Source organism: Rutidosis leptorrhynchoides, chromosome 2 (assembly GCF_046630445.1).
Source record: "Rutidosis leptorrhynchoides isolate AG116_Rl617_1_P2 chromosome 2, CSIRO_AGI_Rlap_v1, whole genome shotgun sequence".
NCBI lineage: Eukaryota > Viridiplantae > Streptophyta > Magnoliopsida > Asterales > Asteraceae > Rutidosis > Rutidosis leptorrhynchoides.
Genome location: NC_092334.1, coordinates 268,490,067 through 268,562,155, shown reverse-complemented (window position 1 = coordinate 268,562,155; position 72,089 = coordinate 268,490,067).

Here is a 72,089-nt window from a genome sequence, read left to right as displayed (position 1 = left end):
TCGATAAATTCGTTATTGTGTTCATCGATGACATATTGATCTATTCTAAAAATGAAGAAGAGCACGAACAACATCTCCGACTTGTGCTCGAACTTTTAAGACAAGAACAACTCTATGCCAAATTCTCCAAGTGTGAATTTTGGTTAAAGGAAGTTCAATTTCTTGGTCATGTTGTAAGTGACCAAGGTATTAAAGTCGATCCATCGAAAATCGAAGCCATTAGCAAATGGGAGACTCCTACTACTCCTACTCACATTCGTCAATTTTTGGGTCTCGCCGGGTACTACCGTAGATTCATCGAAAATTTCTCTTTGGTTGCACGTCCTCTAACCGCATTGACTCACAAGGGAAAGAAATTTATTTGGGCGACCGAACATGAATCCGCATTCCGAATCTTGAAAACGAAGCTAACCACCGCCCCTATCTTGTCACTTCCCGAAGGCAATGATGACTTTGTTGTATATTGTGATGCCTCGAAACATGGTTTTGGGTGTGTATTGATGCAACGAACGAAAGTCATTGCTTATGCTTCTCGACAACTCAAAATTCATGAACGAAACTATACGACACATGATCTCGAACTCGGAGCCGTTGTCTTTGCACTTAAAATGTGGAGACACTATCTTTATGGAACCAAGAGTACTATCTTTACCGACCACAAAAGTCTCCAACACATTTTCGATCAAAAGCAACTAAACATGAGACAACGAAGGTGGATTGAAACCTTAAACGATTACGATTGCGAGCTTCGTTACCATCCCGGGAAGGCAAATGTAGTAGCCGATGCCTTAAGTCGAAAAGAAAGAGTGGTGCCTCTCCGTGTCCGAGCTTTAAACATCACCATTCACACCAACCTTAATAGCCAAATTCGGGTAGCCCAAGATGAGGCTCTTAAGGATGAAAACATCTCTCTCGAACACTTGAACGTCCTCACCTCTCGATTCGAAGTTAAAGAAACCGGACTCCGATATTTCGCCGGAAGAATTTGGGTGCCTAGTTATGGGGACCTACGAAGCCTTATTTTAGATGAAGCCCATAAGTCACGATACTCGATTCACCCCGGTGCCAATAAGATGTACCACGACCTTAAACAACTATATTGGTGGCCGAACATCAAAAGGGACGTAGCTACTTATGTTTCCAAGTGTTTGACATGTTCCAAGGTCAAAGCCGAACACCAAAGACCGTCCGGACTACTTCAACAACCCGAGATCCCGCAATGGAAGTGGGAAAGGATAACGATGGATTTTATCACCAAGCTACCAAAAACGACGGGCGGTTATGATACCATTTGGGTTATTGTTGACCGTCTCACCAAATCCGCACACTTCCTTGCCATGAAAGAAACGGACAAAATGGAGAGACTTGCACAACTTTACATTAAGGAGATCGTAGCCCGACACGGTGTACCTTTATCGATTATCTCCGACCGAGATGGCCGTTTCGTTTCTAGATTTTGGCGTACATTGCAAGAAGCATTGGGAACGCGTTTAGACATGAGCACCGCATATCATCCTCAAACCGATGGACAAAGCGAACGTACAATTCAAACCTTAGAGGACATGTTACGAGCTTGCGTGATTGATTTCGGAAAAGCTTGGGACAAGCACTTACCTCTCGCCGAGTTCTCTTACAACAATAGTTATCACGCGAGTATTAAAGCCGCACCTTTTGAAGCGCTATATGGCCGCAAATGTCGTTCACCTCTTTGTTGGGCCGAGGTAGGCGACGTGCAAATCACCGGACCCGAACTCATTCACGAAACCACCGAGAAAATCGTTCAAATCCGAGATAGGCTTAGGACGGCCCGAAGTCGTCAAAAGAGCTATACCGACAAACGACGCAACGATCTTGAATTTCAAGTCGGTGACAGAGTAATGTTAAAAGTCGCACCTTGGAAGGGTGTAATCCGTTTTGGGAAACGCGGGAAGCTAAATCCGCGGTATATTGGTCCTTTCGAAATCTTGGAGCGTATTGGAACCGTTGCTTATCGTTTAGATCTTCCGCCTCAATTGAACTCCGTTCATCCTACCTTCCATGTATCTAACTTGAAAAAGTGTCTTGCCGAACCCGATATCGTCATCCCTCTCGAAGAACTTACTATCGATGACAAACTTCATTTTGTGGAGGAACCGGTTGAAATTGTGGACACCTCCGTCAAGACATTGAAACAAAGCCGAATCCCGATTGTTAAGGTTCGTTGGAATGCCAAAAGAGGACCCGAGTTTACTTGGGAAAGACAAGATCAAATGCAAAGGAAGTATCCTCATCTATTCGTGAATTCGGAAACGCAAGATCTCGAGGAAGAAACAACGACTACTACGCCTACTTAAATTTCGGGACGAAATTTCTTTTAAGGTGTAGGTAATGTAACATCCCGCCTTTTTCCGTCAACTTTTCCGTTTAACTATTTAAACTCCGTTATATGTTTATAACATCACCCGTTTACTCGAGCGTTTTAAAAATATTCGTTTGGTTAATTCCCGCACCCGCTCTGAAACTTGAGGGACTAGTTCCGCCACTTGACCAAAGAGGTGGCTAGTAGTTGACTAGTCAACCACTCACCACCTCCATCCCTCATTCATCCATTTCTTTCTCCTTCTTTCTTTCTTTTTTTCTCTCAAGAACACAAACATAAATCATCATCTAAATCCGGATCGGGAAGCAAACTCCAAAACAAATTACATATTTGGAATCCTCTCTTCATCCTCTACAATTTGATACCAACTTCATCTCGTTTGGGTAACTTTCTAAAAACTCTAGATTTCTATAAATTCGTGTTTTTGACTTGAAATGGTGTTAGTTAGTGTCTATGGCTCGTGTATAACATGAATATATGTTTTGTTTGCTCGATTCGTTGTTTTGAGTAACTAGTTTGAACATTTGAAATGGGTTTGCTTAATCCTTGATTTTGGATGAGTTAATGTTGTTAGATTGTTAAAGTGCATGTTTTAATTGTGTTACTAGTATCACTAGCTTCGTTTTGATGCGTAGGTTGATTAAGAAAACTTCAAAAATCCGATTAATGATTTTGTGATGTTTGACTAGGGTTTGATAGTTCTTGACATGAACTTTTGGATGCTTAAATGCCATGGAATGTTAATTGTTAGTGTTTAGTAGTGATGTATGCTTCATTACCTTCAAAACGGCATATCATATGTGTGAATTGGATTCCCGAAACTTAAAATGCGATTGATGAACTTGAAACTTTGAAAATGGACTTTTAAATGATCACTTGACGAGAAATCGGTTATGGAAAATGTTGTTTTTGTTTGATGAAACATGTTTAGTTGTGTTCCTTGTCAAAAGAGCTTTCCAACGGTATAAGATACGCCTTCTAGTTGTTTACGGTTTGCGTTTTATGGTTGTTTGAAGTTTTGACCAAGACTTGAACATTTGAGACTGACCAGGTACCAGGCCACGGCCATTGTCGCGCCGCGGAGCAATTTGTCGCGCCGTGGCCCAAAGGGTGATTTTAGAACATGTTTTTCAGGCTTTCTGACCTTCAACATAGGCATTTGTCGCGCCGCGGAGCCATTTGTCGCGCCGCGACAATAGCCTGTCTCATCCGAACTTCAGCAAACTTGTTTTGGCCATAACTTTTTGACCGTAACTCCGTTTTCGATGAATCAAATATCGTTGGAAACGTAATAAGATTTCCTTTCTAATGGTAAGGTTTTGAAATGTCAACTTAAACTTTATTACAATCGTTCTAACATGCTTTTATACTTGATTCTTGCATGAAACTTGACAACGTGATTCACATGCTATACTATTCGAGTCGTAACGAGCCATAGGACTAATTGAACACATTTCACCCGACCTTGTGTCGTAACCGGTTAATTGATATAACTTACTTGTTTAGGTCAAGACTAGCATTGTTCTTTGCACACGTTACTTGTCGAAGTACTTTTTGGTTCGTGCATACAAGGTGAGATCATAGTCCCACTTTTACTCTTTTAAACTTACTTTTGGGATGAGAAAACATAAACGATTCTTTTGAACTAAGTGAACACAAGAACGGGAAAACAAACATTCTACATACGAGTTTAGAACGAAAATCCTCAATCCGATTATCATTAGTTACATCAGATGGTGTAAGCGAGAACTTATGTTATATGGCCATATGGGTTTGACAAACCCTCATTCAAACGGTTCGCTACCGTTTACGAATGAAATATATTTTCGGGAACAGTGTTGTTCTAGCACTAATTGATGGGGTATTCAACGGACGGAACGTTAAGCTTTGATAATTGGGTGCTCGTGAATATTAACTTTTAGAATGTACTATGGCTTTATCGATGTTGCAAATCTTGTGGTTCAACTTACTATTACTCATTTACTTATTTAAACCTATGATTTCACCAACGTTTTCGTTGACAGATTCTCTATGTTTTTCTCAGGTCCTTGAACTTAGGTGATACATGCTTCCGCTCATACTATTTGATACTTGCATTGGATGTCGAGTATACTTGCATACGTGGAGCGTCTTTTGACTACTTTTAATCGTGTCGCATGTGTTTTACACAAACTTTAAACATTGTTATGTACTTGTTGTGGAAACTACTTTTGTAAACTTTGAAACACCCTTATTTATGAAATGAATGCGACATACTTTTCGGTCAAACTTTGTTATAAAGACTTACGACCATGTAATGGGACCATACGTAGATGACGCCGTCATTTGACGATTTGTCGGGGTCGCTACAGATGGCAGGCATACCATTTCATAATATGTTCAACTATAATTGACTTAATAATAATAATCTTGATGAACTCAGCGACTTAAATGCAACGCCTTTTGAAACATGCCATGAATGACTTCAAGTAATATTTCTAAAATGAGCAAATGCACAGCGGAAGATTTCTTTCGTACCTGAGAATAAACATGCTTTAAAGTGTCAACCAAAAGGTTGGTGAGTTCATTAGTTTAACATAAATAATCATTTCATAATTTTAATAGACCACAAGATTTCATATTTCCATTTCTCATAAACATACGTCCCATGCATAGAGACAAAAATATCATTCATATGGATTGAACACCTGGTAACCGACATTCACAATATGCATATAAGAATATCCCCATCATTCCGGGATCCTCCTTCGGACATGATATAAATTTCGAAGTACTAAAGCATCCGGTACTTTGGATGGGGCATGTTGGGTCCGATAGATCTATCTTTAGAGTTCGCGTCAATTAGGGTGTCTGTTCCCTAATTCTTAGATTACCAGACTAAAAAGGGGCATATTCGGTTTAATAATCCAGCCATAGAATGTAGTTTCATTTACTTGTGTCTATTTCGTAAAACAGTTATAAAAATTGCGCATGTATTCTCAGCCTAAAATTATAAAGGGTAATAAACCAAATGAAACTCACCCATATAAATATTGTAAAACAGTTAATAAAGCATTTGCATGTATTCTCAGCCCAAAAATGTAATAAGTAAAAAGGGAGCAAATGAAACTCACGCATATAAATATTGTAAAACAGTTAATAAAGCATTTGCATGTATTCTCAGCCCAAAAATGTAAAGAGTAAAAGGGATTCAAATGAAACTCACGCATATAAATATTGTAAAACAGTTAATAAAGCATTTGCATGTATTCTCAGCCCAAAAATGTAAAGAGTAAAAGGGATTCAAATGAAACTCACCATACTGTATTTTATAGTAAAAATACATACGACTATACTGAATAATGCAGGGTTGGCCTCGGATTCACGAACCTATATCATTTGTATATTCATTAATATATATAATCGTAATTGAATAAATATATATATTATTATTAGTGATGTAAATTATATATTTATTAAGTTATAAGTTTCATTATTTATTTACATATTTTTATTTTATATATACATAGATTTTAATATAGTTAACTTAGGTGATTTAAAGATATTTTTGTATATAAAAATCTTTATGTTTATACTTATAATTTTAACAATATTAATAAAACTTTCATTTTTATATTCATAGATTATTTTAATAATGATAATATCAATAATAATTATTATAATAATATTGATAGTTTTTAAGAATTACAAAGAGATATCTTTAGTAAAAATTATTATTAATGATAATACTTTTAGTAGTAACAATACTAATATTGAAAGTTCATGTTAAGTATAAATGACAATATTTATAATAATAATAATACTATCAATAATAATACAATGATAATAGCACTAATATTAATAATTTTTGTAATGATAATACTAATAATTCTTAAGTGGTATTACTAGTAATAACTATAATAATATCATAAATTACATTAATAATAATAATCATTATATATAATTAATGCTAATAACTAACATAATAATAGTATTTAACAATAATAATTAATAATAATAATCAAAATAACAATAATGAAAAATGATAATAATAATAATTACTACCTCACAAAAAGAGAGTTCCAAAAATATTAGAAGCCCTTGCCCAGGCTCGAACTCGAGACCTCTCCTTTATACGCAAACCCCCTAAACCACTACACCATTCTCATTTTTCCTGATTATTATTACATTTCAAATAATGTAAACTGTTTCTAATTTTCTATCATCTTCTTCTTCCTCAACTTGTATCAAATCAACCAGGGATCAATCCCAACTAACATCAAGTCTATTAACTAGTTTTTAGAATTTAATATCCATCATAGAAACATTTATTTGGGTTTATTTGGACTGAAAAAAATAAAAAAAATAAAAGTAGAACAGCTGCTCGTCGCTGCTATCTTTAAAAAAAATTGATTTTGTAAATTGTGACGTTATAGATAAATGTTATAATACGAAATATGTTAGAAAACGTTCGTGGAAACATTCCAAATCAGTAATTAATCTGGAAACCTTACCTTGAACTCGAATTTAATCCATGAACAATCTTTGACTTTTTAAATCAAAAACTTTGACTTCGAAAATTCAAGATCGATATAAAGATTTGAGAGTTGAGATTTTGAAGAAACAATCATGATGTGATTTAGAACACCTCTGCATTTCTACATTTCTTCAATTCATTGTGTATAAATTTAGAGGTTAAATGGGTTCGATAAAATAAAAAAAATATCAGCTCTTTCTCTTTTCCTTTTTCCGAATAGAAGAACAACAGAGATATCATCAAGGTTCTTGAATGAATGAACTAGCCAACAATAATTTTATCAAGTTTGTTTGTAGGGTTGCTAATTGTTGACCAAGGTTCACAAGTGAAATAGAAAGACAGAAAAAGATAAAGATCAGGATATGGTAACTGTTAAAATGGCGTACATATCTGCCTTATATATAAATAATTGGACTTTCTTTTATACTCACATTAGATAATTACTTATATAGCTGTATTTTTTTATTTAACTATTTATATATATATATATATATATATATATATATATATATATATATATATATATATATATATATATATATATATATATATATATATGTATGTATCTGTTTATGTATATATCTATCTTATTAAATTTCATAATATTAGTTATTAATATAATTCTATTAGTAATTTTAATAAGAATTCTAGTAATATTAAAAATATAATGTTGATGATATTATTAGATAATAGATAATAATAAAGAGGATAATAATAATAATACTGTAACAATTTATATATATATATATATATATATATAAATATATATATAAAATATATATATATATATATATATATATATATATATATATATATATATATATATATATATATATATATCAAACCTTATATGTTATAAATTGAAAATTTATACTATTAAATACTGATTTCAATATTAATAATAATAATAATGAAAGTAATACTAATTTTAGTATAACACTTATATTTCTAACTTATAATTACACTCAATATATTACATTATATTTTATAGTTATACAATATATATTATATGATAACATATGCTAAATTTTTAATATTTAAGCATCTTAATATAAATACTTTATATAATATGTTTTTACATATGAAAAGATAATGTATAGGTATTATATATATATTTATAAATTTTATATATATTCTAATATACATATGATAATTATTAATATAGAAATCATATATATCTATTCATAGTTTTATATTAGTAATAATTTTCTTATCTTGTATATTTTACATATTTACTTCTAATGATTCAACTATATTTTATTATTTCTAGTTATTATATATCCTTACATTTCATTAATTATGTAATACTTGTTTTATAATAACATATTTATATAGTTATATATTTTATATATATTATAATATTACTTATACATAGTACTCATATATTTATATATAGATTGATTTTTAGATTACACTTAATTATTTTGTATCTTATTTTACATACTTAATTCTAATGTTTACATTATATTTTATAAATTCAAATTATTATATATTTATATATATACATTTATATTTATTTATTTATTTAAATACATATTCATTTACATCCAATTGTTCGTGAATCATCAGAAACAGTCACAGGGTAATTGAATATATGAAACAGTTTAAACTTTTTGAGACTCATCATTACAGACTTTGCTTATCATGTCATAATCATAGTAAGATTAAGTTTAAATTTGGTCGGAAATTCCCGGGTCATCACATACAGTACCAATCCGTTAAATAAATTTTGTCCCGAAATTTTAAGCAGTTGGAGGTGTTGACGTATCTTTCGGAAATTGGTGCTGGTATTTCTTCTTCATCTGATCTTCTCGTTCCCAGGTGAACTCGGGTCCTCTACGAGCATTCCATCGAACCTTAAAAATTAGTATCTTGTTTTGCTTAAGTCTTTTAACCTCACGATCCATTATTTTAACGGGTTCTTCGATGAATTGAAGTTTTTTGTTGATTTGGATTTCGTCTAACAGGATCGTGAGATCTTCTTTAGAAAAACATTTCTTCAAATTCGAGACGTGGAAAGTGTTATGTACAGCCGCGAGTTGTTGAGGTAACTCAAGTCGGTAAGCTACAGGTCCGACACGATCAATAATCTTGAATGGTCCAATATACTTTGGATTTAATTTCCCTCGTTTACCAAATCGAACAACGCCTTTCCAAGGTGCAACTTTAAGCATGACCATCTCTCCAATTTCAAATTCTATATCTTTTCTTTTAATGTCAGCGTAGCTCTTTTGTCGGCTTTGGGCGGTTTTCAACCGTTGTTAAATTTGGATGATCTTCTCAGTAGTTTCTTGTATTATCTCCGAGCCCATAATCTACCTATCCCCCACTTCACTCCAACAAATCGGAGGCCTGCACTTTCTACCATAGAGTGCTTCAAACGGCGCCATCTCAATGCTTGAATGGTAGCTGTTGTTGTGGGAAAATTATGAAAACGGTAGATGTCGATCCCAACTGTTTCTGAAATCAATAACACATGCTCGTAGCATGTCTTCAAGTGTTTGTATCATCCTTTCACTCTGCCCATCAGTTTGTGGATGATAGGCAGTACTCATGTCTAGATGAGTTCCTAATGCTTGTTGTAATGTCTGCCAGAATCTTGAAATAAATCTGCCATCCCTATCAGAGATAATAGAGATTGGTATTCCATATCTGGAGATGACTTCTTTCAAATACAGTCATGCTAACTTCTCTATCTTGTCATCTTCTCTTATTGGCAGGAAGTGTGCTGATTTAGTGAGACGATAAACTATTACCCAAATAGTATCAAAACCACTTGCAGTCCTTGGCAATTTAGTGATGAAATCCATGGTAATATTTTCCCATTTCCATTCCAGGATTTCGGGTTGTTGAAGTAGACCGGATGGTTTCTGATGCTCCGCTTTAACCTAAGAACACGTCAAACATTCTCCTACGTATTTAGCAACATAGGCTTTCATACCCAGCAATCAAAAATGTTTCTTGAGATCCTTGTACATCTTCCCCATTCCAGGATATATTGAGTATCTGGTTTTATGAGCTTCTCTAAGTACCATTTCTCTCATATCTCCAAATTTTGGTACCCAAATCCTTTCAGCCCTATACCGGGTTCCGTCTTCCCGTATATTAAGATGCTTCTCCGATCTTTTGGGTATTTCATCCTTTAAATTTCCTTCTTTTAAAACTCCTTGTTGCGCCTCCTTTATTTGAGTAGTAAGGTTATTGTGAATCATTATATTCATAGCTTTTACTCGAATGGGTTCTCTGTCCTTTCTGCTCAAGGCGTCGGCTACCACATTTGCCTTCCCTGGGTGGTAACGAATCTCGAAATCGTAATCATTTAATAACTTAATCCACCTACGTTGCCTCATGTTTAGTTGTTTCTGATTAAATATGTGTTGGAGACTTTTGTGATCGGTATATATAATACTTTTGACCCCATATAAGTAGTGCCTCCAAGTCTTTAATGAAAAAACAACTGCGCCTAATTCCAAATCATGCGTCGTATAATTCTGCTCGTGAATCTTCAATTGTCTAGACGCATAAGCAATTACCTTCGTTCGTTGCATTAATATACAACCGAGACCTTGCTTTGAGGCATCACAATATATCACAAAATCTTCATTCCCTTCAGATATTGACAATATAGGTGCCGTAGTTAACTTTTTCTTCAACAATTGAAACGCTTTCTCCTGCTCATCCTTCCATTCAAATTTCTTCCCTTTATGCGTTAATGCAGTCAAGGGTTTTGCTATTTTAGAAAAATCTTGGATAAATCTTCTGTAGTAACCAGCCAATCCTAAAAATTGACGTATATGCTTCGGAGTTTTCGGGGTTTCCCACTTTTTAACGATTTCAATCTTTGTTGGATCCACCTGAATACCTTTTTTGTTCACTATGTGATCGAGGAATTTAACTTTTTCCAACCAAAATGCACACTTTGAAAATTTAGCATACAGTTTTTCTTTCCTCAATAACTCTAGCACTTTTCTCAAATGTTCTTCGTGCTCTTGATCATTCTTTGAGTAAATAAGTATGTCATCGATGAAAACAATGACAAACTTGTCAAGGTATGGCCCACACACTCGGTTCATGAGGTTCATAAACACAGCTGGTGCGTTAGTCAACCCAAACGGCATAACCATAAACTCGTAATGACCGTAATGCGTTCTGAAAGCAGACTTCGGAATATCATCCTCCTTCACCCGCATTTGATGATGCCCAGAACATAAATCAATCTTCGAATAAACTGACGAGCCTTGTAATTGATCAAATAAGTCGTCGATTCTCGGTAGTGGATAACGGTTCTTGATGGTAAGTTTGTTCAACTCTCGGTAGTCGATACACAACCTGAATTTACCATCCTTATTTTTGACAAACAAAACAGGAGCTCCCCATGGTGATGTACTTGGTCGTGTAAAACTACGCTCTAAAAGTTCTTGTAGTTGGTTTTGGAGTTCCTTCATTTCACTAGGTGCGAGTCTGTATGGAGCACGAACTATTGGTGCAGCTCCTGGTACAAGGTCTATTTGAAATTCAAAGGATCGATGTGGGGGTAATCCCGGTAATTCTTTCGGATGTACATCGGGAAATTCTTTTGCGACAGGAACATCACTGATGTTCTTTTCTTCAGGTTTAACTTCCTCGATGTGTGTTAGAATGACGTAACAACCTTTTCTTATTAGTTTTTGCGCCTTCAAATTACTAATAAGATTTAACTTTGTGTTGCTCTTTTCTCCGTACACCATTAAGGGTTTTCCTTCTTTTCGTACAATGCGAATTGCATTTTTGTAACATACGATCTCTGCTCTCTCCTTTTTCAACCAGTCCATGCCAATTATTACATCAAAACTCCCTAACTCTACTGGTATCAAATCAATCTTAAACGTTTCGCTAACCAGTTTAATTTCTCGATTCTGGCATATTTTATCTGCCGAAATTGATTTATCGTTTGCTAATTCGAGTAAAAATTTATTATTCATTGGTGTCAATGAACCACTTAATTTAGCACAAAAATCTCTGCTCATATAGCTTCTATCTGCACCCGAATCAAATAAAACATAAGCAGGTTTTTCATCAATAAGAAACGTACCCGTAACAATTTCCGGGTCTTCTTGCGCTTCTGCCGTATTAATATTGAAAACTTTTCCGCGGCCCTGTCCATTAGTATTCCCCTGATTTGGGCATTCGTTTCTGATATGAGCTGGCTTCCCACATCCATAACAAATAATGGCGGTATTATTTGTTCTGACATTATTTGTTCCTTTATTCTTGTTAGCCATTGGTCCGTAAACTTCACACTTCATCGTACCATGACCCTTTCTATTACACTTAGTACACGATGTCATACAAAGCCCAGTCGGATGGTATCCTTCACACCTCTGGCATGGTTTCTGCTTCTGATTGTTATTGTTGGGATTGTTGTTGTTGCGGTTGTTGTTATTGTTGAAACGGTTATTGTAGTTGTTGTAGTTGTTGTTAGGATTGTTATTGTTGTTGCAGTTAAAGTTGCGGTTGTGGTGGTAGTTATTGCGTTTGTAATTGCGATTATTGTTGTTGTTGTTGTTGTTGTTTTATTGGTGACTCTTGTCACTGTTTTCTTTCCACTTCCTCTTGACTTGTTTTATGTTGGCTTCTTCGGTCACTTGCTCTTTAATTCTACCCTCAATCTGATTTATGAGTTTATGAGCCATTCGACTTGCCTTCTGTATGGAAGCGGGCTCGTGTGAACTCACATCTTCTTGAATCCTTACTGGTAACCCTTTTACAAACGCGTCGATCTTCTCTTCTTCATCTTCGAACACTCCCAGACACAATAGGCACAACTCTGTGAATCGTCGTTCATATGTGGTAATGTCGAAACCTTGTGTTCGTAACTCTCCAAGTTCTACCTTGAGCTTATTGACTTCGTTTCTAGGACGGTACTGCTCGTTCATCAATTGCTTGAATGCCGACCACGGTAGTACGTAAGCAGCATTTTGTCCTACCTGTTCAAGATAGGTGTTCCACCACGTTAACGCAGTACCTATGAAGGTATGCGTAGCGTACTTAACTTTGTCCTCTTCAGTACACTTACTTATGGCAAACACCGATTCGACTTTCTCGGTCCACTGTTTCAATCTAATTGGTCCTTCGGTTCCATCAAATTCCAAAGGTTTGCAGGCAGTGAATTCTATGTAGGAGCATCCTACACGATTTCTTGTGGAATTAGTTCCACTGCTAGATCCAGAGTTATTGTTATTTTGCATCGCAGCCTGTACTGCGGCTATGTTTGCTGCAAGGAAAACACAGAAGTCTTCCTCGCTCATGTTCAAATTCTGACGAGTCGTCAGTGCCATTTCCTTCAAGAATAGCCCAAAAGAATTAAGTTAATCATATAGAATATTAAGAGTAGTCAATAGTATTTCGTAGCATAATATGAACTCATTTATAAAAGCTTTTTCTTCATATTAGCGTTTTATAGTTTTAATTCGGGTTGTACCTACCCGTTAAGTTCATACTTAGTAGCTAATATACAATTTAACTACTACAATTCTATATGAAAAACTGATTATAATAATATTTCGCGTTCAAACTTTTATACAATATTTTACAAACTTACAATACCACTAGTATACATATAGGATGAAATATAGCACATTATAACTTTGCTACTCGGCAGCTATAAAGGAAATTCTAATTAATACGCAATTTATTTAGTAAAAGAAATAAAGACACGTAATTCATAAGTCCAGAAACAAGTCATGCTTTCTGGTTTTACTAAGACGACTTCCCATCCTTGGTCTTGTGGAAAGTAACTCTTATGACATTTGGCTAGGCAGCATGTTGTAATGTCGTCAAAAGGACGAGGGTTTCGTAATGTCCAACAGCCCCGTAATAATCTAAAAACCTTGTTTCTCACCCCAACTACTGAATCCGTCACTTGTGGGAAGGTTTTATTTAAAAGTTGTAACTGATGTTCTTTTTCTCACTTTGGTAAGAAGCGAACATCACTAACCCGTAAGTATAACATGCTTCTTTATGTTGCATGTTAGAAGCTCTTTCTAACTCACGAAACCCTATGTTGGGATATGTTGAGTCAAAATAGGTTCTTAACCCATAGCGTAAAATTGCATTTGAGTTCCCCGCATTTAACGCTTTAAAGAAAACACGGCATAACTTACGGTCTCTCCAATGTGATGTACCCCACCTATCAAAGGAAAGCCTTTTATAAACTAAGGCATTTCTGGAAAGTCTTTCAAATGTTTGACAAGTTAATTTCTCCATAACTAAATGTGCTGATGAATTCTGACCGACTCTAGACAAGATTTCATCAATCATATCCTCTGGTAGGTCTTCTAAAATATTCGGTTGTCTACCCTTAACGTCCATTTTGTTTTTATACTGTAAAATAGACAAGGATTAGATTCATAAAAGATAATTAACAAACAATACAAACAATTTTTACATAGAACATAAAAGTACAAGCACACTACAATACATATAATACACAACATAATTACAACCCTCTAATCTGAATCACTGGTTTCTTCTTCTTCGGACTTGGTTCATTTTCCTAATTTTCTAGGGATATATGGTGTTCCTCTAATACGAGCCGTTGTTTTCCACAATGGTTTAGAAAAACCAGGTGGTTTAGAGGTTCTCGGGTTATTGTTACATTTTAGGAAATACGGATGTTGCCGATACATATAAAGTACATCGGGGTTGGAATCAGGTTTTTCTATTTTTATACCTTTTACCCTATTATTTTCTTTTGCTTTATTAAATTGGGTCGAGGTAATTTCTATAACATCATCGGAATCCTCATTGGGATCCAATTCATCGGAAAATTGGTAATCTTCCCAATATTTTGCTTCCTTGGCGGAAACACCATTGACCATTTTTAACTTTGGTCCGTTGGTTGAGGATTTTCTTTTATTTAATCGATTTAATATAGGTATCAATATTTCTTCCTCCGAAACCTCTTCTTCTTCCGGTTCCTCCTCTTCCGGTTCCTCTTCGGGAATTTGTGAATCTTCCCAATATATATTCGACTATTCATTGTTATTAGGTGAGTCGATGAGATTTGTACTAGAGGTAGACATCTATCACACAATATCAAACATGTTAAGAGATTAATTTATCACATAATATTTACATGTTACAATTTGTAGTTTCCAAAAAAAAAAATATTAAGCAATCATTTTTAAAGAAAACACGATCGAAGTCCAGACTCACTAATGCATTCTAACAAACTCGATAAGACACACTAATGCAAATTTTCTGGTTCTCTAAGACCAACGCTCGGATACCAACTGAAATTTCCCGTTCATATTGATTATAAACGTTCCATATTAATTGATTTCGTTGCAAGGTTTTGACCTCTGTATGAGACGTTTTTAAAAGACTGCATTCGTTATTAAAACAAACCATAACCTTTATTTTATTGACAAGGTTAAAAGGACACCACCTAGATTATCAGAAATGATAATCTAAAAATATCACACTTACACACTACCAATACATATTGGTTTACAATATTAATATGTTACAACAAAGTAAATCTCGAATGCAGTTTTAAACAATATTATATAAGCATGCTGACACCAAGTCTTGTCCATATATTAGCATGCAACAGCGGAAGCTCTTAATAATCACCTGAGAATAAACATGCTTTAAACATCAACAAAAATGTTGGTGAGTTATAGGTTTAACCTATATATTATCAAATTAATATAATAGACCATAAGATTTCATTTATTCAATAATCCTACACTCGCAAGTGTATAAAAATCATTCTATGATGAACACTTGGTAACCGACATTAACATAATGCATATAGAATATTCCCCGCATACTCGCAAGTATGTCATAAATTAGCAATCACAATCACCATATAAATCGAAGTATTAAAACATTCCAAATTCCAGAATGGGGTTTGTTAGGCCCATAGATCTATCTTTAGAATTCGCGTCAATTAGGGTCCATTTCCCTAATTCTTAAGTTACCAGACTTGAAGGGGCAATATTCGGTTTAATAATCCAACCATAGAATGTAGTTTCGCGTACTTGTGTCTATTTTGCAAAACATTTAGAAAGCTGCATGTATTCTCATCCTAAAAATATTAGATTTTAAAAGTGGGACTATAACTCACTTTCACAGATTTTTACTTCGTCGGGAAGTAAGACTTGGCCACTGGTCAATTCACGAACCTATAACAAATATGTACATATATATCAAAGTATGTTCAAAATATAATTACAACAATTTTAATAAGTTTTAATGTTTTAAGTTTATTACGTCAGCTGTCATCGTTAGTAACCTATAACTAGTTGTCCACAGTTAGATGTACAGAAATAAATTGATATAAATTATCTTGAATCAATCCACGAACCAGTGTATACTCGTCTCAGGCTAGATCACAACTCAAAGTATATATATTTTTGGAATCAACCTCAACCCTGTATAGCTAACTCAATCATTACTGCATATAGAGTGTCTATGGTTGTTCCAAATAATATATATACATGGGTCGATATGATATGTCAAAACATTTGCATACGTGTCTATGGTATCCCAAGATTACATAATATATTCGAATACATGTATAATACAATATAAGTTAGTTAGGATATGATTTGTATAAATTTGTTACAAATTTCACGTAGCTACAACAAGCAAAATTATTCAATCTTGTTTTACCCATAACTACTTCGTTTTAAATCCGTTTTGAGTGATTCAAGTTGCTATGGTTTCATATTGAACTTAAGTTTATGAATCTAAACAGAAAAAGTGTAAGTTTATATTCTGAAATATAGGTTACAAGTCATTTTTGTAAAACATACTTCCACTTTGAGAAAAAGTATAAGTTTATAGTCTGAAAAATGACGTCTAGATGACCATTTTGAAAAACATACTTCCACTTTGAGTTTAACCATGATTTTTGGATATAGTTTCATGTTCATAATAAAAATCATTTTCCCAGAAGAACAACTTTAAAATCAAAGTTTATCATAGTTTTTAATTAGCTAACCCAAAACAGCCCGCGGTGTTACTACGACGGCGTATATCCGGTTTTACGGTATTTTTCGTGTTTTCAGGTTTTAAATCATTAAGTTAGCATATCATATAGATATAGAACATGTGTTTAGTTGATTTAAAAAGTCAAGTTAGAAGGATTAACTTTTTTTGCAAACAAGTTTAGAATTAACTAAACTATGTTCTAGTGATTACAAGTTTAAATCTTCGAATAAGATAGTTATAGATATATGAATCGAATGATGTTATGAACATCATTACTACCTCAATTTTAGTAGGTAAACCTACTGGAAATGATGAAAAAATAACTTGAGCTTCAAAGGATCTTTGATGGCTTGAAAGTTCTTGAAATAGAATCATGACACAAAAACAAGTTCAAATAAGATTATTACTCGAATTAAGATAGTTATAGTTATAGTGTATCACCCCGTTTTTCCCCGTACATGATTTATAGGTGTATCGCGTATGTACGATAGGTGTATGAAGGATTTGAGACATGTTCATGCGTTAAAGTTCTTGTATGCGAAAAGTGATCAGACCAAGTTAAAGGTCGCGGCGCAGAGGTATGGGTCGCGGCGTGACATTACAAACAAATCAGGGTCAGGAGGCACGGTAAGGAAGGAACCAGACCATGCCTTGGGTTACAGCGCGACAGAAAGGGCCGCGGCGCGGCATTCACCTGATTTCAATTCCAGGAGGCATGTTAAGGAAACCACCAGAATACGTTATGGGTCGTGGCGCGACAATTGAGGCCGCGGCGCAGCAATATGGGCAGACTGGTACCAGTTTTGTGATTTTAAAAGATGTTCAAGGGCATTTTGGTCATTTCGTGTTTTAGCCAGATTTGAGATCTTAATCTCATCCATCCATTTCATTTTCTTTTTATCTTTTTCCTTTTCTTCTTCATTTTCTCTCAAAAACTCAAACACCCCAATTGATTCAAAGGGATTTTTGGAAAGGAAGAAGCGGGTTTTGATCGAAATCGTAAGAGAAAAGTTTGTTCTCCTCGTTCTTAGCTACAAGGTGATACTAGCGGTAAGCTCTAACTCTGAATTTTATTTTCGTGTTCATCATTCAAATTTGGGGCTTTTGGCTTGTATGTTCACCACTTAGTTGTTAATTGAAGACTAACACCAAGAATCGGGTTTATTGTTGATGTTGGCGGGTTTTGGGCTTGGTGAGCAAGTGTAAGCTTGTAAGGCTTGCAAATGAGTGTAATCACTAGTATTTAGTGATTATTGATGTATTGGAGACCATTAGGGTTCATGTGGGTGACTAATTTTGAAATGGGTCAAGATTAGGGTTTAAGTGTCATTTTGGGCAAGGTAGGTGTTTAACACCTATAATTAGGTTTAATCGGTGTATTAGGACCATTGTCACTATTGTTAGTGATTATTGGTTAGTTTGAGCGCGGTTTGAGCTTGGAAGTGCAATTGGGTCGAAATTGCGTTAGTTGTCGATTTGGGTTGGTTTGTAAATCCACCCTAATTGTGTTATTTGTCATGTGATAATGGAATAGGTACATTCCATTGGCATTTGCGGATTTTGGTTGGCATCCATCAAGACTTCAAGGTGAGTGTAAATTTACTATGCACATGTGTATGTGTAAAATGGGTGCGTGTGTGTAGGGTGACCCTTGTTCGGGTTTACTCTATGTTCCTGTGGGAGAATGGACCTTGTGCTTTGGGTCCTTGTGATATGCTTATGCGTTGTGGGTTTTACCCTTGGTATTGTGAATTGGCTATCGTTTTGGATAACCCTTTTGGCGATGGGTTGCTAGCATTTTTTGTTGAGGAAATGAATCTCGATTAGTGCGGATTCATGATGACTCGGGTTGTTTCGGTCATCTTGGTGATGAGGTGGTGAATTTCGGGTTGTGCGAATTCACTAAGGCTCGGGTAGTTTGGCCAACCTCGGTTGTAGAAGTGGTGAAGGAAGTGAATCTCGGGTAGTGCGAATTCACTGAGGCTCGGGTAGTTCGACCGACCTTCATGTAGTTTGGGTTAAGGGGTTAACCTTATTGTTGTTGATTATATTTATTGTATACGCGTGTATACTTATTGTTGTGCTGTAGCTAATTTTGTGGCGTTAGCTTGGTGATTTCATAGCGTGTAGCAACTTTGTGTATGTGCTCTTTGTAGTTTGTTTACCATGCGGAGACGGTATGTGTTATTTTGATGCTTGGTGATGCGTAGCCATTTTATGCATATGTATGTGTATAGTATCTTTACATTCACTAAGCATTAGCTTACCCTCTCGTTGTTGATATTTTTATACGTTCGCGTGGTGGCGGTGTAGTGACCCGAACTTTTCCATGTTTATATATATATTAAATGAAATTGATATTTACATGATTAAGTGTTTCCAACATGTTAAGCAATCAAACTTATTAAGACTTGATTAATTGGAATAGGTTTCATATAGACAAATGACCACCCAAGTTGACCGGTGATTCACGAACGTTAAAACTTGTAAAAACTATACGATGACATATATATGGTTATATTTATAGTTAACATGATTTTATTATAAGTATGTATCTCATTATGTATTTTAACAATGAGTTATATACATAAAAATGAGACTATTAAATTAAGAAACTCGAAAATGATATATATAACGATTATTGTTATAACGTCTTACTAGGTACATATGAATCATATTAAGATATTGATACACTTAGTTAATTATGTTAAATGATAAGTAAATATATCATTAAGTGTATTAACAATGAACCACATACGTAAAAATAAGACTACTAACTTAATGATTTCGAAACGAGACATATATGTAACGATTATCGTTGTAACGACATTTAACTGTATATATATCATACTAAGATATATTATATATCATAATATCATGATAATATAACAATTTAACATCTCATTTGATATAATAAACAATGGGTTAACAACATTTAACAAGATCGTTAACCTAAAGGTTTCAAAACAACATTTACATGTAACGACTAACGATGACTTAACGACTCAGTTAAAATGTATATACATGTAGTATTTTAATATGTATTCATACGCTTTTGAAAGACTTCAAGACACTTATCAAAATACTTCTACTTAACAAAAATGCTTACAATTACATCCTCGTTCAGTTTCATCAGCAAATCTACTCGTATGCACCCGTATTCGTACTCGTACAATACACAGCTTTTAGATGTATGTACTATTGGTATATATACTCCAATGATCAGCTCTTAGCAGCCCATGTGAGTCACCTAACATATGTGGGAACCATCTTTTGGCAACTAGCATGAAATATCTCATAAAATTACAAAAATATGAGTAATCATTCATGACTTATTTACATGAAAACAAAATTACATATCCTTTATATCTAATCCATACACCAACGACCAAAAACACCTGCAAACACTTTAATTCTTCAATTTTCTTCATCTAATGGATCTCTCTCAAGTTCTATCTTCAAGTTCTAAGTGTTCTTCATAAATTCCAAAAGTTCTAGTTTCATAAAATCAAGAATACTTCCAAGATTGCAAGTTTACTTCCAAGTTTTCTAAATCCATTCCAAGTAATCATCCAAGATCAAGAAACCTTTGTTACTTACAGTAGGTTATCTTTCTAATACAAGATAATAATCATATTCAAACTTTAATTCAATTTCTATAACTATAACAATCTTATTTCGAGTGGAAATCTTACTTGAAATTGTTTTCGTGTCATGATTCTGCTTCAAGAACTTTCAAGCCATCCAAGGATCCTTTGAAGCTAGATCCCTTTTTCTTATTTCCAGTAGGTTTATCCAAGGAACTTGAGGTAGTAATGATGTTCATAACATCATTCGATTCATACATAAAAAGCTGTCTTATTCAACGTTATAAACTTGTAATCACTAGAACATAGTTTAGTTAATTCTAAACTTGTTCGCAAATAAAGTTAATCCTTCTAAATAGACTTTTAAAATCAACTAAACACATGTTCTATATCTATATGATATGCTAACTTAATGATTTAAAACCCGGAAACACGATAAACACCATAAAACTGGATATACGCCGTCGTAGTAAAACCGGGGGCTGTTTTGGTTGGGATAATTAAAAGCTAAGAAGAACTTTGATTTAAAAGCTATACTTCTGGAAAAATGATTTTTCTTATGAACATGAAACTATATCCAAAAATCATGGTTAAACTCAAAGTGAAAGTATGTTTTTCAAAATGGTCATCAAGATGTCGTTCTTTCGACGGAAATGACTACCTCTTTCAAAAACGACTTGTAACTTGTATTTCTGACTATAAACTTATAATTTTTCTATTTAGATTCATAAATTTAAGTTCAATACGAAATCGTGGCCACTGGAATCACTCAAAACGGATAAGAAACGAAGAAATGGAGAGTAAAACAAGATTGATAAAAACTACTCATTTTACCTACGTGAAAGTTAGTAATAAATCTATTCCAACCATAACCTAATCAACTTACATTGTATATTATGTAATTTTGAGATACCATAGAAACGTATACAATGTTTCGACCTATCATGTCAACCCATCTATATATATATTGCGGAACAACCATAGACACTCTATATGTGAATGTTGGAGTTAGCTATACAGGGTTGAGGTTGATTACAAAATATATATATAGTTTGAGTTGTGATCAATACTGAGATACGTATACACTGGGTCGTGGATTGATTCAAGATAATATTTATCGATTTATTTCTGTACATCTAACTGTAGATAACTAGTTGTAGGTTACTAACGAGGACAGCTGACTTAATAAACTTAAAACATCAAAATGTATTAAAAGTGTTGTAAATATATTTTGAATATACTTTGATATATATGTACATATTTGTTATAGGTTCGTGAATCTACCAGTGGCCAAGTCTTACTTCCCGACGAAGTAAAAATCTGTGAAAATGAGTTATAGTCCCACTTTTAAAATCTAATATTTTTGGGATGAGAATACATGCAGGTTTTATAAATGATTTACAAAATAGACACAAGTACGTGAAACTACATTCTATGGTTGAATTATCGAAATCGAATATGCCCCTTTTTATTAAGTCTGGTAATCTAAGAATTAGGGAACAGACACCCTAATTGACGCGAATCCTAAAGATAGATCTATTGGGCCTAACAAACCCCATCCAAAGTACCGGATGCTTTAGTACTTCGAAATTTATATCATATTCGAAGGGTGTCCCGGAATGATGGGGATATTCTTATATATGCATCTTGTTAATGTCGGTTACCAGGTGTTCACCATATGAATGATTTTTATCTCTATGTATGGGATGTGTATTGAAATATGAAATCTTGTGGTCTATTGTTACGATTTGATATATATAGGTTAAACCTATAACTCACCAACATTTTTGTTGACGTTTAAAGCATGTTTATTCTCAGGTGAATACTAAGAGCTTCCGCTGTTGCATACTAAAATATGGACAAGATTTGGAGTCCATGTTTGTATGATATTGTGTAAAAACTGCATTCAAGAAACTGATTTCGATGTAATATATTTGTATTGTAAACCATTATGTAATGGTCGTGTGTAAACAGGATATTTTAGATTATCATTATTTGATAATCTACGTAAAGCTTTTTAAACCTTTATTTAAGAAATAAAGGTTATGGTTTGTTTTAAAAATGAATGCAGTCTTTGAAAAAACGTCTCATATAGAGGTCAAAACCTCGCAACGAAATCAATTAATATGGAATGTTTTTAATCAATAAGAACGGGACATTTCAGTTGGTATCCGAGCGTTGGTCTTAGAGAACCAGAATTTTGCATTAGTGTGTCTTATTGAGTTTGTTAGGATGCATTAGTGAGTCTGGACTTCGACCGTGTTTACTTGAAAAATGATTGCTTAACAAATTTTGTTGGAAACTATATATTTTTAACATGTGAATATTATGTGATATATTAATCTCTTAACGCGTTTGATATTATGTGATAGATATCTACCTCTAGAACAAGTCCCATTGACTCACCTAATAATAATGAAGAGTCAAATGTAAATTGGAATGATTCGTGGACTGATTCACAAGTTCCCGAAGAGGAACCGGAAGAAGAGTCGGAACCGGAAGAAGAGTCGGAACCGGAAGAAGAATCGGAACCGGAAGAAGAAATAGAACCAGTGGGGAAAATAATAAAACGGTTAAGTAGAAGAAAATCCTCAACCAACCGACCAAAGTTAATTATGGTCAATGGTGTTTCTGCCAAAGAAGCAAAGTATTGGGAGGATTACCAATTCTCCGATGAATCGGATCCCGACAAGGATTCCGATGATGTTATAGAAATTACCCCAACACAATTTAATAAGGCAAAAGAGAACAATAAGGGAAAGGGCATAAAAATAGAGAAATTTGATTCCAAACCCGATGAACTTTATATGTATCGTTAACACCTGTATTTCTTAAGTTGTGACAATAACCCGGGAACCTCTAAACCACCAGGTTTTTCTAAAACAATGTGGAAAACGATGGCTCGTATTAGGGGAACATCATATATCCCTAGAAACTTGGCAAAACGAACCAAAACCGAAGAAGAAGAAACGAGCGAGTCGGAATAAGATAGTTGTATTCGTGTGGTGTAATATATGTAATATAGTGTGCTTATGCTTTATGATATATGTAAAAATTGCTTGTATTAATAAGTATTTTTTTATGAATCTAACTCTTGTCTATTTTACAGTATAAAAACACAAAATGGATAGACAACCCAATATTTTAAGAGACCTACCCGGAGATATGATTGATGAAATCTTGTCTAGTGTCGGTCAGAATTCCTCGGCACAACTATTTAAGGCGAGATCAGTTTGTAAGACATTCGAAGAACGTTCCAAGAATGCCTTGGTTTATAAAAGGCTTTCGTTCGAAAGATGGGGGATATCACATTGGGAAATCCATAAGTTACGATATGTTTACTTTGACGCATATATTGCGGGGAACCCAAATGCTATTTTACGCAACGGGTTAAGAAATTATTTTGACTCAATATATCCGAATATAGGACTTCGTGATTTAGAAAAAGCGACTAACATGCAACATAAAGAAGCATGTTATGCTTACGGGTTAGTAATGTTCGCTTCTCACCAAAGTGAGAACAAGAACATCGGACTACAACTATTAAACAAAACGTTTCCACAAGTGACGGAGTCGGTAATTGGGGTAAGAAATGAGGTTTTTAGATTGTTACGGGACTGTTGGACATTACGTAACCCTCGTCCCTTTGACGACGTTACAACACGCTATCTTATCAACGGCCATAACGGTTATGTTCCACAAAACCAAGGATGGGAAGTAGTCCTAGTAAAGCCAGAATGCATGACTTGTTTCTGGACGTATGAATTACGTGTCTTTATTGCCTTTGCTGAACGACTTGTGTACTAAGCTAGAATTATCTTCACAACTATCTTGTATCAAAGTTATTGTGTGCTATATTTCATGCTATATGTAAAATAAGCGGTATTGTAAGATGTAAAATATTGTGTAAAAGTTTGAACGTGAAATATTATTATAATCAGTTTTTCATATAGAATTGTAGTAGTTGAATTGTATATTAGCTACTAAGTATGAACTTAACGGGTAGGTACTACCCAGATTTAAACTTATAAAATGCTAATATGAAGAAAAAACTTTTATAAATGAGTTCATATTATGCTACGAGATACTATTGACTACTCTTAATATTCTGTATGATTAACTTGTTTCATTTGACTATTTGAAGGAAATGGCACCGACTACTCGACAAACCATGAATATGAGCGAAGAGGAATTTCGTACCATTCTTGCTGCAAACATAGCCGCAGTACAAGCTGTGCTACATACCAACAATAACATTGGATCTAGCAGTACAGGAAATCGTGTAGGATGCACCTACAAAGAATTCACTACCTGCAAACCTTTAGAATTTGATGGAACCGAAGGACCGATCGGATTGAAACGGTGGACCGAGAAGGTCAAATCGGTGTTTGCCATAAGTAAGTGTACTGAAGAGGACAAAGTGAAGTATGCTACGCATACCTTCACAGGTTCTGCGTTAACATGGTGGAATACCTATCTAGAGCAAGTGGGACAAGATGATGCTTATGCACTACCGTGGTCAGCATTCAAGCACTTGATGAACGAGAAGTATCATCCCAGAACCGAGGTCAATAAGCTCAAGACAGAACTTAGAGGGTTACGAACGCAAGGATTTGATATTACCACATACGAAAGACGATTCACAGAATTATGCCTATTGTGTCCGGGAGCGTTCAAAGATGAGGAAGAGAAGATCGACGCGTTTGTGAAAGGATTACCGAAAAGAATCCAAGAAGATATAAGTTCACACGAGCCCGCCTCCATACAACAGGCATGTAGAATGGCTCACAAACTAGTGAACCAGATTGAAGAAAGAATTAAAGAACAGACTGCTGAAGAGGCCAATGTGAAGCAAGTCAAAAGAAAGTGGGAGGAAAACGGTGATAAGAATCACCAATACAACAACAACAGCAATTACAACAATAATCGCAACAACTATCCCAACAATCGCAACATCAATCGCAACTACAACAAATGACCCAACAACAACAACAACAACAACAACAACAACAACTACAACAATCATCCCAACAACAATAATAACTGTAACAACAACAACAACAATCAGAAGCAGCTATGCCAAAGGTGTCAAAAGTATCACTCGGGGTTCTGCACCAAATTTTGCAACAAGTGTAAAAGAAATGGTCATAGCGTGGCGAAGTGTGAGGTCTACGGACCAGGGGTTAACAGAACGAAAGGAACAAATGGTGTCGGAACGAGTAATGGCAGAGCAAGTAGTGTCAGAGCAAGTTATGCCAATGTAGTTTGTTATAAATATGGAAAACCGGGCCACATTATTAGAAATTGCCCGAACCAAGAGAACACGAATGGACAAGGCCGCGGAAGAGTTTTCAATATTAATGCGGCAGAGGCACAAGAAGACCTGGAGCTTGTTACGGGTACGTTTCTTATTGACAATAAATCTGCTTACGTTTTATTTGATTCGGGTGCGGATAGAAGCTATATGAGTAGAGATTTTTGTGCTAAATTAAGTTGTCCATTGACGCCTTTGGATAGTAAATTTTTACTCGAATTAGCAAATGGTAAATTAATTTCAGCAGATAATATATGTCGGAATCGAGAAATTAAACTGGTTAGCGAAACATTTAAGATTGACTTGATACCAGTAGAGTTAGGGAGTTTTGATGTGATAATCGGTATGGACTGGTTGAAAGAAGTGAAAGCAGATATCGTTTGTTACAAAAATGCAATTTGCATTATACGAGAAAAAGGAAAACCCTTAATGGTGTACAGAGAAAAGGGCAACACGAAGCTACATCTTATAAGTAATTTGAAGGCACAAAAACTAATAAGAAAAGGTTGCTATGCTGTTCTAGCACACGTCGAGAAAGTACAAACTGAAGAAAAGAGCATCAATGATGTTCCCGTCGCAAAAGAATTTCCCGATGTATTTCCGAAAGAATTACCGGGATTACCCCCACATCGATCCGTTGAATTTCAAATAGATCTTGTACTAGGAGCTGCACCAATAGCTCGTGCTCCTTACAGACTCGCACCCAACGAGATGAAAGAACTGCAAAGCCAATTACAAGAACTTTTAGAGCGTGGTTTCATTCGACTAAGCACATCACCGTGGAAAGCTCCTGTTTTGTTTGTCAAGAAGAAAGATGGTACATTCAGGTTGTGTATCGACTACCGAGAGTTGAACAAACTTACCATCAAGAACTGCTACCCACTACCGAGAATCGATGACTTATTTGATCAACTACAAGGCTCGTCTATTTATTCAAAGATTGACTTACGTTCCGGGTATCATCAAATGCGGGTGAAAGAAGATGATATTCCAAAGACTGCTTTCAGAACACGTTATGGTCATTACGAGTTTATGGTCATGCCGTTTGGTTTAACTAATGCACCAGCTGTATTCATGGACCTTATGAACCGAGTGTGTGGACCATACCTTGACAAGTTTGTCATTGTTTTTATTGACGACATACTTATTTACTCAAAGAATGACCAAGAACACGGTGAACATTTGAGAAAGGTGTTAGAAATATTGAGGAAGGAAGAATTGTACGCTAAGTTTTCAAAGTGTATATTTTGGTTGGAAGAAGTTCAATTCCTCGGTCACATAGTGAACAAAGAAGGTATTAAGGTGGATCCGGCAAAGATAGAAACTGTTGAAAAGTGGGAAACCCCTGAAAACTCCGAAACACATACTCCAGTTTTTAGGACTAGCTGGTTACTACATAAGGTTCATCCAAGACTTTTCCAGAATAGCAAAACCCTTGACTGCATTAACGCATAAAGGGAAGAAATTTGAATGGAAGGATGAACAAGAGAAAGCGTTTCAGTTATTGAAGAAAAAGCTAACTACGGCACCTATATTGTCATTGCCTGAAGGGAATGATGATTTTGTGATTTATTGTGATGCATCAAAGCAAGGTCTCGGTTGTGTATTAATGCAATGAACGAAGGTGATTGCTTATGCGTCTAGACAATTAAAGATTCACGAACAAAATTATACGACGAATGATTTAGAATTAGGCGCGGTTGTTTTTACATTAAAGACTTGGTGGCACTACTTACATGGGGTTAAAAGTATTATATATACCGACCACAAAAGTCTTCAACACATGTTTAATCAGAAACAACTGAATATGAGGCAGCGTAAGTGGATTGAATTGTTGAATGATTACGACTTTGAGATTCGTTACCACCCAGGAAAGGCAAATGTGATAGCCGACGCCTTGAGCGGAAATGACAGAGAACCCATTCGAGTAAAATCTATGAATATAATGATTCACACTAACCTTACTACTCAAATAAAGGAGGTGCAACAAGGAGTTTTAAAAGAGGGAAATTTAAAGGATGAAATACCCAAAGGTTCGGAGAAGCATCTTAATATTCGGGAAGACGGAACCCAGTATAGGGCTGAAAGGATTTGGGTACCAAAATTTAGAGATATGAGAGAAATGGTACTTAGATAAGCTCATAAAAGACGATACTCAATACATCCTAGAACGGGGAAGATGTACAAGGATCTCAAGAAACATTTTTGGTGGCCGGGTATGAAAGCCGATGTTGCTAAATATGTAGGAGAATGTTTGACGTGTTCTAAGGTCAAAGCTGAGCATCAGAAACCATCAGGTCTACTTCAACAACCCGAAATCCTGGAATGGAAATGGGAAAACATTACCATGGATTTCATCACTAAATTGCCAAGGACTGCAAGTGGTTTTGATACTATTTGGGTAATAGTTGATCGTCTCACCAAATCAGCACACTTCCTGCCAACAAGAGAAGATGACAAGATGGAGAAGTTAGCACGACTGTATTTGAAGGAAGTCGTCTCCAGACATGGAATACCAATCTCTATTATCTCTGATAGGGATGGCAGATTTATTTCAAGATTCTGTCAGACATTACAGCAAGCATTAGGAACTCGTCTAAACATGAGTACTGCCTATCATCCACAAACTGATGGGCAGAGCGAAAGGACGATACAAACGCTTGAAGACATGCTACGAGCATGTGTTATTGATTTTGGAAACAGTTGGGATCGACACCTACCGTTAGCAGAATTTTCCTACAATAACAGTTATCATTCTAGTATTGAGATGGCGCCGTTTGAGGCACTTTATGGCAGAAAGTGCAGGTCTCCGATTTGTTGGAATGAAGTGGGGGATAGATAGATTACGGGTCCAGAGATAATACAAGAAACTACCGAGAAAATCATCCAAATTCAACAAAGATTGAAAACCGCCCAGAGTCGACAAAAGAGCTACGCGGACAGTAAAAGAAGAGATATAGAGTTTGAAATTGGAGAAATGGTCATGCTTAAGGTTTCACCTTGGAAAGGCGTTGTTCGATTTGGTAAACGGGGGAAACTAAATCCAAGGTACATTGGACCATTCAAGATTATAGATCGTGTCGGACCAGTAGCTTACCAACTGGAGCTACCTCAACAACTCGCGACTGTACATAACACTTTCCACGTCTCAAATTTGAAGAAATATTTTGCTAAAGAAGATCTCACTATTCCATTGGACGAAATCCAAATCAATGAAAAACTTCAATTCATTGAAGAACCCGTCGAAATATTGGATCGTGAGGTTAAGAGACTTAAACAAAACAAGATACCGATTGTTAAGGTTCGATGGAATGCTCGTAGAGGACCCGAGTTCACCTGGGAGTGTGAAGATCAGATGAAGAAGAAATACCCGCCTCTATTTCTAGAAGATTCGTCAACACTTTCAACAGCTTAAAATTTCGGGACGAAATTTATTTAACGGGTAGGTACTGTAGTGACCTGAACTTTTCCATGTTTATATATATTAAATGAAATTGATATTTACATGATTAAGTGTTTCCAACATGTTAAGCAATCAAACTTATTAAGACTTGATTAATTGGAATAGGTTTCATATAGACAAATGACCACCCAAGTTGACCGGTGATTCACGAACGTTAAAACTTGTAAAAACTATACGATGACATATATATGGTTATATATATATTTAACATGATTTTATTATAAGTATGTATCTCATTAGGTATTTTAACAATGAGTTATATACATAAAAATGAGACTATTAAATTAAGAAACTCGAAAACGATATATATAACGATTATCGTTATAACGTCTTACTGGTACATATGAATCATATTAAGATATTGATACACTTGGTTAATTATGTTAAATGATAAGTAAATATATCATTAAGTGTATTAACAATGAACTACATATGTAAAAATAAGACTACTAACTTAATGATTTCGAAACGAGACATATATGTAACGATTATCGTTGTAACGACATTTAACTGTATATATATCATACTAAGATATATTATATATCATAATATCATGATAATATAAAAATTTAACATCTCATTTGATATAATAAACAATGGGTTAACAACATTTAACAAGATCGTTAACCTAAAGGTTTCAAAACAACATTTACATGTAACGACTAACGATGACTTAACGACTCAGTTAAAATGTATATACATGTAGTGTTTTAATATGTATTCATACACTTTTGAAAGACTTCAAGACACTTATCAAAATACTTCTACTTAACAAAAATGCTTACAATTACATCCTCGTTCAGTTTCATCAGCAAATCTACTCGTATGCACCCGTATTCGTACTCGTACAATACACAGCTTTTAGATGTATGTACTATTGGTATATACACTCCAATGATCAGCTCTTAATAGCCCATGTGAGTCACCTAACACATGTGGGAACCATCATTTGGTAACTAGCATGAAATATCTCATAAAATTACAAAAATATGAGTAATCATTCATGACTTATTTACATGAAAACAAAATTACATATCCTTTATATCTAATCCATACACCAACGACCAAAAACACCTATAAACACTTTCATTCTTCAATTTTCTTCATCTAATGGATCTCTCTCAAGTTCTATCTTCAAGTTCTAAGTGTTCTTCATAAATTCCAAAAGTTCTAGTTTCATAAAATCAAGAATACTTCCAAGATTGCAAGTTTACTTCCAAGTTTTCTAAATCCATTCCAAGTAATCATCCAAGATCAAGAAACCTTTGTTACTTATAGTAGGTTATCTTTCTAATACAAGGTAATAATAATATTCAAACTTTAATTCAATTTCTATAACTATAACAATCTTATTTCGAGTGGAAATCTTACTTGAAATTGTTTTCGTGTCATGATTCTGCTTCAAGAACTTTCAAGCCATCCAAGGATCCTTTGAAGCTAGATCCATTTTTCTCATTTCCAGTAGGTTTATCCAAGAAACTTGAGATAGTAATGATGTTCATAACATCATTCAATTCATACATAAAAAGCTGTCTTATTCAACGTTATAAACTTGTAATCACTAGAACATAGTTTAGTTAATTCTAAACTTGTTCGCAAATAAAGTTAATCCTTCTAACTAGACTTTTAATATCAACTAAACACATGTTCTATATCTATATGATATGCTAACTTAATGATTTAAAACCCAGAAACACGATAAACACCATAAAACTGGATATACGCCGTCGTAGTAAAACCGGGGGCTTTTTTGGTTGGGATAATTAAAAGCTAAGAAGAACTTTGATTTAAAAGCTATACTTCTGGAAAAATGATTTTTATTATGAACATGAAACTATATCCAAAAATCATGGTTAAACTCAAAGTGAAAGTATGTTTTTCAAAATGGTCATTAAGATGTCGTTCTTTCGACGGAAATGACTACCTCTTTCAAAAACGACTTGTAACTTGTATTTCCGACTATAAACTTATACTTTTTCTATTTAGATTCATAAAGTTAAGTTCAATACGAAACCGTGTCCACTGGAATCACTCAAAACGGATTAGAAACGAAGAAATGGCGAGTAAAACAAGATTGATAAAAACTACTCATTTTACCTACGTGAAAGTTAGTAATAAATCTATTCCAACCATAACCTAATCAACTTATATTGTATATTATGTAATTTTGAGATACCATAGACAAGTATACAATGTTTCGACCTATCATGTCGACCTATATATATATATATATATATATATATATATATATATATATATATATATATATATATATATATATATTGCGGAACAACCATAGACACTCTATATGTGAATGTTGGAGTTAGCTATACAGGGTTGAGGTTGATTCCAAAATATATATATAGATTGAGTTGTGATCAATACTGAGATACGTATACACTGGGTCGTGGATTGATTCAAGATAATATTTATCGATTTATTTCTGTACATCTAACTGTGGATAACTAGTTGTAGGTTACTAACGAGGACAGCTGACTTAATAAACTTAAAACATCAAAATATATTAAAAGTGTTGTAAATATATTTTGAATATACTTTGATATATATGTACATATTTGTTATAGGTTCGTGAATCGACCAGTGGCCAAGTCTTACTTCCCGATGAAGTAAAAATCTGTGAAAGTGAGTTATAGTCCCACTTTTAAAATCTAATATTTTTGGGATGAGAATACATGCAGGTTTTATAAATGATTTACAAAATAGACACAAGTACGTGAAACTACATTCTATGGTTGAATTATCGAAATCGAATATGCCCCTTTTTATTAAGTCTGGTAATCTAAGAATTAGGGAAAAGACACCCTAATTGACGCGAATCCTAAAGATAGATCTATTGGGCCTAACAAACCCCATCCAAAGTACCGGATGCTTTAGTACTTCGAAATTTATATCATATCCGAAGGGTGTCCCGGAATAATGGGGATATGCTTATATATGCATCTTGTTAATGTCGGTTACCAGGTGTTCACCATATGAATGATTTTTATCTCTATATATGGGATCTGTATTGAAATATGAAATCTTGTGGTCTATTGTTACGATTTGATATATATAGGTTAAACCTATAACTCACCAACATTTTTGTTGACGTTTAAAGCATGTTTATTCTCAGGTGAATACTAAGAGCTTCCGCTGTTGCATACTAAAATAAGGACAAGATTTGGAGTCCATGTTTGTATGATATTGTGTAAAAACTGCATTCAAGAAACTGATTTCGATGTAATATATTTGTATTGTAAACCATTATGTAATGGTTGTGTGTAAACAGGATATTTTTGATTATCATTATTTGATAATCTACGTAAAGCTTTTTAAACCTTTATTTAAGAAATAAAGGTTATGGTTTGTTTTAAAAATGAATGCAGTCTTTGAAAAAACGTCTCATATAGAGGTCAAAACCTCGCAACGAAATCAATTAATATGGAACATTTTTAATCAATAAGAACGGGACATTTCATTCGGCTCGGGTAAGCGTGGAGATTAGAGATCTTGGCTAGGTTGCTTTAGAAGATATTGCTTTTGGACTCGATTATGTTTTGGGTAGCGTAGTCCCAAATCACCATACTCAGTTTTGTGTAAACGTAACTAGTTGGGTCATAATGATTATAACCGGTTTATGATTTAACTAACGTATTATGGCATTAAGAAGTTTAAATTATTGTTGTATGTTTTTAAGTTCGTTGAACTTACTTTAATAAAAATGTGTTTTGAAAATTGTGTAATGGGACCTAAATGTTATTAGTGTATATTAAAAAGGAAAAAATTTTATGGGCCGGTTTAAATACGGGTTGGGTTGTTTCATATAGAAATTGAATCAAAGCTTGAATATGAATATTACCTTGATTTAGAAAGATAACCTACCGTAAATAACAAAGGTTTCTTGATCTTAGATTATTGCTTGGAATGGATTAGGAAACTTGGAAGTAAACTTGTAAACTTGGAAGTGTTCTTGATGTGTTCTTGAGTAATTTTTTTATGATGATTATAGGTAATAACCAAAGCTTGTATTTGATGATTTTTGCTGGAAAAATAGTAACTTAGATGTTCATGGAAGAGTGTGTGTGTTTTGAGAGAGAATTGGGAAGAAAATTGGAAGTGAAATGGAGTAGGTGGTGAGTGGTGAATGTGAGTGGGGTTAAAAGGAGTTCTTGTTTTTGTTTCCTTGCTCATAAGTCATGCTAGTTGTCTAATTGTTGGTTCCACATGTTTTTGACTATCTAGGGCTGCTAAGAGCTGAATTATTATGTGTATATACCAATAGTATATACATCTAGACGTTGTGTATTGTACAAGTACAAATACGAGTGCATACGAGTAGAATTGTTGATGAAAATGAATGAGGATGAAATCGTAAGCATTTTTGTTAAGTAGAAGTAATTTGATAAGTGTTTTGAAGTCTTTCAAAAGTGTATGAATACATATTAAAATACTACATGTATATACATTTTAACTGAGTCGTTAAGTCATCGTTAGTCGTTACATGTAAATGTTGTTTTGAAACCTTTAAGTTACCGATCTTGTTAAATGTTGTTAACCCATTGTTTATTATATCTAATGAGATATTAAATTATTACATTATCATGATATTATGATGTATTAATATATCTTAATATGATATATATACATTTAAATGTTGTTACAACAATAATCGTTACATGTATGTCTCGTTTCAAAATCCTTAAGTTAGTAGTCTTGTTTTTACATATGTAGTTCATTGTTAATATACTTAATGAGATACATACTTATCATAATATCATGTTAACTATATATATATATATATATATATATATATATATATATATATATATATATATATATATATATATATATCCATATATATGTCATCATATAGTTTTTACAAGTTGTAACATTCGTGAATCGCCGGTCAACTTGGGTGGTCAATTGTCTATATGAAACCTATTTCAATTAATCAAGTCTTAACAAGTTTAATTACTTAACATGTTGGAAACACTTAATCATGTAAATATCAATTTCATTTAATAAAAATAAACATGGAAAAGTTCGGGTCACTACAGTTTTCATGTGTTATTTTCAAGGAATATCTTCTGAAGATGAGTCCAGGCTTCATATGCAGTTTCATTTGAACTTTAAGGACACAATCGAGTAAAGGTTCGGAAATAGTTAAGTAGATTCTTGATTTTACAATGGCATCGGCTTTAGCCCACGTCAGTGTGGCTTGTTCTTCGTTTGTTGATGTTCCTTTAATAAACTGAAGGACATAAAATCCCTCACAATGGGTAGCAAACAATTCACTCCAATTTGCATAGTTTAATTTTGCAAGGTCGAGTTTGATCGACATTAGATGTGTGATAAAAATAACAGTGTAGATTTTATCATATGGGGATATCATGGTAATTCACTGATGATGAACCTAAGTGATGAATAAAGAAGATGAAAGCAGAAAGATGTGGTAACTAATGGTTGGTAGAAGGATTAATGGGAGAGAATAAAAGGTTGAGAGATTAAAGATGGCTAAATGGAAAGGTGATTGGTTAAGGTGACTAATCTAATACCTTGTTGATAAATGATTTCTTTCCATGCATTAGACAATGCATACACTATATATAGGCTTACATATAGGCTAAGCCCTATAATGAACATGGGCTATACAAATATGCCAAAAATGTTTAGGAAGGTGCTTCTCCTAATTGGGACTTGATGATCATTCTTAAGATGTCTAAGTGGATTTTATGAATATGAAAGTCATCAAACACTTATGTGTTTATGTGATGATTAGTCTTTGAGACATGTGGCTTATTAATGGTTATAATTTTTTTCAAATATGGAACGTGTTTGAACCTTGTTAATTATATTTTGGAAACTCGTTTAATGTGAATGAGACTAAGTTTCAACCATTAACATTGTAACAAAGTTTTAGATAAAACGGTTTGTAAAGCATCGTTTGACTAGCCAAGACTATGGTCCAAATACTGCTTAGCCGTGATGTTGACCGTACATTCCTTAATCAATTTATATTTAGGAATGTGACTGTAGAGCATGAAAGGTTGTGTGATATGTCCTAACCAATATGTTTGACAGTGTACATGCTCTTTGTTAAAATGGCCCATTTAGATTGATGAGTGTTTTGGTCGTTTGCCAGAGAAAATGTAGGTTTATGAACTCGCGCTTTTACTTTAAATCAACAAAAAATATATTTCCTGAGAGATAAATGAGATTAATCAATCACTAAACAAACATAGCAATAGCAGCTTTTAACTCTTTGTGAAACCATAGAAAGAGCTAATCTAAATACGTACTATTATAATGATCATTCACAAAATGTACATCCATTTAAGCAATTGAAACAGATACATATGTAATAAATTAGGTGTTCTACTAAATATTCCTTCTACTATGCATCGACTATAGCAATTAAAAGTATACATAAGCTAAAGCTTGATAACTATCACATGATATGAATGTATGTGACTCACTAGATCCTATTTATTCATGTAATATGAATTCTTTATTATTCTTCATCTTGTACCTAATTTGTTATACTATTTTAAGACATATGTTACATGTAGTTTGTATTGGCAGAAAAGGAAAGGTGTACAAATAGTAAGATCATACCAACTACATAAAATCTATACCAACATATTCACATCTTCTATCTGTTGGAAAACCGTGTGTAGTTTTAAATCAGATTAACACAGCGGATAGTTGAAATAATAATCAATTATTATTTTATAAACCATTTACAAATTTAAATATTAATAAATTTAAATTTAATAAAACATGCACATGATTAACGATCCCAAAGATCCAGTTACACCATAATAATTGTCATGAATATTAAATCATAAGATGAGTTAACGATATACCTTTCTTGAACAAACTAACGAACGGAGAGAAACCTACGATCAAAAGTATGACTGTCTCTTTAGATAGTCCACACTACACTTCAAACAACGTCAATGGATGCTAGTCCAAACCCAAGTAACAAATTAATCAACCCTTGATTAATTAAAATGATAATACTCCGTATTCAAGATTTACAAAAGAGAAAACAAAAGGTGTTTGCTCTCGGTTTACGTGTGATAATAGAATAATATGAATTACAATTGTGGTGGTTCATTTCGTTACCAGCTCAACATATATATATATATATATATATATATATATATATATATATATATATATATATATATATATATATATATATATATATATATATGCAAAAGTAAACCACTTGATTTTAAAACGTGTAAACATGATTGAGGTTTTAAAAAGTCGTACTTCTCAAATACTTTAGGGGTATGTTATGTAACTTATAATTAATAATTTCTATCATGTCGCTTTCATGTGAATAGTAAATTAATTAATTTCGTTTCATTTACTATTCATATGAATAGTAAATGAATTAATTTTGATTTACTATTTTGTTACTTGAGTAATATATATACATCATATATATATTTTATTTGACGTCTCGGTGTATATGTGTGTGACCTCGAAGGCTCAAATAAAGTTGGCCATATAGTTATATGTTGTACCTTGCACATTAATTCTACAGACTCCCACTTGTGCATGGCACACACCAAGTAACTATAAAAACAATGGTAAGCGTCTAGCAACACGTCATTGTCCCCAAATTCATGTGAGGGTAGTTTCTCGAAACTGTTTATGGTAAGTTTTAAATGTCATTCATCATTTTGTTTCAGATACTTCAGTTAAACTTGAGATATGGATCATCGGTCATTCTCATTTGTTTAACAATTTTGTTTCTCGATCTTAGAACTGAATTAGATCACCAAATTAATTATCATATTAATTACATCTGGGTGCGGCCACATAAATATCTTATTCATTCATCGAGGAGCTCAAAAAGTATCTAACTCCAAACATTTTAGAGGAACAAATCATATATTACATACACGTGTCTATCACGAGCTTTACATTATACCCAATAATGGCCTTTATAACAGCCTTATTTAGGACATCATTTAACCATATCAAAGTACAATGTTCTGTACATCAAAACTGGGGTGCATCTCAAGTCTAAGGACATAAAGACATAATTACTAAAAGATCCACTACTGACAATGATCCATGTAGTGACATCTCGGATGGGTCATTCCAATATTCATCATTAATGAATACATATGAATTTTGGTCTCTACAAGTTAACTATTTATCATCAATATATATAACCAAAACTTCATATTAATCTTAATTCATGTTATTCCCATAACATGATTGATTATGGAGATTTGGAAAAATCAACAATTACTCATGGATTAAACATGCTAATATAGAACACATTGATATATATGAAAATGATCATACCATTAATATATCAATTCATTATGATAAAACTGTTTAATGTTCCAAAAATATCCAAATACTAAATTACTAATTAAAATTATCAGCAGCATAACGAAGTCCAATACTACTAGCATGATCATCATGCTTGTTGTGTGTCATGGGCTTCGTGAACAGGTCAACCACATTATCATCTTTATGAACCTTAAGAATACTAATATCATTCCTCTCAACGACTTCTTGAATGTAGTCAAACTTTCGAAGAATGTGTCTACTACCTTTACGTACACATGATTCTTTCGCAAGTATAATAGCACTTGAATTATCACAGTACATTTCCATAGGGGATTCAATGCTGGGAACTACTCCGAGTTCAGCAATAAACTTCCTAATCCAGACAGCTTCTTGAGCAGATTTTGAGGCAGCAATGTATTCTGCTTCCGTTGTAGACTGTGCAACTGTGCTCTGCTTTGAGCTTCTCCAATCAACTGCCCCGCCATTCATGACAAAGACATACCCTGACTGGGATCGAGAATCATCTTGATCAGTTTGGAAACAAGCATCTGTATAACATCTAATACTCAACTCTTCTTCTAAACCAACGTAAACCGAGAACATATCTTTAGTTCTCCGCAAATACTTAAGAAAGCTCTTAACAGCAATCCAATGTTCTTCACCTAGATTCTGTTGATAACAACTCATCAAACTCATGGCTAACGAGACATCAGGTCTAGTACATAACATGGCATACATAATGGATCCTATAGCTGAAGCATATGGAACACATTTCATTCGTCTTATTTCATCAGGTGTGATAGGACTTTAAGACTTGCTCAAGGTTATGCCCTTTTGCATGGGCAATGCTCCGCGTTTGGAGTTTTGCATGTTAAATCTTCGTAAGATTTTGTCAATGTATGTACTTTGACTCAAACTAATAAGCCTTTTGGATCTATTTCTATAGATCCTGATTCCTAGAATATACTTAGCTTCTCCAAGATCTTTCATGGCAAAACATTTTCCAAGCCAAGATTTGACATATTGCAAAGTTGGAACGTCATTTCCAATAAGTAGTATGTCATCAACATACAAGATCAAGAAGACAACTTTGCTCCCACTAGCTCTAATGTAAACACATGGCTCATCTCCATTTTGTGAAACATCAAACTCTTTAATTTTCTCATCAAACTTAAGATTCTAGCTCCTGGATGCTTGCTTTAATTCATAAATGGATTTTAGAAGCTTGCATACTTTAGTAGGATGCTTAGGATTCACAAACCCTTCCGGCTGAACTATATATACGTCCTCGCTTAGGTCACCATTTAGGAACGCGGTTTTGACATCCATTTTCCATATTTCATAATCATGAAAAGCAGCTATGGCAATAAGTATCCTAATTGATTTAATGCTCGCGACTGGTGAAAAAGTTTCCTCATAATCAATTCCTTGAGTTTGAGTATAACCTTTTGCTACCAATCGAGCCTTAAAAGTGTTTACATTACCATCCATGTCAGCCTTCTTCTTGAAGACCCATTTATTGCCCACTGTCTTGCAATTGGGTGGAAGATCAATCAAGTCTCATACTTGATTATCCTTCATGGACTGCATATCTGTATTCATAGAATCTAGTCATTTTCAGATTCAGGATCTGATATGGCCTCATGCAGCTAGAGGGTTCATCATAATCCCTTAGTTGAGGTTTATCTGAATTAATCAAATAATTAAACCTCATAAGCCGATGAGTTCTACTAGATTGCTAGTGCACTCAGTTTCAACGTGTAGATTGCTAGTGCTTACTGAAGGTATGTTACTTTAAAGTACTTGAATTTCTTAAAGATCTACTTTACTCCCACTGACTTCTTGTAAGAGAAGATCTCTTTATAGGAATTCAGCAGACTGAGCAGAAAACACGTTGTCTTCTGGTTGGTAGTAAAAGTAGTAACCCATTGTTTCCTTTATGTATCGTACAAAGTAACATTAGATAGTTCTGGGTTCTAATTTGTTTAAAGTGTCATGCTTCACGTACATTTTACAACCCCAGACTTTTAAATAAGATAACTTGGGATTCTTCCCATGCCATAACTCAGATGGTGTCTTTTCTACCTTCATAGTTGAAATCACATTCAGTATGCCTGCAGCAGACTCTCATGCATATCCCTAAAAGAAGGTAGCAGAGAAATCAGACTCATCATAAATCAAACTATATCAAGTAAAGTTCGATTCCTCTTACTCAGACACACCATCGTGTTGTGGTGTGTAAGGTAGAGTGAACTATGAGACAATCCCACAATTCATTAGGGATCCAAAAAAAAAAAACTCTTGACTCATAAACTTACTTACTCCATCGGAGCGAAGTGTTTTAATAGTCCTTCTAAGCTGATTATCTACTTCATTTTGGAATACTTTTGAATGTTTAAATAGCTTTATGTTTATGTTTCAGCAAGTGAACATAATCATAGCTACTGTACTCATCAGTAAATGTAATGAAGTAAAATTAAGGGTTAAAGCCATAAATAGGCCATATACTTTCATTTTTGTACCAATGTAGGCTATATACTCCGAAAAATACCAATGTAGGCTATACACTTTCATAAAGTGTACTAATATGAATGGACAAAACTTATTAACCGGATAAACATATATACGATGACGTGGCATTCAACGTGAAGAATGACGTTGGTGATACATCAGAACAAAACTGAAAGTATATAGCCTACATCCTAACAAAACTGAAAGTATATAGCCTACATCAGAACAAAACTGAAAGTATATGACCTATTTGTAGCCATATAAAATGCAAAAAAATTGTTAAATAATTAACTTTACCGGTTCAGCAGGTAACTTGTTAAATTTGTGTACATTGATACAACCTTTAAGAGTATATAACCTACATTTGTATTTTTTATGGTATATAGCCTACATTGGAACAAAAATGAAAGTATATGGCCTATTTATCACTTAAACCCTTAACTAAAACTATACATTATTCTTAAAGGGCTACATACAACAGTATGTATTAGTTCTAAAAGATCTTTAACTCTTTTACCTGAATCGGAGAAAGAAGCATTTGTCATATTTTCACATAAACATGACTCGCATACATCAAATGACTCAGAGTCAATTGATTCAAAAAGTCCATTAGATTGGAGTTTTGAAATGCATTGTTTGTTTATATGACCAATATGACAATGTCATAGATAGGTCTTATTCAAGTCTTGCTTAAAGACTTTGGCAATGTAGGTATACACAGAATTCTCATTTGAAATTACACTATGCATATCAATTTCAAAAATACCATCACATGGATAGGTATTAAGATAAATATACTATTCTTAGAAACTGAAATACCTAAGTGTGTAAATGCAAGTTCAAAACTAACATCTTTTAAACTATGTCAATCGCAGTATTGAGAGCATAATGCTATTGTTCCAACAAAAAATAAGACCACTTAGAGAAGTAAGTTCAGAGGTACCAATAGCTTTAACAAAATCTTGATCCCCTTTGCCTACTTGCAAATCCAGTGTGTCTTTCTTCAGTTTATTACTTCTTCTCATTCCCTTCATATTGTTACAGGAGTGAAGGCCACAACCAGTTAACAAAGATCTAGGAATCATTAGAAGAAGTATATAACAATATATGGAATATACCTGATTTGCTAGTCTCACCAGCGATGCCTTTTCTCAGCTCAGATTGGAAGATAGGACAAATTCTGTAGAGACCCGTCCTAAACCAACTGGACGAAGTCTTCAACATTTGATCTCATTGCGAGGTTCTGACCTCCATAATAATCTTGATATATCCAAACTACAAATGACTTAATAATAATCTTGATGAACTCGACGACTCGAATGCAACGTCTTCTGAAATATGCCATGAATGACTCCAAGTAATATCCTTAAAATGAGTTAATGCAAAGCGGAAGATTTCTTTAATACCTGAGAATAAACATGCTTTAAAGTGTCAACCAAAAGGTTGGTGAGTTCATTAGTTTATCATAAATAATCATTTCATAATTTTAATAGACTACAAGATTTTCATTTCTATTTCTCATAAATATACGTCCCATACATAGAGACAAAAATCATTCATATGGATTGAACACCTGGTAATCGACATTAACAAGATGTATATAGAATATCCCCATCATTCCGGGACTCCCTTCGGACATGATAAAATCGAAGTACTAAAGCAATTCAAATTCTATGACTGGGGCTTGTTAGTGCCCATAGATCTATCTTTAGGATTCACTTCAATTAGGGTGTCTGTTCCCTAATTCTTAGATTACCAGACTAAAAGGGGCATATTCGATTTCGATCATTCAACCATATAATGTAGTTTCAATTACTTGTGTCTATTCCGTAAAACAGTTATAAAAACAACGCATGTATTCTCAGTCCCAAAAATATATATTGCAAAAGCATTTCAAAAGGGAGCAAATGAAACTCACGATATGATATTTTGTAGTAAAAATATTCATACGACGATACTGAACAATGCAGGGTTGGCCTTTGATTCACGAACCTATATCATTTATATATATTAAAACATATAATCGTAATCGAACAAATTCATATATTATATCTTAAATTATTTATTATATATATTTAATTTGTGTATATATTTAAAATAATTAATATTTATATAGTTATATCAATATATATATATATATATATATATATATATATATATATATATATATATATATATATATATATATATATATATATATATATATATATATATATATATAATTAGTATTATATTAAAAATATAATATTCTAAAAATGTTAATATGATTAATACATACTTATATGTAATATCGCAATAAATATATTTTTATATCAATAATAGTAATAAAGGTTGCATTTGATTAAAAATAATAATACTGATAATAATATTAATTATAGTAATAATAATAATAATAATAATAATAATAATAATAATAATGTCTCTAAAAATAATACTAATAATAATAATGAGAATAATAATAATCCTAATAGTGATAAAAATGATAATTTTACTAAAAAATATTATTTTAATAATATCGATAATAATAATTTTTAATAAAAATAATACTTTTTCTAAAATGATCATTTTCATAATAATGCTAAAAATGATAGTTTTAGAAAAAAAAATATTTATAATATTAATGATAATAATAATAACAATATTGATTTTAATCAAAATGATGCTACTAATAAAAACCTAAATGATAATACTAATAATAACTATAAAAATGATAACATTAACAATAATAATAATACTTATAAAGTACAAATAATATAATACTAGTAATAATGATAATAATATTAATTTTACCAATGATAATACTAAACATAATAATAATAATAATAATAATAATAATAATAATAATAATAATAATAATAATAATAATAATAATAATAATAATAATAATAATAATAATAATAATAATAATAATAATAATAATAATGTACAACCTTTGAAGAACAAGCTTCCCAAAAAAAAATGCCATAGCCCGGGCTCGAACCCGCAACCTCTCACTCTCCAACAATACACTTAACCATCCATCCGTTTTTAACCCGTTAACCAGTTCTCCTTCTTCTCCTTCATCAGTTTTAATTAGTTGACCCAAAATAATCATAAACGTGCAGTAATTCGTTATCTTTAGGTATGTTTATTGAAACTTATTCGACCCTCATGGATTTCCAAATTAATAGCAAACAATCAAACAAAAAAATACAAGTAAAACAGCAGTCGCTGTTTAAAAAAAATGAAGAACAAAATATTGGATTTCAACATTGAGACTGTTTTAAGTACAATTTTCTACACGAATTAGTTTGCAAATCGAGTAAATAAACTTTAGGGATCAATAACTTCAACAGAAACATTAAAACTGATTCCAATTTCTTAATGAACAAACCTGTTGACTTTTTTAAACTAAACTTTGACCTCGAAAATTCATATTTGTTTTATCGAATTAGATTTTAAGATTGTACATAATTCATATTTCTACTTTTCTTCAATTTGGTCCGAATCAATTCGATTGTTAAATGGATTCGAGTTTATGAAGAAAAAAATACATATGAAAAACCTGTTGGTTTTTAGTTAACAATAAAGGATTTCTAGTGTAACAGTTGTGATTGCTGTATCAACAATTATCGATCGAGAGTTTGTTTGTAGTGAAAGAATAGGTCGATAGCTCTTCACGAGCAAGAAGAAAAGGAGCAAAAAAAAAGAGTGATAGTGATCTGTTAAACAATTACGCGTAATATTCGGTATTTATATTCTATCCTTAATATTAATAATTAATATATTAATAATAATAATATTGTTATTAATAATATATAAAAAAAATGATAATAAAAGTAATAATATAATAATATTAATATTAATACTTCTTAATAATAATTATATTAATTATTTTTAATAAAATACTTATAATAATAAATAAGAAAAATAATGATAATAATATGAGGATCTTAATAATAACCAACATGATACTTTTTAATAAGTTTGTTAATAATAATCTATAAGAATGATAATAATATTACTCTTTAATGATACAAATAATTAATTGTATTATTTTTCTAATAATATTAAAAATAGTGATTTTAATGATAATGGTAAAAATAATAATAATAATAATAATCTTAGTTAAAATTTTACTACTCATTATAACATAACAATGATATTAACATTGATAACAATAATATTTGTAACAATAATATCATAATAATTTTTATATATCAATTTTTATCTTCATATATTATCTAAAAATAATAATAATAATAATAATAATAATAATAATAATAATAATAATAATAATAATAATAATAATAATAATAATAATAATAATAATAATAATAATAATAATAATACTATCACTAAATTTTTAATATTAATATTAGTATTAATATTTATATTAGTGTAACAATCATATTTGTAGTTACAATCATCATATTAATATATTATAATTATACCATATATTATATGAAAACATATGTTTATTATTTATACATTTTAATATAATTACATTATATAATATGTGTTTGCATATTAAATATAATTGGCTTATATATTTATATAACATTTTATAATTTCTAATACTTGCATTTATAATTATATATATATATATATATATATATATATATATATATATATATATATATATATATATATATATATATATATATATATATATATATATATATATATATATATATATATTTAGTTGGTTACAAACAATTGTTCGTGAATCGTCGGGGAATAGTCAAAGGTCAAATGAATCCATTTAAACAGTTCAAAACTTTTGAGATTCGATTATATATACTTTGTTTGTCATGTCAAAATTATATAAAGAATAAGTTTAAATTTGGTCGGAAATTTTCGGGTCGTCACAGTACCTACCCGTTAAAGAAATTTCCCCCCGAAATTTGATTGAGATGGTCATGGCTGACAATAAGTATGTTTTCATGACTCATATGAGTTGATAAATAGAGTTTTATCATTATTGAGTAATAATGGTGTATCCTATCGTATACACACATAAAATGCATAATGGTTGCATAAGAGTAGCATCAGGAAGGCTGGAAACAACAATTTTGTGGAATTATCCATTCAGCATTCTCCGCTGTACAGGCTGCTCCATCATGCGTAAGCCCTGAAGGCCGCCTAGCGCGTAAGCCCTGGCCGGAGAATGCCACTTTCAGCGTAAATTTCAGAACACAAGTAACAGAACGTATCATCATCTGACACGTGTCCCCGAACAATCTGGTGGATCTGACACTATAAATAGACCCCTTGGGTCGTCATTTTACACAGTTCAGACATTCGGTCAAAATTTGAGAGCTGAGACTTCATCTCTCTCTCTCTAACACTTTCTCTCACTACAAGTCATCCGGCTAGCACTTTACGCTCTACGGACAACAGATTGATTAAGCCACCCCACAAGTTTCTACACTTGTGAACCGGGTCTGCAGGGATTATTTCCCAAGAGCAAACATCAATCGGCAACACTCGCCCACTTAAGGCTAGATTACTTCTAGTATCGTGTTGACATACTAAGCCTTACCTCATAAGGAAATAGGTGTTAACAATGGCACCATCCGCTAATGCAAAGAACACGCGAAACGGAAAAGGAACAAAAACAACTGAAGCTCCATTTGTACTTGAAGCAGTCAACAATCCATTAACTGAAGACATGATAACTGTTGAAGATGTGCCTGTTTCACCACCGGACGGTACAATTGAAGAAACAGTGGCTGAAACTGCAGAAAAGCTTAAGCGTTTGGCAACTAATTCAGAGAAAAGGCCAGTAATCGAAGAAACAACAACCAAAAGTGCAGAAAGGCTTCCAAACCTTTTCACTAATCCAGAGAGGCGAACATTGATGAAACCACGGTGATGTCCATCCTTTATACCTTTTCGACGGATGGCGGATGGCAAAGACAGGCAAATCATGAAAAGGAAATCTATATCAAAGTATAGGTTATCCAGACTACTTGACAAGCTGGGCAGTCTTGTTGATGATTCTGAGGATGATAATGACTTGAGCTATATTAATAATGATTTTGATGATGAAATTGACAAAGATGAGTTCATGTCTGAGAAGCAGGCAGTGTTGCTCTTAAATGACACCCTTAAGCAGACAGCTCTGGTAAAGTATAAGCAATGCTTAGCGCAGCCCACTGTCCGGCTGTGGCTGTAGATAATTTCTTCACCCTCATTACTGGAGAGCAGGCTACAAAGCCACCAGCTATGGCAAAATCCACTCAGTGTTTCATTGATCGAATTGCTAACTATTCGTTGCCCAGGAATATTGGCATACTAGCAATTGGAGTTTATGATGGTACAACAGATCCTGAGGATTTCCTCACTATGTTTGAAGGTGCAATGAGGTTGTAGCATTGGGATGACGAGGTAGCTTGTCATATGTTTCCAATGGTACTGCAGAAAATGGCAAGCGAATGGTTTGCTAGCTTGCCGCCTAGAAGCATCACAAGTTATTTGGACCTCCGTGCAAAGTTTGTTATGCAGTATCAAAATCTTCGTAGCTGCACTTTGACACATCTTGATGCACATGAGATCACAATGCATCACAGAGTCCTTGAGTAATTTCATGAAGCGATACACACTTGAAGCACAGAAGATACCAGATTATCCAGAATCTTAGCTAGTATCTGGTTTCATTTTCTGTTTGGATCAACAACGGTTTAGTGCACTTGTCCATGCGTTAAGGTATGACTTTCCAAAAACTCTTCATCAGGCATTGGAAGTTGTACAGAAGCATATTCGAGCCAGTGAGCGGGATATGAACAAGTTTGATGGCAGCAGTAGCAGCAAGCAGCACAACGGAGGGTGGTACTTTGATCGAAGTCAAAGAAGGAATGATAATTCTAATGGTGGATGGAGAGGCAACAATCATCCCAACAATTTTCATCACAACAGGAGGCCAATAGAAAGGCATCCTTTGATAATGGCGCTGACTAAAACTCCCAAAAAGATTCTTTTCACCGATCCAATTCGGACCACTTTCAATCCTCCAGCACCTATGGAAGAAAGAGAGGGTCCAAAAAGTGAGCTACGGTGCGACTTTCATGAGGCATGGGGTCATGATACAGATAATTGCAAATCTCTGATGAGAGAAATCATTGCAAAGATCAAAGCAGGAGAATTAAACCACTTGTTGCCAGGAAAACAATATAGGAGAAATGATCCTCGCAGGAAATTTGGATGGTAAAAGAATGATGGTGGAAGAGGTCATCGAGGTGAGAATAGGGGAAGGGAAGATCATGGCGGAAGAGATAACAGAAACCAGTACGGAAACCGGATCACGGAGCGTGAGTCAAATCCAGACGTTGTAATCAAAATGGTGTGGTTGAATGGAAGTCACTATGAGGACGGTGAGCAGTCGGATAACAATGTTGATAGCTGGAGATATGCCCCAATCATTTTTCAACCAATTCAAAATTGGGCCTTGTCCGTTCAGCCAGTGGTCATTTTAGCAGAAATTACAAACAAGTTCATCAGCCATATCTACACAGATACAGGCAATGAGGCTGACATCATTTATTGGCATTGTTTCAAGGCTTTTCCAAGGCATGTGCAGGTTAGAGCTAGGCGGACGAGTTTGAAGGTTTCCGGGCTAACAGGAATGCCAGTGAATGCAATGGGGCGAGTTCGTTTGGAGGTCGTTTTGGGAACATTTCCACTATTGAGAACTGAAATAATCGATTTCACTATTCTGGATGGCAACTCTCGATTTAATGTCCTTTTTGGACGGGCAGCATTAGCTAAATTTGGAGCGATAACATCAACGGCTCATGCAGAGATCAGATTCCCAACTCCAAACGGGGTAGCCGCCATACACTCACAGTATGTGGCACCAACAAGGGAACGATCCACATTTGCAAACTTACCAGAAGGCAATATGAATCAGAGGAGGCGTAATCGGTTGTTCAAGGAGGATGAGGTTTAGGAGTTCTTTATACCATGATCAAATGTTCAGGCCGGACAGCGCTAGGTGCTTGGCGTTTGAAGAAACAATTTCCAGTATTTTATCAAGAGCAAAATTTATCATTTCAAGAAGAGCAATTTTTTAGCATTTCTAAAGAACAAAATTTATCAATTTACTGTAGACCATTGTGGTCATCTTTACAGTGCACATGTTTTCAATTGCATGCACTAAACGTTCATGATGTACTAATTAGGCTTGATCCACCTAAATTCGTCATCAATTGTTTATGTATTGCACAGTACTGATCAATAAAATTTTATATTTTTCTTATGCAAAGTGCTGCCTGTGACAAATGTAAAACATTGCATTTATATTCTGCCCACAGAAGGAGAGTATTTTTATACCTCCGATGGCGGAAGCTTTTGTGCCGGCCAGCAAAGGCACAAGGGATCGGCTAGAAAACGTTAAAGTTTTACTAGAACGCACCGAGGCAAAATACAAAACTCAGATACTTGTCATGACAAACATTATAAAAACTTACTTCACAGAACGAAAGAATTTTATATTTTATATGAAGGACAAAAATATTACACAATTCTTCCTCATATATTTTATGACGAAAGGTGTATGACGGATAGGTCACTAACCCATAGCTAATCTTCACACAATATTTTAAAAGTTCTTCCTCATGTACTTTATGACGGAAAGCGTACGGCTGAAAGATTATTTTATAATCACTCTTCAAAGAACACTTCATAATTATTCCTCATTAATTTGATGACGGAAAGCGTATAACAGATTACGAGTGTCCTACCGAATACTTGAAGGCATAGTGTTTGCAAAGTGAATTTTTGATATGTTGCTCATTCAACTGAAGTTAACAATGCAAGACACCCAAAAGCGGATTATCTTAAACAAAATGCTTTGTCCAATTGAACAATATACAATTGTACATGTAATTTTATGATATGCTCAGTGCATAGCAGATGGGTTATAAACAATAGACATCAAAGTATTTGGCATAATAACTACAATAAGCATATGTTTATGGCATTCAAATTATCAACGTTCATTACAAATGGTTGTTCATCAAATAGTTGCAAGTTTATGAAAATTGAACATTGAGTACATCCTGAGCAGATGACTCCTCTCTGCTACACACTTCATCATAAACATCTATCTTCAGATTAATTAATCTGTCTTTGGCTTCATCCACCTTCTCCATAGTTCCAGGATGCATAAGGTTGGCAATAGCAGGAGGAAGCGTCTGGTTTGGGGCAAGGCATTTGGTAATTTTGTTTGTAACATCAAAAATGAAATGAGTGCGAACAGCTTCAACATAATCATTATAGGGATTCCCCACAAGATTGGATCCAAGCACCTTCACTATCACACCCGATATCCCCTTCTTAAGCTCAGTAAAATTACTCTCACCCTTCTCCGCCCTCTAGAGAAGCTCTGCATATTTCTCCCTCTCTGCACTCAACTCATTTTCTAGCTCACTCATCTTCACCTGCTCCTCTTCAAACTTTTTCTTTTCAGCACCCACCAAACTGTCCTTCTCCTCTTGCAGAGCAACAGCGGCATCTTGAGCACTTTTCAGTTCAGCTTCTCTAGCCTTCAATATATTCTGAGCATCAGTCAAGGCACGTTCAGCATCAATTGCTCTTTTGCGAGCATTTGCACCTTGAGCAATCTCAGCACGGGCAAAGGAAAGTATGGATTCATGTTACTTCTGTAGTTGTAGCACAGAATCCAGATGGTTGGTCAGTAATACATGAGCTGCAGCAGTTGATTCCCTGAGCTGCTCAGAACGGAGAGTAGTGAACTGGGGTTTTAACTCAGGGATAGCATAACCCTGCAGAAGAAAAATTTTATGGTTAATTTCAAGCAACTCACATAAATAAATTGCAAGCATATACATGCAGAAAGTTTTATCATTCATACCTGAAGAAAAGTTGAAAATTCTTTGTCCTTGGTAGCAGGATTCTGAATGATTGCCTGCAATGTCCTCACATGAGCAGGAAGAGATGGCTCTTGAACATTGGACGATGTGACAGCAGGGTTAGTGGTACTAGGAAGAGGAGAATGATAAGCAGATTCACCCTCCGGCCTCTCTTCATGGAATTCAGATTCCTAAAATGGAGTAAAGTTTGGGTCAGGAGTTTTCAGACCCTTATCTCCTTCACCTTCAAGGTTCTCCTCCAGCCTCTGCTCACCGCCTTCAGTAGCCTTCCCTTGGCTATCGTCAGATTCTGCTAAAATCACTAACAGAAACAAGTTAGCATTATGAAAAAATATAACGGTTATAAGCAACGACATGTGCATTATTAAGATAGAGCAGAATGGACATACTTCTTCTGCATTTCTACTTTTGGCTCCCCTCTGTACTTTTAGCCCTCTTAGAGCCTATGTTCTTCTTCTTTGTCTTTTAGTTTGGAGGAGGAGTGGGGTTTGTTTCACCCGTGATATCAACCAAGCCTGATGTCTGCTGCTCTGCGGTGGTGGTGTCATCCGATGTCCGTTCAGTGTTTGTCTGTTCAGACCCAGACTCACTGTCAGAACTGCTGACAATGATTTCTTCCCCCTTTTCAGCAGCAGCAGCATCAGCAGCAGCCTTAGCCTCCGCTGCAGCTCTCTCTACTTCTAGCTCTTCAGCAGTTTTAGTAGGGTCAGTGATCTCAACTTCATCCTCCAGATCGAGGGATAAGAGAGCAAAGCGAACTTGCATCTCGGAGTTGGCTGTAAACATTAAACATGGACAGCAATATAAGCAAACATGGTAAACAATAGACAAGCATTTATATATATTAGGATGATCAAATCACATCCTACCCTGATTCTTCTCACGGAGTACTGGCACAGAAGTGCTTGGACATTCTTGGCACAGAAGTGCTTGGACTTCTCGTATGATCTGGGCGGAAGGCGGAGCTCTATCAAATTATTTACTATCCGCTGCTCTGTGGTAGAAATCTTAACACCTTTTCCTACACCAGAATCAATAGTACCCCATTTTCGGACAACGGAAAACTCCTCTGGAATAACAGTCTCATCAACAAAGAAAAATAGACTCTTCCAGTCCTTCAAGTTTGATACTCTATTTGTACTGACAAAATGGGTATTTCGTTTACTATCAATAGTAAGCCAGCAGTTGCTAATTGTGCGAATTCTAAACAAAGAGATAAAAACTTTAATGCGAGGCTTAATATTGCTAGCATTACAGTACATTTCAAAAAGGATAATTTTTTGAAGGCCGTGGGGATGCATTTGGCTCAGGCAGGCCTTATAATATCTAAGAAGGCGAAGAAGAAAGTTTGTAGGGGGAACACGGAGGTTTCCGTGAGTAAGTTTTAAGGCGTATAAAGTAATTTTTCCATCAGGAGAATGGTTAGCAGTCTGCCTGTTGGTAGGAAGAACAGGGTTGAATTGATTAAGATGGTGAAAGGCAATCTTCAAACCATCTAAGTATTCTCTTGTCAGTGATGAAGCCATCGTGCTAACTTCTGGAATGTCAGCAGCATTTGAAAAAGATGGCTCTGCGTGTTCTTGGCCAATACTCGGTGTAGAAGCAATGGTAATAAAGTGAAAAGATATCAACAGGAAAGAAATAGTAGTAAGATGAAGTGTCACTGACCTTGGACGACGAAAAACCTTAAAAAGTTGAAGGATGAAGAAAGCGATGAAGATTTGGGAAGAAATGTGCTTTTTAGATCTTGGCAAAGGTAAAAAAGTGAAGAAAAAAGGGTTATGCCAGTTTATATAGGAGTTCGTTGATGCAATTTTTATGGACACGATTGTGACACGTGTACGGGTAAGTTTAAACGTAGGGTACGAAATGACACTTTTTACAACTGGAGGCGCGTGGAGATTCTCAATGTGATGCCCTGTACAAAACCATTGTGTACGAATCATCAACAATAGGATCATTACAAGGTCAAACACTATATGCTATTTCAAAATACGTTTGCATTCAAGATAAAAGGTGACGTCATAACTAACATCGAATGTTTTACATCAAAAGTATGCTTCAATGAACGGAAGCAAAGATAATAGTACGTGACCCTTAGGTCATTACAGATTAAAGTTTCAAAAGTATTAAAGTTATGAATGCAAGATAAACAGTTCATGCGGTGACATCTCTAAAGCAGCGGGTGTCTACAGCAAGACTAGTATACAGCGGAAGCAACCTTAAGCACCTGAGAAAAACATGCTTAAAAACATCAACACAAAGGTTGGTGAGCTATAGTTTAAGTATAACAGTATGTAAGGTAGGCCACGAGATTTCAGTGCTACAAAGAGCATTTCAAAAACAGTATGATAAAGTATATGTTAACCGTGGGCACTTGGTAACTAACTTAACATTTATACCCCCTGAAAGTACACTTGGCAAGTGCGTATGTTTACGAAGTATTAAACACTCGTTAAATGCTAGCGCGACTAGCCCGAGTGGGGATTTCAAACCCTATGGATCCATATCTAAGATTCGCGTTCACCGGTTCAAAAACCAATGACTAAACGTTACCGAGCTAAAGGGAATGTTTATGCCGTTGTATATCCCACACATATATAAGTTTAAATACTCATGCCTAGTATGTAAAATGTAAAATACGCATGTATTCTCAGTTTCCAAAATATATAAAGTAAAAAGGGATTACTATAACTCACAATGATAAAGTAGCGATAAAGTTGAGTCGGGAAATAAGCAAGTACGCAGGTCCGGAAAGTCCTCAACCTAAGTTAAATAATACTAAGTCAGTAAATCGCCCCAATAGGTTTAAATGTATGTAAATAAGGTCTTAAGGGTCATCATCATTCATCATCAAACAAAAGGTGTAAAGCAAGTTTCGTTCATGAAAAGAGTTTAAAACAAAGGCTGAGTTCGATCAGTCACCACGGACTCTATACCTACTGAAATAAGGTGAGACCAGTGGCTATGGCCCCGTATATGAGTCCTTTAGCTGTGGTAAAAATCCCAGAAGGAAACTCATCTTCGTTTGATCGTGGCGACGGTCTAAGTGCGAGTAGGTCAGAATTTTCAGCACAACGTTAAAAGGACATAGTGACGATCGGAGGGCCATAAATCCTAAACCGTAACTCGGATTAAGACAAGTCCTATATGAAAAGTTATCTACTCGAACAGAGATATCTGAAAACCATCTTTACAGTAGCCCAGATCATATGGGTCAGACACAGAAACAGTTAAACAGTAGGTTCCGGGAGTTCTTGGTACTCGATGCTAATCACGGTTCTCATCCTTGATGCATATAGCTTCAAGTGTACAACTCGTTGATGTGTTTGCATCATCTTGACCAAGGTTTCACCATCATAACACTTGTATAAGTCCAAGACATGTAGCACAACTCATTTAAGTGTTGCAAGTGTTTTGATGAACCAAAGTTACATCAAAGTCTTAGATCCGACACATACATGAACTATAAAAGTAACATTAAGTTACAACTTGAAAATAAACTTATAAAATCAAGATCTTGAGTTGTAGAACATAGTTCTTAGTTAGATCTTGAAGATCCTAGACCCAAAAGTCTTGATCTAACATAAGTGTACCAAGTTATAATTAAAGAAAACTTACTTACATGTTCTTGAACTTTTAAAGTTAATTTAAGTTCAAGAAAGAATGAGATCAAGACTAACTTGTAATACTTGACCATTTAAACCAACAACATGAAATTAAAGTACATAATATAAAGAAACAAACTAAGTAAACAAGTTAATAAGTTCATGGGTTTCATACTTTAATGATTCAAGCCAAAGTCTTGATCTTTAGAAAATAAACTTTAAGTTTACTTCATGAGCTTCAAGTATGATTTTAATCAACACATGAACTTACAATCCTTTAAGTAATTAAATGTAGAACATAACTAGTAAGTTAGGTTCTTGTGTGTTCTTGTTATGAACAAGATAAAATGAAGAATTAAACTAAAGAGTTTGATTCTTATAACTAGTAAAGAACAACAATAACTACAAGATATTAAACAACAACAAAGAACAAAAGATGATGATGATATGAGATGTATAGGTTAGGTTTTAACAATAAAAAAAGAAAGAAAAAGTCTCAAGTTTCTTACAAGAATTAGAGAGAAAAGAGTGAAAGTTGAGATGCAAGTTTGAAGTGTGTTTGAAATGAGAGATTACTAGTAAGATGTAATACAAAAAAAAATGAAACAAAACACCTTCCCATGCATCATATGGCCGATGGCCTAAGCAAGGAAATGGATGAGGGATTTGTCCACAAGTTTATTGGATGTAAAGCCTTAAAAAGTTGGTTAATGGAGGTGGTTTCATGGGGATCATGGTGTAACTAGATTCCAAACACCTTAATCAAACTAGTTACACTTAAATGGACTACTTACATGAAGTAATGGGCTTAATTAATCCATTAAAGATGTAGGGTGGGCTTCTAAGTCCACTAACACTAATAAAGGCCCAAGTTTAAGTAATTAACAAGTTAAGTCCAACAAAGCCCAAGTAATTAACTAGAAACCATAGTTAATTAAAATGATTAATAAACTTAATCATGAATGTAAATAATATTCTAAAAATATTATTCGTGAAAGTTTTGTGTGTCACAAAGACGTTTCGGGCATTCAAAAGTCATGTACGGTCAATCATGGTAACAAGTAAATGTAATAACATACATTCGTTAAATCACAAGTATTAATAATAACCATTATTAATTAAACGTTAGGAAAACCAGGGTCGTTACATTACCCACCTGTTAAAGAAAATTTTGTCCCGAAATTTAAGCTGAGGTAGATGGAGGAGTCGGGAAAAGGTGAGGATACTTCTGCATCATGTGATCCTCTCGTTCCCAAGTAAACTCAGGTTCTCGTTTGGCATTCTATCGTACTCGGACGATCGGAATCTTGTTGCGTTTCAAAGTTTTGATCTCACGATCCATAATCTCAATAGGTTCTTCCACAAAGTGGAGTTTGTCATTAATTGTAAGTTCTTCAAGTGGTATGATGAGTTCGGGTGCAGCAAGACACTTCTTCAAGTTTGACACGTGAAAGGTAGGATGAACTAAGCTTAATTGTGCTGGTAAATCCAAATGGTAAGCAACGGGTCCGACACGTTCTAGGATTTCAAAAGGACCAATGTATCGTGGGTTCAACTTTCCACGCTTTCCAAAATGAATCACACCCTTCCAAGGTGCAACCTTCAACATTACACGATCACCAACGTTGAATTCAAAGTCTTTACATTTAAGATCGGCATAACTCTTTTGACGATCTCGGGCAGTCTTAAGTCTCGCTTGAATCTGAGCAATCTTCTCCGTTGTTTCATGGACTACCTCTGGTCCGGTGATTTGTTTTTTGCCTACTTCGGCCCAACAAATAGGAGATCGGCACTTGCGGCCATACAACGTTCCAAAAGGTGCGGCATTAATGCTCGAGTGATAACTATTGTTGTACAAGAATTCGGCTAGCGGCAAATGCCTTTCCCAGGCCTTTCCGAAATCAATGACACATGCACGCAACATGTCCTCCAAAGTCTGAATAGTTGCCCGTCGGTCTGTGGGTGATAAGCAGTACTCATGTCGAGATGAGTTCCTATGACTTCTTGTAAAGAACGCCAAAATCTAGAAGCAAAACGGGGATCGCGATCCGAGATGATCGATAAAAGTACATCATGATGAGATACAACCTCTTTGATGTATAATTGAGCAAGTCTCTCCATTGTATCTGTTTCTTTCATCGCTAGAAAGTGTGCAGATTTGGTAAGGCGGTCAACAATAACCCAAATAGTATCGTATCCGCCCACCGTCTTTGGTAGCTTGGTGATGAAATCCATTGTTATCTGTTCCCACTTCCATTGTGGGATTTCTGGTTGTTGAAGTAACCCAGAATGTCTCTGATGTTCGGCCTTAACTTTCGAACAAGTCAAACACTTCCCAACATAAGTTGCAATGTCTTTCTTAAGATTCGGCCACCAATACTGTTCTTTAAGATCGTGGTACATCTTGCCCGCTCCGGGATGAATCGAATATCTCGACTTGTGGGCTTCATCAAGTATAAGGTTCCGTAGATCTCCATAAAGAGGTACCCAAATCCTTCCGGCATAACATCGGAGTCCAGACTCCCTAACCTCGAATCGAGAGACAAGTATGTTTAAATGTTCGTGAGATATATTCTCCTCCTTGAGAGCCTCATCTTGGGCTACTCTGATCTGGCTGTTGAGATTCGAATGGATGGTGATGTTCAGAGCCCTAACACGAAGAGGTGTCGTCCTCTCCTTTCGGCTCAAGGCATCAGCTACAACATTGGCCTTGCCAGGATGATAGCGAAGTTCAAAATCATAGTCGTTTAGCTTCTCGATCCATCGATGCTGTCTCATATTCAATTGCTTCTGATCAAAGATGTGTTGGAGGCTTTTGTGGTCGGTGAAAATAGTGCTCTTAGTTCCATACAAATAGTGTCTCCATAATTTGAGTGCAAAGACAACGACTCCGAGTTCAAGATCGTGAGTAGTGTAGTTCCGCTCGTGAATCTTCAATTGTTAGGAGGCATAAGCGATAACCTTTGAACGTTGCATCAGTACACAACCAAAACCACTTTTCGATGCATCGCAATAAACAACAAAGTCGTCACTGCCCTCAGGGAGTGATAAGATAGGTGCGGTGGTTAACTTCCTCTTTAAAGTTTGGAATGCTGATTCATGTGCGGGTTCCCAAATGAACTTCTTCCCTTTATGAGTCAGCGTGGTCAAAGGACGCGCAATCAGAGAGAAACCTTCAATAAACCTTCGGTAGTAACCGGCGAGACCTAGGAATTGGCAAATATGCGTCAGAGTAGTGGGGGTTTCCCACTTGCTGATAGTTTCAATCTTGGCGGGATCAACTTTGATACCCTGGTCATTCACAACATGACCCAGAAACTGGACTTCCTTCAACCAAAATTCACACTTGGAGAATTTTGCATAAAGTTGCTCTTGTCTCAAGAGTTCAAGTACTAGTCGGAGGTGTTGCTCATGCTCTTCTTCGCTCTTAGAGTAGATGAGGATATCATCTATGAAGACGATAACAAACTTATCCAAGTACGGCTTGCAGACACGATTCATGAGATCTATGAACATGGCATGTGCGTTGGTTAAACCGAATGGCATCACGAAAAACTCATAATGACCATAACGAGTTCTGAACGCAGTTTTCATCACGTCACTTTCCTTCACCCTCAACTGGTGATAATCGGATCGCAAATCGATCTTAGAGTAAACACTCAATCCTTGCAGTTGATCAAAAAGATCGTCAATACGGGGCAGAGGATACCGATTCTTGATTGTCATTTTGTTGAGTTCACGGTAGTCGATACACATACAGAAGGATCCATCCTTCTTCTTCAAAAACAGAACAGGTGCGCCCCAAGGCGAGAAACTTGGTTGGATAAATCCACGGTCTAACAGCTCTTGTAGTTGACTATGTAATTCTTGCATCTCGGAAGGTGCGAGTCTATAGGTGCGCGAGCTACAGGTGCTGCTCCTGGCAATAAATCGATCTGAAACTCTACGGCTCTCGGCGGCGGTAATCCAGGCAATTCTTTAGGGAAGACATCGGAAAATTTGTTCACAATTCAAACGTCGTTCACACTCTTCACCTCGGTTTCTACAGCTTTCACATGCGCTAGGACAGCAAGATGTCCCTTCTTCATAATCTTTTGCACTTTCACGCAACTAATGAGGTTCAGCTTCAAGGTACATCTCTCTCCATAGATGATCAGTGGCTCACCATCTCCTCGTGGTATACGAAGAGCTTTATCTCCACAGATAATATCGGCCCTTATCTTGCTTAACCAATCCATACCGACGATCACGTCAAAACTTTCCAATTTGATGGGTATCAAATCAATTTCGAAATCTGCACCAGCTATGTTAATAATAGCTCCTCGACTAATATGGTCAACTTTCTCAAGTTTTCCATTGGCGACCTCGATAAGCATACTCTCTTTTAACGGGACTAATGACCAATTAATCTTATCGCAAAAGTGTCTACATACATAACTTCTATCGGCACCAGTATCAAATAGGACAGAAGCTAAAAGATTGTTGATAGTGAATATACCTGTCACCAAGTCGGGGTTCTCTCGAGCGTCCCTTGCATTAAAGTTGAAAGCTCTACCACGGGTGGTCCGCCGTCTTTTCTTTTGTTGGGGCACGCATTTCTGAAATGGCCCGTTTGTCCGCATTCGTAGCACTTTTTCGGTCCATTGGGGTTCGGCTTCACATTCGAAGTGGTAACCATGCAGTCCTTCCCGATATGCCCAGTCCATTGGCATTTTTCACAAACAACATTACAATACCCAGTATGGTGCTTGTAGCACCGCTTGCATTGTGGTAAGGTTCCCTTGTAGTTCTGGTTTGAGTTGGTGTTCGGATTGGGGTTTCCACCGTTGTTGTTTCCTCTGAAACCCTCATGTCGTTTCGCCGAGTTCTGATCATAGGTCATTCCCCTGTTGTTATCCCATTTGCGCTTCTCGCTACTACCCGCTTCAGACTTAGCCTTCTCCGGTTCATCGATGATTATTTGATTCATTAAAGTATGCGCCATGCGCATCGCTTCCGGGACATTTGGTGGCTTGGACGAGGTGATGTTTCCCTTAATGCTCTTAGGAAGTCCCCAGAAGTACCTTTCCATACGCTTGAATTCTGGGGTGACCATTGTTGGACACATCAGGGCTAGTTCCAAAAATCTCCTGTTGTAACCATCAAGGTCATTCCCAACGGCCTTTAATTGCATGAATTCCATTTTCATCTTCTGGATTTCGGTCCTAGGGAAATATTCCTCAATCAGGGCCCCTCTGAACTCCTCCCATGGAGTAGCAAACGCCTCATCGATACCTTTTGCTTGAGCCAACGTGTTCCATCACGTTAGTGCGCCATCAGACAGCGTGCATGAAGCAAACTTGGTTTTATTCTCCTCTGAACAGTTGCTTACTCGGAACACAGATTTAAGTTTTTCAAACCATCTAGTGAGACCAACCGGCCGCTCCGTGCCATTACGAATGGGTTGAATAACCGGTGGCGGTGGCGGTGGAGCTTGGGGTTGCATTTCCACAATGGCTGCGGCTACCCTTTCGGCAATCATCTCCTCGATTTGGGCTGCGGTAGGGGTTGATGTTGATCGTCCGTTGGCCATGGTGTTCTAAACAAAAATTTTGACTCAAGTCAAAATCCAACATTCAAATAGTAATAATACAGTATATGTAACCAACACGGAATCAACAAATCACATGTTTATTAAGTAATGCAATCCAGGTACAAATACCACAGAATCATCATACAGTCATGTAAATAGAACATCGTGCAAGAATTAAATAATGCAAAGTTCCATTCATTAATAATAATAAGTTGCATACATCGGTATAAGTTCGTACAATACATAAGTGAAACATAAACTACAGCTAGATTACATAATGAAATCTACTACAAAAGTCCTAAGGTGATGGTGGGTGTAGGATGTCCAATACATGAGACATCTGGTCCTCGAGCTCAGTAACTCGAGCTCGGAGGATCCCCACCTCCCTTGTCAATTCCTCGACAGTGGGAAATGGTAGGGCAGGCGGTGCAAGTGGTGCGGGTGGTGCGGTGGTGCCGGTGGTGCAGATGTAGACGGTCCGGCTCTAGAAATAGTCAGTACGTAACGGGGTGCCTTACGCATGAGTGGGTCGGCAGGGTACAGCACAAGCCGCTTACGGACAGTAACCCTACGACGCCGACCAAATGCGTTAGTGAATGCTCGTCCTCCGTTGATCCCCGGAATAATAGTACCGTCAAAGCGATACTGCTACTTCGGCGAGGTGGAGGGTGGCTGTACAGATGCATCAGGGTCCCCCTCGTCGGAGTCATCGTCACTCGAGTCGTCTGTAAATAAGTCATCGGATGAAGAATCAGCGGATGATGGGTCGTCCGAATCATGTGGTGGTGACTGCACGGGCGGCCCTCCTTGGGCGACTATCATCTGTCGGTAACAGGCGGGTCTGATCGGAATGAGACGTCCATCAGGGGTGCGTCGGCACCAATGGAGATACCGGTTACGGAATGGACCTTCCCCGAATTCCGCGGGAATCACAATCTCACCGAAGCGGGGCTGTGACACCGAGGGTCCGGGGGCAGATGGAGCTGGAATCTCCGGAGGGTCCTGGGTTCCGTCTACAGTAACCACTGGAGCCGGTGTATGACAGCTAGCTCCGGAAGTCGAAGCGCCTGGGTCACTGGTGGGTAACGGGATCGGTGTGTCGACAGCAGCAGTGGGTGTGGTGGCTGACGAGTCTGAACTGCCCAAAATGATAGCAGGTGGAATATCTGACATCTGAACCAGGAAACATAAATTTTCCATGTCAGTAAGTCATAAAGCAAGCACGTATTAGGCCAATAGTCTAAATCATGTATAACAGTAAATAGCATGGCAATAACAGTAAAACGTACAGAAGTAGCATGCAATTGAAAGCAAATAGTAACATGCAGTAGTGAAAAACATGTAGTAGCATATGGCATATAGCAGTAAAAGTAAGCAGCAACATGCAGTAAGTTCAGCGGAAACATGTAAACTAGCAAGTTGTAGATTAGTCCTATTAGTGAATCCTACTCGGGTCGGTCTTAGACTCACTAATGCAACCTAATTCCCTACAACCAATGCTCTGATACCAAATGTGATGCCCCGTACAAAACCATCGTGTATGAATCATCAACAACAGGATCATTACAAGGTCAAACACTATATGCTATTTCAAAATACGTTTGCATTCAAGATAAAAGGTGACGTCATAACTAACGTCGAATGTTTTACATCAAAAGTATGCTTCAATGAACAGAAGCAAAGATAATAGTACGTGACCCTTAGTTCATTACAGATTAAAGTTTCAAAAGTATTAAAGTTATGAATGCAAGATAAACAGTTCATGCGGTGACATCTCTAAAGCAGCGGGTGTCTACAGCAAGACTAGTATACAGCGGAAGCAACCTTAAGCACCTGAGAAAAACATGCATAAAAATGTCAACACAAAGGTTGGTGAGCTATAGTTTAAGTATAACAGTATGTAAGGTAGGCCACGAGATTTCAGTGCTACAAAGAGTGTTTCAAAAACAGTATGATAAAGTATATGTTAACCGTCGGTACTTGGTAACTAACTTAACGTTTATACCCCCTGAAAGTACACTTGGCAAGTGCGTATGTTTACGAAGTATTAAACACTCATTAAATGCTAGCGCAACTAGCCCGAGTGGGGATGTCAAACCCTATGGATCCATATCTAAGATTCGCGTTCACCGGTTTAAAAACCAATGACTAAACCTTACCGAGCTAAAGGGAATGTTTATGCCGTTGTATAACCCACACATATAGAAGTTTAAGTACTCGTGCCTAGTATGTAAAACATAAAATGCGTATGTATTCTCAGTTCCCAAAATAGTTAAAGTAAAAAGGGATTGCTATAACTCACAATGATAAAGTAGCGGTAAAGTCGAGTCGGGAAATAAGCAAGTACGTAGGTCCGGAAAGTCCTCAACCTAAGTCAAATAATACTAAGTCAGTAAATCACCCCAATAGGTTTAAATTTATGTAAATAAGGTCTTAAGGGTCATCATCATTCATCATCAAACAAAAGGTGTAAAGAAAGTTTCGTTCATCAAAAGAGTTTAAAACAAAGGCTGAGTTCGATCAGTCACCACGGCCTCTATACCTACTGAAATAAGGTGAGACCAGTGGTCATGGCTCCGTATATGAGTCCTTTAGCTGTGGTAAAAATTCAGAAGCAAACTCATCTTCGTTTGACCGTGACGACGGTCTAAGTGCGAGTAGGTCAGAATTTTCAGCACAACGTTAAAAGGACATAGTGACGATCGGAGGGCCATAAATCCTAAACCGTAACTCGGATTAAGACGAGTCCTAAATGAAAAGTTATTTACTCGAACAGAGATATATGAAAATCATCTTTACAGTAGCCCAATTCATATGGGTCAGACATAGAAACAGTAAAACAGTAGGTTCCGGGAGTTCTTGGTACTCGATGCTAATCACGGTTCTCATCCTTGATGCATATAGCTTCAAGTGTACAACTCGTTGATGTGTTTGCATCATCTTGACCAAGGTTTCACCATCATAACACTTGTATAAGTCCAAGACATGTAGCACAACTCATTTAAGTGTTGCAAGTGTTTTGATGAACCAAAGTTACATCAAAGTCTTAGATCCGACACATACATGAACTATAAAAGTAATATTAAGTTACAACTTGAAAATAAACTTATAAAATCAAGATCTTGAGTTGTTGAACATAGTTCTTAGTTAGATCTTGAAGATCCTAGACCCAAAAGTCTAGATCTAACATAAGTGAACCAAGTTATAATTAAAGAAAGCTTACTTACATGTTCTTGAACTTTTAAAGTTAATTTTAGTTCAAGAAAGTATGAGATCAAGACTAACTTGTAATACTTGACCATTTAAACCAACAAACATGAAATTAAAGTACATAATATAAAGAAACAAACTAAGTAAACAAGTTAATAAGTTCATGGGTTTCATACTTTAAAGATTCAAGCCAAAGTCTTGATCTTTAGAAAATAAACTTTAAGTTTACTTCATGAGCTTCAAGTATGATTTTAATCAACACATGAACTTACAATCTTTTAAGTAATTAAATGTAGAACATAACTAGTAAGTTAAGTTCTTGTGTGTTCTTGTTATGAACACGATAAAATGAAGAATTAAACTAAAGAGTTTGATTCTTGTAACTAGTAAAGAACAACAACTACTAACAACTACAAGAGATTAAACAACAACAAAGAACAAAAGATGATGATGATATGAGATGTATACGTTCGGTTTTAACAAGAAAAAAAGAAAGAAAAAGTCTCAAGTTTCTTACAAGAATTAGAGAGAAAAGAGAGAAAGTTGAGATGCAAGTTTGAAGTGTGTTTGAAATGAGAGATTACTAGTAAGATGTAATACAAAAAAAATGAAACAAAACACCTTCCCATGCATCATATGGCCGACGGCCTAAGCAAGGAAATGGATGAGGGATTTGTCCACAAGTTTATTGGATGTAAAGCCTTAAAAAGTTGGTTAATGGAGGTGGTTTCATGGGGATCATGGTGTAACTAGATTCCGAACACCTTAATCAAACTAGTTACACTTAAATGGACTACTTACATGAAGTAATGGGCTTAATTAATCCATTAAAGATGTAGGGTGGGCTTCTAAGTCCACTAACACTAATAAAGGCCCAAGTTCAAGTAATTAACAAGTTAAGTCCAACAAAGCCCAAGTAATTAACTAGAAACCATAGTTAATTAAAATGATTAATAAACTTAATCATGAATGTAAATAATATTCTAAAAAATATTATTCGTGAAAGTTTCGTGTGTCACAAAGACGTTTCGGGCATTCAAAAGTCATGTACGGTCAATCATGGTAACAAGTAAATGTAATAACATACATTCGTTAAATCACAAGTATTAATAATAACCATTATTAATTAAACGTTGGGAAAATCAGGGTCGTTACACTCAACCATTTAAAATTAATCATCACAGTGTCAGTAAAATATGTCTGCATGTAATGCCTGTAATGATTTCCCCGATGCAAATGGGTGATGAACAGGCTAGTTTGGCATGCGTTATCAAAAGTTTAACAACTTAATCATTTTTCAAACGCTTAAGTCATTAAAATGGGAGGCTTAATGGTGTATCCTATCGTATACACACATAAAAGGCATAATGGTTGCATAAAAGTAGCATCAGGAAGGCTGGAAACAACAGTTTTGTGGAATTATCCGTTCAGCGTTCTCCGCTGTACAGGCTGCTCCTTCATGCGTAAGCCCTGAAGGCCGCCTAGTGTGTAAGCCCTGGCCGGAGAACGCCACTTTTAGCGTAAATTTCAGAACACAAGTAACAGAACGTATCATCATCTGACACGTGTCCCCAAACAATCTGGTGGATCTGACACTATAAATAGACCCCTTGGGTCGTCATATTACACAGTTTAGACATTCTGTCAAAATTTGAGAGCTGAGACTTCATCTCTCTCTCTCTCTAACACTTTCTCTCACTAGAAGTCATCCGGATAGCACTTTACGCTCTACAGATGACAGATTGATTAAGCCACCCCACAAGTTTCTACACTTGTGAACCGAGTCTGCAGGGATTATTTCCCAAGAGCAAACATCAATCGGCAACACTCTCCCACTTAAGGCTAGATTACTTCTAGTATCGTGTTGACATACTAAGCCTTACCTCATAAGGAAATAGGTGTTAACAAGTAATATGGATAAAAAAATTCGATTATACGAAGCGTATGAGTGAAGTTATCACAAAAGAGTGAATTGAATAAATAAAGTTTCGTCATATCTTTTGACGTAGATAGGGTTGCTTTCCGGAATTCAAAGGATTTAAAAGAAAATCTTGGAAATCTATAAGATCCGATTCTTCGAAATTTAAGAAAATTAGGATCCTCTTTAATTAAATGCGATCATCTGTCTCAATTGTTACGTCTGATTTTTCCTTTATAAATTAAACTCTTCCGTTCCATTATTCTCACCATCCCTATACTTTCTTTCTTAGTTCATACATCCAAAAGATTATGAAAATGCTTAATCCTGTTCTAATCCTTATATTTTCCTAATTATCATTTCTGTCATCATTCTTTTCAATCTTCCACCAGAAAAATTTGTTTACTTCTACTATTACCTTGGGGTGATACTATTCTTAATTCTACTGTGTCTTTATATTGCTATTCGTATTAATATCCACGGTTTATAACCTCCGTGTTGTTATTGGGCTTTATATTTTCTCTTATATTTTGGAGCTCTTTGCCTTTTTATTCTCTTCTCGGCCTCTAGTAAAGCGATTAATGGTCCAGAATTCGTAGATATGAATTTCGGAATGAACATAGTTAATGTTCTAAGAGAGATTGTAACAGCACGATCTTGATTGGTTAAATTACCATAATTCAAGAGAAAAGATAGAACTACCAGGAAGATATGTTCTTGATATGTTAGTAGATTAGGTAGAATGTAAGAGTCGTGTAACATGGTACCTAATGATGGTAGGGTCTGTGAATCATCATGTTCCATTAGAAACTCAGCATGACTTATTGTAATATAATCACGTTGATCAAGTGTCATTATATTATACTAACTCATGCTTCAGTTCCCAACACTACTTCAAAAACATTCATAATTTAAACTCGAAGGTTTACAGAATATAGAAACTAACAGTTTCCTTTATGATGTAATACAGATAACACGAGGAGATAAATGATTTCAGATAAGAATAGTTATGAAAATATCTTCAGAAATATCGAGGATATTTACAATGAAAGATATGATGATATCTTAGAATATCTGATATCAGAGGATGATGAGGAATATTATCCGCAAGGGTTTAGGGTAAGGAGCAAGGTATTCGTTAATGACTTCAGCGGATACGGAATCATTTAAATTCTTTGAAGGCAGATTTAGTCTTTGTGATTTGTCCACAGTCTCCTTCACGGTTTGCTCAATCCGTTTTCCAGTTCCAACTTTTTTGAGCTTTGCCAACATACTATTCTTTATCATCACTTTCGACTGTTAATGTCGTTTACAATTTTGTTGCTTCATTCAACTTTTTCAAAATTCAGAGTATTGATTCGTAGACTGGGTGCTTTTCAGAATTTCAGAATAGAAGATCATAATTCTAAGAGATAAATGTTATATGTATACATATAACTGTTAATGTAGAAATGTCACAAGATTCAAAATACTGATTGGTGACTTCCAATAATTGGTATGGCAATTCTTGTTACAAAATGCGGATGAATATATGATAAGGTTTTAATGAACAAATATAATGGTTCTTCGGGGAGACTTAAGCCAATGAGTAATGAAGTTGCTGGTAAGTTTACTACTAATGTGTTGGAATATAAACGGTTCTCCGGTAACGATGATGAAGGGGCAAACGTATATATCAAATTTATAATAAGACCAATCCGAATGAAAGTCGAAGTTGATTTGCTGGAGCTGTGACAAAATTGGCTAATTTGGATAGGGATTTTGTGTCGACCCGAAAATTTTCGACCAAATTTAAACTTGATCTTTATATGTTTCCGACACGATAAGCAAAGTCTTTAATGTTGAGTCTCGAAAATTTTGGAACTATGTTCATGTATTCAATTACCTTCGACCAGTTTCGACGATTTATGAACCATTAATTGTAAATAGATATGTGTGTGTATATATATATATATATATATATATATATATATATATATATATATATATATATATATATATATATATATATATATATAGTAATTGAAAATATAATTTGAAATATTATATGTTATAGCTATTAAAATTTAATTATGTAAAATAAAATAAAAATAAGATATTATAATAATTATTATTTAAAATATATCTATATATATAAATAAAGTATATTAAAAATAAATGTTAAATGATTGTAATACTCATTTGATGTCCTGATTAATATTAAGTAAGTTAAATTCAAACTTATAGGATTTTAAAATAAACGGTGATTCGAAAATGAGTTCTATAAATTTTTGGCTTACAAGAAATGTATTTAGGAACTATTTGTTGAATTTTAAAACTTTTTATATTTTACTTGGGCTTGGGAGTGAATAATTAATGTAATTTTCATTTAATAATTAATGATCGAATTTTATACCATAATGAAGAAAATAAATAAATATAGCTAATTTAAAAATATGGGATTTTTTTCCGAATACTTTTTATCCGCCACTGATTCACAACGGGATACGAAATAGTAGTCCTTGAAAATTGTCGGCACAATATACAAAAAATGCGATGGCTATCCTATTTAGGTTTCTGTGCTTGATTGAAGGATTGATTTCCTTTTTAAAATTCACTTACAGTATTATAGTTATTATTAAATTATTATAATTAATTATTAGATCAAGATTTTTTTATACAATCAGAGGTTATATATATCTATAGATATATGATACATACTTAGACAATTCATCACTTTCTTCTTCCTTCTCCTTCTTCTAGATCACCGGTTACCATTCTTGGTTCACCATCGATCACCAGCTACAACCACAACTTCCACCATCGACAAACCACCACTGCTGTCTCCTCCTGTTTGTTGTCCAAACAACCCCATCGAAACCCAATTGCTATATGTTTCTGGTTGTAGAACTAAACCATCATCACCACTTCCGTAAACCTGCAACCTTCTATTTTTTTTTTGCTCGATTATGGTCACTGCAGTCATAAGGTTCCTGCTACCACTATCTTGCTACAACTACCACTCGCTATTTTTCTATTTCTATTGATGAACCGAGACAAACCCATCACTTTCTTAAAACTACCACCCTACAACCTTCTACCACCCATATTACCATCATCAACCCCACCTTCGATAACTACCTATAAACCGCCAACAAACATCACATAATCTGCTGCATACTACCTGTTTATTTTTGTTTCAAATCGAAAGCAACCACCATCTGTTTATAATTTTTGTGTACTATAGCCAACCCCGAAACCCACTTTTGAAGACCATGAAGATGGAGGTTACGAACGAATGGAGAAATCATCATGTCTCGGTTACGCATTGAATTACAATGAAGGAAGTTGTTCATAGCGTCAAGTTACAAGGACTTCTTTGTGGTGCATCCAAGCTTGCTCCAGTGGGTACGAACGAGAAAAAAATTAATATTACAACAACTTTTGAAATGGTTCATGACGAGGAATTTGTCAAGTATTACCCTACTACCTTTTCACATATGCGGGTCCCGTCATGGGAATTCTCTACATATTTTAACTAATAAATTTGCTTCTTTAGTGACAATCCTTTTCTTACAAAGTTGGTGAAAAGGCTCGATGGAGTTATATGGTGACAAAATTGATTAACTTTATATGTGGCTTGAGGAAAGTAATTTGACTGCTAGTCATCAGTTTATTAATCCTTTCTGTTCGAATTGCGGGTGTATGTCATATGGCTCAAGTTTTTATAGGGCCCAAGATATAATGAGTTGGGCCGAGAGCTCATATCTTTTGTTACCCAACTCGGTTACCAATTTGGTAATAAGTTTTTGTATTATCTACACCGTTCCTTTTTCGTGTGCAATTGTTCGAAGGTATAACCTTTATCTAAGCTTGCCGTTTTTTTTTTACAAGATATAGAATTAGACTAGATGATATAAAAAGATAGATCTAATTGGGCTTATGAATTAGAACTCAATCACAATTAGAAGTACTAGTTAATTTATATATCTAAACAATACAATTACCCAATACAAATAATATGAGCCCAATTAAACAGTAGCTCATTATATCTAATTTCAACCCAATATGATTAGGAATATAATTTGTATAAATATTAGGAGGGTAAATATGAGAATAAATAAAAGTGATTAAGATTAAAATTTTAATATGAACCTATTAAACTATATATACGATATAACTATGTTTATGATTTGGATAACAATGTGATTAGCAATATAACTATGGATTTAATTATGAACAAGATGTTGTTTTGAATGAGATAATAATTATTAAGTTTATGATTTTAGTATTATGACGATTTAAAGATAATAAATGATATAATAAAAAGTTATGATTTATTGATAAATAATGAAGGAATATTATGGTGATAAAATCGTTAGATTCATAAAATATTAATTAGAGTTATATAAATTTAATAATGTATTAATATATTTAGTAGATGCTTAACATATGTAATTAACATTATTATTATTAAAATTATCATTCTTTTCATTATTATTATTATTATTATTATTATTATTATTATTATTATTATTATTATTATTATTATTATTATTATTATTATTATTATTATTATTATTATTATTATTATCATTATTATTATTATTATTAGTATTATCATTATTATTATTTTTATCATTAATAAAATTACTTTAATATTATTATTAATATATTAACAAACAAAATGATATATATATATATATATATATATATATATATATATATATATATATATATATATATAATACATATAACATAACAAATTTAATATTTTTATTTATTTGAAATATATGAAATGAGTACATGAAACATATAAGTTATTAATATAAAAATGACATAATTAATTCCCATGAATCTGAGGACAACCCTACACTTGTTCAATGACGTCATATGTATTTTTACTACGAAATACAGTATTGTGAGTTTCATTTGCTCCCTTTTTAAATGCTTTTGCAATATATATTTTTGGGACTGAGAATACATGCGTTGCTTTTATAAATGTTTTACGAAATAGACACAAGTAATCGAAACTACATTATATGGTTGAATGATCGAAGTCGAATATGCCCCTTTTAGTCTTGTAATCTAAGAATTAGAGAACAGACACCCTAATTGACGCGAATCCTAAAGATAGATCTATCGGGCCCAACAAGCCCCATCCAAAGTATCGAATGCTTTAGTACTTCGAAATTTATCATGTCCGAAGGGAGTCCCGGAATGATGGGGATATTCTATATGCATCTTGTGAATGTCGATTACCAGGTGTTCAATCCATATGAATGAGTTTTATCTCTATGTATGGGATTTATATTTGTGAGAAATGAAAATGAAAATCTTGTGGTTTATTAAAATGTTGGAAATGAATATTTACGATAAACTAATGAACTCACCAACCTTTTGGTTGACACTTGAAAGCATGTTTATTCTCAGGTATGAAAGAAATATTCCGCTGTGCATTTGCTCATATTAGAGATATTACTGGGAGTCATTCATGGCATATTTCAAAAGACGTTGCATTCGAGTCGTTGAGTTCATCAAAATTATTATTAAGTCATTGATAGTTTGATATATTATGAAATGGTATGCATGCCTATCAACTTTCGATGAAATGAAAGTTTATCTTTTAAAAACGAATGCAATGTTTGTAAAATGAATCATATAGAGGTCAAATACCTCGCAATGTAATCATATGTTATTGTATTTGTCCTTATGGATTAGGACGGGTCTTTACCGATTTCAAATCTATTTTCAGTAATAACAACGCCAAAGGAGCTATCATAGATATGTGTCAAACATTTACTCAGGTTCCGAGTGTTTTCGGGTGCATAACTATATGCATCAATCTCTTCTTCCGTAGATAAAGTGTGGTTGGTTCATCCTCTCGATTGAGGTGTTTTCAAGAATCATGAAAGGTTTGAACGCAGATTGTAATCGTCAAGATACAAACGAGGTTTAGGATGAAATCAAGTGGCAACTTGAAGAATTGTTTAGTTTCATATATTATAATTAATATTTTAATTCATTTTAATTTTCCAATGTTGGTAGTCCACAGTTAGTAGTCCACAGTTAGCAGTTCAATAATTCATATATACTTTAATGTATTATATTTGAATTAATTAATACGTGTCGTGACCCATTATATACATGTCTCAGACTCGATCACAACTCAAATTATATATATTATTTTATAATTAACCTCAACCCTGTATAGCTAACTCGAGCATTACCGCATATAGAGTGTCTATGGTTATTCCAAATAATATATATAGATGCGTCGATATGATATGTCAAAACCTTGTATACGTGTCCTGATATTTAAAATGCGTAAATAACAGTATTTAAATGACGATAAATAAAGTGCGTAAAATAAATAACAATAAATAAAATTGAGAGAATTAAATTTACGATAAATAAATTGCGATAATTAAATTGCGATAATTAAAATTGCGATAATGTAATAGGGAATTAACAGTTAGCTAGGAACAGTTAGCTAGGATTTTGTTAGCGTGGATTCTTAACAAAATTTCTCATAGTTAATTTGTTTGTTTTTAACAAATTTTATTTTGTCAAATGTTTTCTTCATTATGCCACTTGTTGGATTCTGATAGGTCAAAATCCGAATGTGAAATTGAATGAAAATGGTTATTCTGTGGTGAACGGATTCGTATATCTGTGGATGTAAGTAGGATAGTAAATGACTGTTGAATCATATTGGACGAATGTACAATGTAACTTACTAATGTGAAATCTAAATATTTACCCGTTAAAATATTTTCACCATTAACAGTCTGTACAAAAGAATTTTTAATTACAATCTTTATGAAAACATATATACATATATATTTTCTTCAGATGTAACCATGGATTTAATGAGTCAATATGATATTAAACTCATTTGATTTACCGTTAGAACAAGAATATATAATCTCTAAAACATTAGAGATTACATAATCGCCATTGTGAAAACCCGTCCTAATCCATCCGAACGAAGTCCATATCGATTATAAACGATTCACAACAGTTGATTACATTGCGAGGTACTTGACCTCTATATGATACATTTTACAAACATTGCATTCGTTTTTGAAAAGACAATCTTTCATTACATCGAAAGTTGATGGCATGCATACCATTTCATAATATATCTATCTATAATTGACTTAATAATAATCTTGATGAACTCAACGACTTGAATGCAACGTCTTTTGAAATATGTCATGAATGACTCCAAGTAATATCTCTAAAATGAGCAAATACACAGCGGAAGATTTCTTTCGTACCTGAGAATAAACATGCTTTCAAGTGTCAACCAAAAGGTTGGTGAGTTCATTAGTTTATCATAAATAATCATTTCATAACTTTTAATAGACCACAAGATTTCATATTTCCATTTCTCATAAACATACGTCCCATACATAGAGACAAAATAATCATTCATATGGATTGAACACCTGGTAACCGACATTCACAATATACATATAAGAATATCCCCATCATTCCGGGATCCTCCTTCGGACATGATATAAATTTTGAAGTACTAAAGCATCCGGTACTTTGGATGGGGCTTGTTGGGCCCGATAGATCTATCTTTAGAGTTCGCGTCAATTAGGGTGTCTGTTCCCTAATTCTTAGATTACCAGACTAAAAAGGGGCATATTCGGTTTAATAATTCAACCATAGAATGTAGTTTTAAGTGCTTGTGTCTATATCGTCAAACATTTATAAAACAGCGCATGTATTCTCAGTCCTAAAAATATATATTGCAAAAGCATTTAAAAAGGGAGCAAATGAAACTCACTGTAATGTATTTTGTAGTAAAAATACATATGACTATATTGAGCAATGCAGGGTTGGCCTCGGATTCACGAACC